This window comes from Schistocerca nitens, unplaced genomic scaffold (assembly GCF_023898315.1).
Source record: "Schistocerca nitens isolate TAMUIC-IGC-003100 unplaced genomic scaffold, iqSchNite1.1 HiC_scaffold_468, whole genome shotgun sequence".
Lineage (NCBI taxonomy): Eukaryota > Metazoa > Arthropoda > Insecta > Orthoptera > Acrididae > Schistocerca > Schistocerca nitens.
The window spans coordinates 7107366-7171143 of NW_026046001.1; the positions used below are offsets into that span (position 1 = coordinate 7107366).

At 62.2% G+C, this 63778-nt stretch overlaps 3 protein-coding genes across 3 annotated transcripts; all 3 read right to left on the reverse strand.

Moving 5' to 3' along the window:
• Nucleotides 1–29020: 29020 nt before the first annotated feature.
• LOC126232306 (trichohyalin-like) lies at nucleotides 29021–32632 on the reverse strand. Its single transcript, XM_049942589.1, has 3 exons — nucleotides 32433–32632; nucleotides 31137–32256; nucleotides 29021–31021 (listed from the first exon to the last, which is right to left on the reverse strand). The coding sequence occupies exons 1-3, from the start codon at nucleotides 32630–32632 to the stop codon at nucleotides 29021–29023; spliced, it is 3321 nt and encodes a 1106-aa protein (XP_049798546.1).
• A 285-nt stretch (nucleotides 32633–32917) lies between these two features.
• On the reverse strand, nucleotides 32918–43302 carry LOC126232307 (trichohyalin-like). Its single transcript, XM_049942590.1, has 10 exons — nucleotides 42139–43302; nucleotides 41762–41956; nucleotides 39799–41676; nucleotides 38793–39442; nucleotides 38189–38684; nucleotides 37850–38044; nucleotides 35654–37792; nucleotides 34672–35321; nucleotides 34214–34591; nucleotides 32918–34037 (listed from the first exon to the last, which is right to left on the reverse strand). The coding sequence occupies exons 1-10, from the start codon at nucleotides 43300–43302 to the stop codon at nucleotides 32918–32920; spliced, it is 8865 nt and encodes a 2954-aa protein (XP_049798547.1).
• Nucleotides 43303–43388: 86 nt separating this feature from the next.
• LOC126232308 (trichohyalin-like) lies at nucleotides 43389–53783 on the reverse strand. Its single transcript, XM_049942591.1, has 9 exons — nucleotides 53298–53783; nucleotides 52187–53189; nucleotides 51625–52068; nucleotides 50471–51506; nucleotides 47893–50316; nucleotides 46410–47738; nucleotides 44960–46280; nucleotides 43987–44669; nucleotides 43389–43857 (listed from the first exon to the last, which is right to left on the reverse strand). Exons 1-9 carry the CDS (start codon nucleotides 53781–53783, stop codon nucleotides 43389–43391), a joined length of 9195 nt encoding a protein of 3064 aa, XP_049798548.1.
• Nucleotides 53784–63778: the final 9995 nt, after the last annotated feature.

Sequence of the window (63778 nt, forward strand, 5' to 3'; positions counted from 1 at the left end):
CAGCCGCTTCTGCGCAGCCGCTTCTGCGCAGCCGCTTCTGCGCAGCCGCTTCTGCGCAGCCGCTTCTGCGCAGCCGCTTCTGCGCAGCCGCTTCTGCGCAGCCGCTTATGCGCAGCCGCTTATGCGCAGCTGTTCCTGCGCAGCCGTTTCTGCGCAGCCGTTTCTGCGCAGCCGCTTCTGCGCAGCTGTTTCTGATTTTCTGATGAGACTTCACTGCAACAGCATGGGTGACGAACTCCGTACCCGCGCGTGGTCTAGAGATCCTACCACGCGCGTACGGGATTCAACTTTACATGTTCAACTGCCCAAAAAACATTGAACATGGAGGTACGCTCCTGTAACCGGAGGCTATAGAGTGTTTCTGCGCCGCTGTTTCTGCGCCGCTGTTTCTGCGCCGCTGTTTCTGCGCAGCTGTTTCTGCGCAGCTGTTTCTGCGCAGCTGTTTCTGCGCAGCTGTTTCTGCGCAGCTGTTTCTGCGCAGCTGTTTCTGCGCAGCTGTTCCTGCGCAGCTGTTCCTGCGCAGCTGTTTCTGCGCAGCTGTTCCTGCGCAGCTGTTCCTGCGCAGCTGTTCCTGCGCAGCTGTTCCTGTGCAGCTGTTTCTGTGCAGCTGTTTCTGCGCAGCTGTTCCTGCGCAGCTGTTCCTGCGCAGCTGTTTCTGCGCAGCTGTTCCTGCGCAGCTGTTCCTGCGCAGCTGTTTCTGCGCAGCTGTTTCTGCGCAGCTGTTTCTGCGCAGCTGTTTCTGCGCAGCTGTTTCTGCGCAGCTGTTTCTGCGCAGCTGTTTCTGCACAGCTGTTTCTGCGCAGCTGTATCTGCGCAGCTGTATCTGCGCAGCTGTTTCTGCGCAGCTGTTTCTGCGCAGCTGTTTCTGCGCACTGTTTCTGCGCAGCTGTTTCTGCGCAGCTGTTTCTGCGCAGCTGTTTCTGCGCAGCTGTTTCTGCGCAGCTGCTTCTGCGCAGCTGCTTCTGCGCAGCTGTTTCTGCGCAGCTGTTTCTGCGCAGCCGTTTCTGCGCAGCCGTTTCTGCGCAGCCGTTTCTGCGCAGCCGTTTCTGCGCAGCCGTTTCTGCGCAGCCGTTTCTGCGCAGCCGTTTCTGCGCAGCCGTTTCTGCGCAGCCGTTTCTGCGCAGCCGTTTCTGCGCAGCCGTTTCTGCGCAGCCGTTTCTGCGCAGCCGTTTCTGCGCAGCCGTTTCTGCGCAGCCGTTTCCGCGCAGCCGTTTCCGCGCAGCCGCTTCCGCGCAGCCGCTTCCGCGCAGCCGCTTCCGCGCAGCCGCTTCCGCGCAGCCGCTTCCGCGCAGCCGCTTCCGCGCAGCCGCTTCCGCGCAGCCGCTTCCGCGCAGCCGCTTCCGCGCAGCCGCTTCCGCGCAGCCGCTTCCGCGCAGCCGCTTCTGCGCAGCTGTTTCTGATTTTCTGATGAGACTTCACTGCAACAGCATGGGTGACGAACTCCGTACGCGCGCGTGGTCTAGACATCCTACCACGCGCGTACGGGATTCAACTTTACATGTTCAACTGCCCAAAAAACATTGAACATGGAGGTACGCTCCTGTAACCGGAGGCTATAGAGTGTTTCTGCGCCGCTGTTTCTGCGCCGCTGTTTCTGCGCCGCTGTTTCTGCGCAGCTGTTTCTGCGCAGCTGTTTCTGCGCACCTGTTCCTGCGCACCTGTTCCTGCGCAGCTGTTCCTGCGCAGCTGTTCCTGCGCACCTGTTCCTGCGCAGCTGTTCCTGCGCAGCTGTTCCTGCGCACCTGTTCCTGCGCAGCTGTTCCTGCGCAGCTGTTCCTGCGCACCTGTTCCTGCGCAGCTGTTTCTGCGCAGCTGTTTCTGCGCATCTGTTTCTGCGCAGCTGTTTCTGCACAGCTGTTTCTGCGCAGCTGTTTCTGCGCAGCTGTTTCTGCGCAGCTGTTTCTGCGCAGCTGTTTCTGCGCAGCTGTTTCTGCGCAGCTGTTTCTGCGCAGCTGTTTCTGCGCAGCTGTCTCTGCGCAGCTGTCTCTGCGCAGCTGTCTCTGCGCAGCTGTCTCTGCGCAGCTGTCTCTGCGCAGCTGTTTCTGCGCAGCTGTTTCTGCGCAGCTGTTTCTGCGCAGCTGTTTCTGCGCAGCTGTTTCTGCGCATCTGTTTCTGCGCAGCTGTCTCTGCGCAGCTGTTTCTGCGCAGCTGCTTATGCCTAGCTGTTTCTGCGCAGCTGTTTCGGCGCAGCTGTTTCGGCGCAGCTGTTTCGGCGCAGCTGTTTCTGCGCAGCTGTTTCGGCGCAGCTGTTTCGGCGCAGCTGTTTCGGCGCAGCTGTTTCGGCGCAGCTGTTTCGGCGCAGCTGTTTCGGCGCAGCAGTTTCGGCGCAGCAGTTTCGGCGCAGCAGTTTCGGCGCAGCAGTTTCGGCGCAGCAGTTTCGGCGCAGCTGTTTCGGCGCAGCTGTTTCGGCGCAGCTGTTTCGGCGCAGCTGTTTCGGCGCAGCTGTTTCGGCGCAGCTGTTTCGGCGCAGCTGTTTCGGCGCAGCTGTTTCGGCGCAGCTGTTTATGCGCAGCTGTTTATGCGCAGCTGTTTATGCGCAGCTGTTCATGCGCAGCTGTTTCTGCGCAGCTGTTTCTGCGCAGCTGTTACTGCGCAGCCGTTCCTGCGCATCCGTTCCTGCGCAGCCGCTTCTGCGCAGCTGTTTCTGATTTTCTGATGAGACTTCACTGCAACAGCATGGGTGACGAACTCCGTACGCGCGCGTGGTCTAGAGATCCTACCACGTGCGTACGGGATTCAAGTTTACATGTTCAACTGCCCAAAAAACATTGAACATGGAGGTACGCTCCTGTAACCGGAGGCTATAGAGTGTTTCTGCGCCGCTGTTTCTGCGCCGCTGTTTCTGCGCCGCTGTTTCTGCGCCGCTGTTTCTGCGCAGCTGTTTCTGCGCAGCTGTTTCTGCGCAGCTGTTTCTGCGCAGCTGTTTCTGCGCATCTGCTTCTGCGCAGCTGTTTCTGCACAGCTGTTTCCGCGCATCTGCTTCTGCGCAGCTGTTTCTGCACAGCTGTTTCAGCGCAGCTGTTTCCGCGCAGCTGTTTCCGCGCAGCTGTTTCCGCGCAGCTGTTTCCGCGCAGCTGTTTCCGCGCAGCTGTTTCTGCGCAGCTGTTTCTGCGCAGCTGTTTCTGCGCAGCTGTTTCTGCGCAGCTGTTTCTGCGCAGCTGTTTCTGCGCAGCTGTTCCTGCGCAGCTGTTCCTGCGCAGCTGTTCCTGCGCAGCTGTTCCTGCGCAGCTGTTCCTGCGCAGCTGTTTCTGCGCAGTTGTTTCTGCGCAGCTGTTTCTGCGCAGCTGTTTCTGGGCAGCTGTTCCTGCGCAGCTGTTCCTGCGCAGCTGTTTCTGCGCAGCTGTTTCTGCGCAGCTGATCCTGCGCAGCTGATTCTGCGCAGCTGTTCCTGCGCAGCTGTTCCTGCGCAGCTGTTTCTACGCAGCTGTTTCTGCGCAGCTGTTTCTGCGCACTGTTTCTGCGTAGCTGTTTCTGCGCAGCTGTTTCTGCGCAGCTGTTTCTGCGCAGCTGTTTCTGCGCAGCTGTTTCTGCGCAGCTGTTTCTGCGCAGCTGTTTCTGCGCAGCTGTTTCTGCGCAGCTGTTTCTGCGCAGCCGTTTCTGCGCAGCCGTTTCTGCGCAGCCGTTTCTGCGCAGCCGTTTCTGCGCAGCCGTTTCTGCGCAGCCGTTTCTGCGCAGCCGTTTCTGCGCAGCCGTTTCTGCGCAGCCGTTTCTGCGCAGCCGTTTCTGCGCAGCCGTTTCTGCGCAGCCGTTTCTGCGCAGCCGTTTCTGCGCAGCCGTTTCTGCGCAGCCGTTTCTGCGCAGCCGTTTCTGCGCAGCCGTTTCTGCGCAGCCGTTTCTGCGCAGCCGTTTCTGCGCAGCCGTTTCTGCGCAGCCGTTTCTGCGCAGCCGTTTCTGCGCAGCCGCTTCTGCGCATCTGTTCCTGCGCAGCTGTTCCTGCGCAGCTGTTCCTGCGCAGCCGTTCCTGCGCAGCCGTTTCTGCGCAGCCGCTTCTGCGCAGCCGCTTCTGCGCAGCCGCTTCTGCGCAGCCGCTTCTGCGCAGCTGTTTCTGATTTTCTGATGAGACTTCACTGCAACAGCATGGGTGACGAACTCCGTACGCGCGCGTGGTCTAGAGATCCTACCACGCGCGTACGGGATTCAACTTTACATGTTCAACTGCCCAAAAAACATTGAAAATGGAGGTACGCTCCTGTAACCGGAGGCTATAGAGTGTTTCTGCGCCGATGTTTCTGCGCCGCTGTTTCTGCGCCGCTGTTTCTGCGCAGCTGTTTCTGCGCAGCTGTTTCTGCGCAGCTGTTTCTGCGCAGCTGTTTCTGCGCAGCTGTTTCTGCGCAGCTGTTCCTGCACAGCTGTTCCTGCGCAGCTGTTCCTGCGCAGCTGTTCCTGCGCAGCTGTTCCTGCGCAGCTGTTTCTGCGCAGCTGTTTCTGCGCAGCTGTTCCTGCGCAGCTGTTTCTGCGCAGCTGTTTCTGCGCAGCTGTTCCTGCGCAGCTGTTTCTGCGCAGCTGTTTCTGCGCAGCTGTTTCTGCGCAGCTGTTTCTGCGCAGCTGTTTCTGCGCAGCTGTATCTGCGCAGCTGTATCTGCGCAGCTGTTTCTGCGCAGCTGTTTCTGCGCAGCTGTATCTGCGCAGCTGTATCTGCGCAGCTGTTTCTGCGCAGCTGTTTCTGCGCAGCTGTTTCTGCGCACAGTTTCTGCGCAGCTGTTTCTGCGCAGCTGTTTCTGCGCAGCTGCTTCTGCGCAGCTGTTTCTGCGCAGCCGCTTCTGCGCAGCCGTTTCTGCGCAGACGTTTCTGCGCAGCCGCTTCTGCGCAGCCGCTTCTGCGCAGCCGCTTCTGCGCAGCCGCTTCTGCGCAGCCGCTTCTGCGCAGCCGCTTCTGCGCAGCCGTTTCTGCGCAGCCGTTTCTGCGCAGCCGTTTCTGCGCAGCCGTATCAGCGCAGCCGTATCAGCGCAGCCGTTTCTGCGCAGCCGTTTCTGCGCAGCTGTATCTGCGCAGCTGTATCTGCGCAGCTGTTTCTGCGCAGCTGTTTCTGCGCAGCTGCTTCTGCGCAGCTGCTTCTGCGCAGCTGCTTCTGCGCAGCTGCTTCTGCGCAGCCGTTTCTGCGCAGCCGTTTCTGCGCAGCCGTTTCTGCGCAGCCGTTTCTGCGCAGCCGTTTCTGCGCAGCCGTTTCTGCGCAGCCGTTTCTGCGCAGCCGTTTCTGCGCAGCCGTTTATGCGCAGCCGTTTATGCGCAGCCGTTTCTGCGCAGCCGTTTCTGCGCAGCCGTTTCTGCGCAGCCGTTTCTGCGCAGCCGTTCCTGCGCAGCCGTTCCTGCGCAGCCGTTTCTGCGCAGCCGTTTCTGCGCAGCCGTTTCTGCGCAGCCGTTTCTGCGCAGCCGTTTCTGCGCAGCCGCTTCTGCGCAGCCGCTTCTGCGCAGCCGCTTCTGCGCAGCCGCTTCTGCGCAGCCGCTTCTGCGCAGCCGCTTCTGCGCAGCCGCTTCTGCGCAGCCGCTTCTGCGCAGCCGCTTCTGCGCAGCCGCTTCTGCGCAGCCGCATCTGCGCAGCCGCTTCTGCGCAGCCGCTTCTGCGAAGCCGCTTCTGCGCAGCCGTTCCTGCGCAGCCGTTCCTGCGCAGCCGTTCCTGCGCAGCCGTTCCTGCGCAGCCGTTCCTGCGCAGCCGTTCCTGCGCAGCCGTTCCTGCGCAGCCGTTCCTGCGCAGCCGTTCCTGCGCAGCCGTTCCTGCGCAGCCGTTTCTGCGCAGCCGTTTCTGCGCAGCCGTTTCTGCGCAGCCGTATCTGCGCAGCCGTTTCTGCGCAGCCGTTTCTGCGCAGCCGTATCTGCGCAGCCGTTTCTGCGCAGCCGTTTCTGCGCAGCCGTTTCTGCGCAGCCGTTTCTGCGCAGCCGCTTCTGCGCAGCCGCTTCTGCGCAGCCGCTTCTGCGCAGCCGCTTCTGCGCAGCCGCTTCTGCGCAGCCGCTTCTGCGCAGCCGCTTCTGCGCAGCCGCTTCTGCGCAGCCGCTACTGCGCAGCCGCTTCTGCGCAGCCGCTTCTGCGCAGCCGCTTCTGCGCAGCCGCTTCTGCGCAGCCGCTTCTGCGCAGCCGCTTCTGCGCAGCCGCTTCTGCGCAGCCGCTTCAGCGCAGCCGCTTCTGCGCAGCCGCTTCTGCGCAGCCGCTTATGCGCAGCCGCTTATGCGCAGCTGTTCCTGCGCAGCCGTTTCTGCGCAGCCGTTTCTGCGCAGCCGCTTCTGCGCAGCTGTTTCTGATTTTCTGATGAGACTTCACTGCAACAGCATGGGTGACGAACTCCGTACGCGCGCGTGGTCTAGAGATCCTACCACGCGCGTACGGGATTCAACTTTACATGTTCAACTGCCCAAAAAACATTGAACATGGAGGTACGCTCCTGTAACCGGAGGCTATAGAGTGTTTCTGCGCCGCTGTTTCTGCGCCGCTGTTTCTGCGCCGCTGTTTCTGCGCAGCTGTTTCTGCGCAGCTGTTTCTGCGCAGCTGTTTCTGCGCAGCTGTTTCTGCGCAGCTGTTTCTGCGCAGCTGTTCCTGCGCAGCTGTTCCTGCGCAGCTGTTCCTGCGCAGCTGTTTCTGCGCAGCTGTTCCTGCGCAGCTGTTCCTGCGCAGCTGTTCCTGCGCAGCTGTTCCTGTGCAGCTGTTTCTGCGCAGCTGTTTCTGCGCAGCTGTTCCTGCGCAGCTGTTCCTGCGCAGCTGTTTCTGCGCAGCTGTTCCTGCGCAGCTCTTCCTGCGCAGCTGTTTCTGCGCAGCTGTTTCTGCGCAGCTGTTTCTGCGCAGCTGTTTCTGCGCAGCTGTTTCTGCGCAGCTGTTTCTGCGCAGCTGTTTCTGCGCAGCTGTCTCTGCGCAGCTGTTTCTGCGCAGCTGTATCTGCGCAGCTGTATCTGCGCAGCTGTTTCGGCGCAGCTGTTTCGGCGCAGCTGTTTCTGCGCAGCTGTTTCGGCGCAGCTGTTTCGGCGCAGCTGTTTCGGCGCAGCTGTTTCGGCGCAGCTGTTTCGGCGCAGCAGTTTCGGCGCAGCAGTTTCGGCGCAGCAGTTTCGGCGCAGCAGTTTCGGCGCAGCAGTTACGGCGCAGCAGTTTCGGCGCAGCAGTTTCGGCGCAGCAGTTTCGGCGCAGCAGTTTCGGCGCAGCAGTTTCGGCGCAGCAGTTTCGGCGCAGCAGTTTCGGCGCAGCTGTTTCGGCGCAGCTGTTTCGGCGCAGCTGTTTCGGCGCAGCTGTTTCGGCGCAGCTGTTTCGGCGCAGCTGTTTCGGCGCAGCTGTTTCGGCGCAGCTGTTTCGGCGCAGCTGTTTCGGCGCAGCTGTTTATGCGCAGCTGTTTATGCGCAGCTGTTCATGCGCAGCTGTTCATGCGCAGCTGTTTCTGCGCAGCTGTTTCTGCGCAGCTGTTACTGCGCAGCCGTTCCTGCGCATCCGTTCCTGCGCATCCGTTCCTGCGCAGCCGCTTCTGCGCAGCCGCTTCTGCGCAGCTGTTTCTGATTTTCTGATGAGACTTCACTGCAACAGCATGGGTGACGAACTCCGTACGCGCGCGTGGTCTAGAGATCCTACCACGTGCGTACGGGATTCAAGTTTACATGTTCAACTGCCCAAAAAACATTGAACATGGAGGTACGCTCCTGTAACCGGAGGCTATAGAGTGTTTCTGCGCCGCTGTTTCTGCGCCGCTGTTTCTGCGCCGCTGTTTCTGCGCCGCTGTTTCTGCGCAGCTGTTTCTGCGCAGCTGTTTCTGCGCAGCTGTTTCTGCGCAGCTGTTTCTGCGCATCTGCTTCTGCGCAGCTGTTTCTGCACAGCTGTTTCCGCGCATCTGCTTCTGCGCAGCTGTTTCCGCACAGCTGTTTCCGCGCAGCTGTTTCCGCGCAGCTGTTTCCGCGCAGCTGTTTCCGCGCAGCTGTTTCCGCGCAGCTGTTTCCGCGCAGCTGTTTCCGCGCAGCTGTTTCTGCGCAGCTGTTTCTGCGCAGCTGTTTCTGCGCAGCTGTTTCTGCGCAGCTGTTTCTGCGCAGCTGTTTCTGCGCAGCTGTTCCTGCGCAGCTGTTCCTGCGCAGCTGTTCCTGCGCAGCTGTTCCTGCGCAGCTGTTTCTGCGCAGTTGTTTCTGCGCAGTTGTTTCTGCGCAGCTGTTTCTGCGCAGCTGTTTCTGGGCAGCTGTTCCTGCGCAGCTGTTCCTGCGCAGCTGTTTCTGCGCAGCTGTTTCTGCGCAGCTGATCCTGCGCAGCTGATTCTGCGCAGCTGTTCCTGCGCAGCTGTTCCTGCGCAGCTGTTTCTACGCAGCTGTTTCTGCGCAGCTGTTTCTGCGCACTGTTTCTGCGCAGCTGTTTCTGCGCAGCTGTTTCTGCGCAGCTGTTTCTGCGCAGCTGTTTCTGCGCAGCTGTTTCTGCGCAGCTGTTTCTGCGCAGCTGTTTCTGCGCAGCCGTTTCTGCGCAGCCGTTTCTGCGCAGCCGTTTCTGCGCAGCCGTTTCTGCGCAGCCGTTTCTGCGCAGCCGTTTCTGCGCAGCCGTTTCTGCGCAGCCGTTTCTGCGCAGCCGTTTCTGCGCAGCCGTTTCTGCGCAGCCGTTTCTGCGCAGCCGTTTCTGCGCAGCCGTTTCTGCGCAGCCGTTTCTGCGCAGCCGTTTCTGCGCAGCCGTTTCTGCGCAGCCGTTTCTGCGCAGCCGTTTCTGCGCAGCCGTTTCTGCGCAGCCGTTTCTGCGCAGCCGTTTCTGCGCAGCCGCTTCTGCGCATCTGTTCCTGCGCAGCTGTTCCTGCGCAGCTGTTCCTGCGCAGCCGTTCCTGCGCAGCCGTTTCTGCGCAGCCGCTTCTGCGCAGCCGCTTCTGCGCAGCCGCTTCTGCGCAGCCGCTTCTGCGCAGCCGCTTCTGCGCAGCTGTTTCTGATTTTCTGATGAGACTTCACTGCAACAGCATGGGTGACGAACTCCGTACGCGCGCGTGGTCTAGAGATCCTACCACGCGCGTACGGGATTCAACTTTACATGTTCAACTGCCCAAAAAACATTGAAAATGGAGGTACGCTCCTGTAACCGGAGGCTATAGAGTGTTTCTGCGCCGCTGTTTCTGCGCCGCTGTTTCTGCGCCGCTGTTTCTGCGCAGCTGTTTCTGCGCAGCTGTTTCTGCGCAGCTGTTTCTGCGCAGCTGTTTCTGCGCAGCTGTTTCTGCGCAGCTGTTCCTGCACAGCTGTTCCTGCGCAGCTGTTCCTGCGCAGCTGTTCCTGCGCAGCTGTTCCTGCGCAGCTGTTTCTGCGCAGCTGTTTCTGCGCAGCTGTTCCTGCGCAGCTGTTTCTGCGCAGCTGTTTCTGCGCAGCTGTTCCTGCGCAGCTGTTTCTGCGCAGCTGTTTCTGCGCAGCTGTTTCTGCGCAGCTGTTTCTGCGCAGCTGTTTCTGCGCAGCTGTTTCTGCGCAGCTGTATCTGCGCAGCTGTATCTGCGCAGCTGTTTCTGCGCAGCTGTTTCTGCGCAGCTGTATCTGCGCAGCTGTATCTGCGCAGCTGTTTCTGCGCAGCTGTTTCTGCGCAGCTGTTTCTGCGCACAGTTTCTGCGCAGCTGTTTCTGCGCAGCTGTTTCTGCGCAGCTGCTTCTGCGCAGCTGTTTCTGCGCAGCCGCTTCTGCGCAGCCGTTTCTGCGCAGACGTTTCTGCGCAGCCGCTTCTGCGCAGCCGCTTCTGCGCAGCCGCTTCTGCGCAGCCGCTTCTGCGCAGCCGCTTCTGCGCAGCCGTTTCTGCGCAGCCGTTTCTGCGCAGCCGTTTCTGCGCAGCCGTATCAGCGCAGCCGTATCAGCGCAGCCGTTTCTGCGCAGCCGTTTCTGCGCAGCCGTATCTGCGCAGCTGTATCTGCGCAGCTGTTTCTGCGCAGCTGTTTCTGCGCAGCTGCTTCTGCGCAGCTGCTTCTGCGCAGCTGCTTCTGCGCAGCTGCTTCTGCGCAGCCGTTTCTGCGCAGCCGTTTCTGCGCAGCCGTTTCTGCGCAGCCGTTTCTGCGCAGCCGTTTCTGCGCAGCCGTTTCTGCGCAGCCGTTTCTGCGCAGCCGTTTCTGCGCAGCCGTTTATGCGCAGCCGTTTCTGCGCAGCCGTTTCTGCGCAGCCGTTTCTGCGCAGCCGTTTCTGCGCAGCCGTTCCTGCGCAGCCGTTCCTGCGCAGCCGTTTCTGCGCAGCCGTTTCTGCGCAGCCGTTTCTGCGCAGCCGTTTCTGCGCAGCCGTTTCTGCGCAGCCGCTTCTGCGCAGCCGCTTCTGCGCAGCCGCTTCTGCGCAGCCGCTTCTGCGCAGCCGCTTCTGCGCAGCCGCTTCTGCGCAGCCGCTTCTGCGCAGCCGCTTCTGCGCAGCCGCTTCTGCGCAGCCGCTTCTGCGCAGCCGCTTCTGCGCAGCCGCTTCTGCGCAGCCGCTTCTGCGCAGCCGCATCTGCGCAGCCGCTTCTGCGCAGCCGCTTCTGCGAAGCCGCTTCTGCGCAGCCGTTCCTGCGCAGCCGTTCCTGCGCAGCCGTTCCTGCGCAGCCGTTCCTGCGCAGCCGTTCCTGCGCAGCCGTTCCTGCGCAGCCGTTCCTGCGCAGCCGTTCCTGCGCAGCCGTTCCTGCGCAGCCGTTCCTGCGCAGCCGTTTCTGCGCAGCCGTTTCTGCGCAGCCGTTTCTGCGCAGCCGTATCTGCGCAGCCGTTTCTGCGCAGCCGTATCTGCGCAGCCGTTTCTGCGCAGCCGTTTCTGCGCAGCCGTTTCTGCGCAGCCGCTTCTGCGCAGCCGCTTCTGCGCAGCCGCTTCTGCGCAGCCGCTTCTGCGCAGCCGCTTCTGCGCAGCCGCTTCTGCGCAGCCGCTTCTGCGCAGCCGCTACTGCGCAGCCGCTTCTGCGCAGCCGCTTCTGCGCAGCCGCTTCTGCGCAGCCGCTTCTGCGCAGCCGCTTCTGCGCAGCCGCTTCTGCGCAGCCGCTTCTGCGCAGCCGCTTCAGCGCAGCCGCTTCTGCGCAGCCGCTTCTGCGCAGCCGCTTATGCGCAGCCGCTTATGCGCAGCTGTTCCTGCGCAGCCGTTTCTGCGCAGCCGTTTCTGCGCAGCCGTTTCTGCGCAGCCGCTTCTGCGCAGCTGTTTCTGATTTTCTGATGAGACTTCACTGCAACAGCATGGGTGACGAACTCCGTACGCGCGCGTGGTCTAGAGATCCTACCACGCGCGTACGGGATTCAACTTTACATGTTCAACTGCCCAAAAAACATTGAACATGGAGGTACGCTCCTGTAACCGGAGGCTATAGAGTGTTTCTGCGCCGCTGTTTCTGCGCCGCTGTTTCTGCGCCGCTGTTTCTGCGCAGCTGTTTCTGCGCAGCTGTTTCTGCGCAGCTGTTTCTGCGCAGCTGTTTCTGCGCAGCTGTTTCTGCGCAGCTGTTTCTGCGCAGCTGTTCCTGCGCAGCTGTTCCTGCGCAGCTGTTCCTGCGCAGCTGTTTCTGCGCAGCTGTTCCTGCGCAGCTGTTCCTGCGCAGCTGTTCCTGCGCAGCTGTTCCTGTGCAGCTGTTTCTGCGCAGCTGTTTCTGCGCAGCTGTTCCTGCGCAGCTGTTCCTGCGCAGCTGTTTCTGCGCAGCTGTTCCTGCGCAGCTGTTTCTGCGCAGCTGTTTCTGCGCAGCTGTTTCTGCGCAGCTGTTTCTGCGCAGCTGTTTCTGCGCAGCTGTTTCTGCGCAGCTGTTTCTGCGCAGCTGTCTCTGCGCAGCTGTTTCTGCGCAGCTGTATCTGCGCAGCTGTATCTGCGCAGCTGTTTCTGCGCAGCTGTTTCTGCGCAGCTGTTTCTGCGCACTGTTTCTGCGCAGCTGTTTCTGCGCAGCTGTTTCTGCGCACTGTTTCTGCGCAGCTGTTTCTGCGCAGCTGTTTCTGCGCAGCTGTTTCTGCGCAGCTGCTTCTGCGCAGCTGCTTCTGCGCAGCTGTTTCTGCGCAGCTGTTTCTGCGCAGCTGTTTCTGCGCAGCCGTTTCTGCGCAGCCGTTTCCGTTTCTGCGCAGCCGTTTCCGTTTCTGCGCAGCCGTTTCCGTTTCTGCGCAGCCGTTTCTGCGCAGCCGTTTCTGCGCAGCCGTTTCTGCGCAGCCGTTTCGGCGCAGCCGTTTCTGCGCAGCCGTTTCTGCGCAGCCGTTTCTGCGCAGCCGTTTCTGCGCAGCCGTTTCTGCGCAGCCGTTTCTGCGCAGCCGTTTCTGCGCAGCCGTTTCTGCGCAGCCGTTTCTGCGCAGCCGTTTCCGCGCAGCCGCTTCCGCGCAGCCGCTTCCGCGCAGCCGCTTCCGCGCAGCCGCTTCCGCGCAGCCGCTTCCGCGCAGCCGCTTCCGCGCAGCCGCTTCCGCGCAGCCGCTTCCGCGCAGCCGCTTCCGCGCAGCCGCTTCCGCGCAGCCGCTTCCGCGCAGCCGCTTCCGCGCAGCCGCTTCCGCGCAGCCGCTTCTGCGCAGCTGTTTCTGATTTTCTGATGAGACTTCACTGCAACAGCATGGGTGACGAACTCCGTTCGCGCGCGTGGTCTAGAGATCCTACCACGCGCGTACGGGATTCAGCTTTACATGTTCAACTGCCCAAAAAACATTGAACATGGAGGTACGCTCCTGTAACCGGAGGCTATAGAGTGTTTCTGCGCCGCTGTTTCTGCGCCGCTGTTTCTGCGCCGCTGTTTCTGCGCAGCTGTTTCTGCGCAGCTGTTTCTGCGCACCTGTTCCTGCGCACCTGTTCCTGCGCAGCTGTTCCTGCGCAGCTGTTCCTGCGCACCTGTTCCTGCGCAGCTGTTCCTGCGCAACTGTTCCCGCGCAGCTGTTCCCGCGCACCTGTTCCCGCGCACCTGTTCCCGCGCACCTGTTCCCGCGCAGCCGTTCCCGCGCAGCCGTTTCCGTGCAGCCGTTTCCGCGCAGCCGTTTCCGCGCAGCCGCTTCCGCGCAGCCGCTTCCGCGCAGCCGCTTCCGCGCAGCCGCTTCCGCGCAGCCGCTTCCGCGCAGCCGCTTCCGCGCAGCCGCTTCCGCGCAGCCGCTTCTGCGCAGCCGTCTCCGCGCAGCTGTTTCTGATTTTCTGATGAGACTTCACTGCAACAGCATGGGTGACGAACTCCGTACGCGCGCGTGGTCTAGAGATCCTACCACGCGCGTACGGGATTCAACTTTACATGTTCAACTGCCCAAAAAACATTGAACATGGAGGTACGCTCCTGTAACCGGAGGCTATAGAGTGTTTCTGCGCCGCTGTTTCTGCGCCGCTGTTTCTGCGCAGCTGTTTCTGCGCAGCTGTTTCTGCGCAGCTGTTTCTGCGCATCTGTTTCTGCGCAGCTGTTTCTGCGCAGCTGTTTCTGCGCAGCTGTTTCTGCGCAGCTGTTTCTGCGCAGCTGTTTCTGCGCAGCTGTTTCTGCGCAGCTGTTTCTGCGCAGCTGTTTCTGCGCAGCTGTTTCTGCGCAGCTGTCTCTGCGCAGCTGTCTCTGTGCAGCTGTCTCTGCGCAGCTGTTTCTGCGCAGCTGTTTCTGCGCAGCTGTTTCTGCGCAGCTGTTTCTGCGCAGCTGTTTCTGCGCATCTGTTTCTGCGCAGCTGTTTCTGCGCAGCTGTTTCTGCGCAGCTGCTTATGCCTAGCTGTTTCTGCGCAGCTGTTTCGGCGCAGCTGTTTCGGCGCAGCTGTTTCGGCGCAGCAGTTTCGGCGCAGCAGTTTCGGCGCAGCAGTTTCGGCGCAGCAGTTTCGGCGCGGCAGTTTTGGCGCGGCAGTTTCGGCGCGGCAGTTTCGGCGCGGCAGTTTCGGCGCGGCAGTTTCGGCGCGGCTGTTTCGGCGCGGCTGTTTCGGCGCGGCTGTTTCGGCGCGGCTGTTTCGGCGCGGCTGTTTCGGCGCGGCTGTTTCGGCGCGGGTGTTTCGGCGCGGCTGTTTCGGCGCGGCTGTTTCGGCGCGGCTGTTTCGGCGCGGCTGTTTCGGCGCGGCTGTTTCGGCGCGGCTGTTTCGGCGCGGCTGTTTCGGCGCGGCAGTTTCGGCGCGGCAGTTTCGGCGCGGCAGTTTCGGCGCAGCAGTTTCGGCGCAGCAGTTTCGGCGCGGCTGTTTCGGCGCGGCTGTTTCGGCGCGGCTGTTTCGGCGCGGCTGTTTCGGCGCGGCTGTTTCGGCGCGGCTGTTTCGGCGCGGCTGTTTCGGCGCGGCTGTTTCGGCGCGGCTGTTTCGGCGCGGCTGTTTCGGCGCGGCTGTTTCGGCGCGGCTGTTTCGGCGCGGCTGTTTCGGCGCGGCTGTTTCGGCGCGGCTGTTTCGGCGCGGCTGTTTCGGCGCGGCTGTTTCGGCGCGGCTGTTTCGGCGCGGCTGTTTCGGCGCGGCTGTTTCGGCGCGGCTGTTTCGGCGCGGCTGTTTCGGCGCGGCTGTTTCGGCGCGGCTGTTTCGGCGCGGCTGTTTCGGCGCGGCTGTTTCGGCGCGGCTGTTTCGGCGCGGCTGTTTCGGCGCGGCTGTTTCGGCGCGGCTGTTTCGGCGCGGCTGTTTCGGCGCGGCTGTTTCGGCGCGGCTGTTTCGGCGCGGCTGTTTCGGCGCGGCTGTTTCGGCGCGGCTGTTTCGGCGCGGCTGTTTCGGCGCGGCTGTTTCTGCGCGGCTGTTTCTGCGCGGCTGTTTCTGGGCGGCTGTTTCTGCGCGGCTGTTTCTGCGCGGCTGTTTCTGCGCGGCTGTTTCTGCGCGGCTGTTTCTGCGCGGCTGTTTCTGCGCGGCTGTTTCTGCGCGGCTGTTTCTGCGCGGCTGTTTCTGCGCGGCTGTTTCTGCGCGGCTGTTTCTGCGCGGCTGTTTCTGCGCGGCTGTTTCTGCGCGGCTGTTTCTGCGCGGCTGTTTCTGCGCGGCTGTTTCTGCGCGGCTGCTTCTGCGCAGCTGCTTCTGCGCAGCTGTTTCTGCGCAGCTGTTTCTGCGCAGCTGTTTCTGCGCAGCTGTTTCTGCGCAGCTGTTCATGCGCAGCTGTTCATGCGCAGCTGTTCATGCGCAGCTGTTCATGCGCAGCTGTTTATGCGCAGCTGTTTATCCTCAGCTGTTTATGCTCAGCTGTTTATGCGCAGCTGTTTATGCGCAGCTGTTTATGCGCAGCTGTTTATGCGCAGCTGTTTATGCGCAGCTGTTTATGCGCAGCTGTTTATGCGCAGCTGTTTATGCGCAGCTGTTTCTGCGCAGCTGTTCCTGCGCAGCTGTTCCTGCGCAGCCGCTTCTGCGCAGCTGTTTCTGATTTTCTGATGAGACTTCACTGCAACAGCATGGGTGACGAACTCCGTACGCGCGCGTGGTCTAGAGATCCTACCACGCGCGTACGGGATTCAACTTTACATGTTCAACTGCCCAAAAAACATTGAACATGGAGGTACGCTCCTGTAACCGGAGGCTATAGAGTGTTTCTGCGCCGCTGTTTCTGCGCCGCTGTTTCTGCGCAGCTGTTTCTGCGCAGCTGTTTCTGCGCAGCTGTTTCTGCGCAGCTGTTTCTGCGCAGCTGCTTCTGCGCAGCTGTTTCTGCGCAGCTGTTTCCGCGCAGCTGTTTCCGCGCAGCTGTTTCCGCGCAGCTGTTTCCGCGCAGCTGTTTCCGCGCAGCTGTTTCCGCGCAGCTGTTTCCGCGCAGCTGTTTCCGCGCAGCTGTTTCCGCGCAGCTGTTTCTGCGCAGCTGTTTCTGCGCAGCTGTTCCTGCGCAGCTGTTCCTGCGCAGCTGTTCCTGCGCAGCTGTTTCTGCGCAGCTGTTCCTGCGCAGCTGTTCCTGCGGAGCTGTTCCTGCGCAGCTGTTCCTGCGCAGCTGTTCCTGCGCAGCTGTTCCTGCGCAGCTGTTCCTGCGCAGCTGTTCCTGCGCAGCTGTTTCTGCGCAGCTGTTTCTGCGCAGCTGTTTCTGCGCAGCTGTTCCTGCGCAGCTGTTCCTGCGCAGCTGTTTCTGCGCAGCTGTTTCTGCGCAGCTGATTCTGCGCAGCTGATTCTGCGCAGCTGTTTCTGCGCAGCTGTTTCTGCGCAGCTGTTTCTGCGCAGCTGTTTCTGCGCAGCTGTTTCTGCGCACTGTTTCTGCGCAGCTGTTTCTGCGCAGCTGTTTCTGCGCAGCTGCTTCTGCGCAGCTGCTTCTGCGCAGCTGTTTCTGCGCAGCTGTTTCTGCGCAGCTGTTTCTGCGCAGCTGTTTCTGCGCAGCTGTTTCTGCGCAGCTGTTTCTGCGCAGCTGTTTCTGCGCAGCTGTTTCTGCGCAGCTGTTTCTGCGCAGCTGTTTCTGCGCAGCTGTTTCTGCGCAGCTGTTTCTGCGCAGCCGTTTCTGCGCAGCCGTTTCTGCGCAGCTGTTCCTGCGCAGCTGTTTCTGCGCAGCTGTTTCTGCGCACTGTTTCTGCGCAGCTGTTTCTGCGCAGCTGTTTCTGCGCAGCTGCTTCTGCGCAGCTGCTTCTGCGCAGCTGTTTCTGCGCAGCTGTTTCTGCGCAGCTGTTTCTGCGCAGCTGTTTCTGCGCAGCTGTTTCTGCGCAGCTGTTTCTGCGCAGCTGTTTCTGCGCAGCTGTTTCTGCGCAGCTGTTTCTGCGCAGCCGTTTCTGCGCAGCCGTTTCTGCGCAGCCGTTTCTGCGCAGCCGTTTCTGCGCAGCCGTTTCTGCGCAGCCGTTTCTGCGCAGCCGTTTCTGCGCAGCCGTTTATGCGCAGCCGTTTATGCGCAGCCGTTTATGCGCAGCCGTTTCTGCGCAGCCGTTTCTGCGCAGCCGTTTATGCGCAGCCGTTTATGCGCAGCCGTTTATGCGCAGCCGTTTATGCGCAGCCGTTTATGCGCAGCTGTTTATGCGCAGCTGTTTCTGCGCAGCTGTTTCTGCGCAGCTGTTTCTGCGCAGCTGTTTCTGCGCAGCTGTTTCTGCGCAGCTGTTCCTGCGCAGCTGTTCCTGCGCAGCCGCTTCTGCGCAGCTGTTTCTGATTTTCTGATGAGACTTCACTGCAACAGCATGGGTGACGAACTCCGTACGCGCGCGTGGTCTAGAGATCCTACCACGCGCGTACGGGATTCAACTTTACATGTTCAACTGCCCAAAAAACATTGAACATGGAGGTACGCTCCTGTAACCGGAGGCTATAGAGTGTTTCTGCGCCGCTGTTTCTGCGCCGCTGTTTCTGCGCAGCTGTTTCTGCGCAGCTGTTTCTGCGCAGCTGTTTCTGCGCAGCTGTTTCTGCGCAGCTGTTTCTGCGCAGCTGTTTCCGCGCAGCTGTTTCCGCGCAGCTGTTTCCGCGCAGCTGTTTCCGCGCAGCTGTTTCCGCGCAGCTGTTTCCGCGCAGCTGTTTCCGCGCAGCTGTTTCCGCGCAGCTGTTTCCGCGCAGCTGTTTCTGCGCAGCTGTTCCTGCGCAGCTGTTCCTGCGCAGCTGTTCCTGCGCAGCTGTTTCTGCGCAGCTGTTCCTGCGCAGCTGTTCCTGCGTAGCTGTTCCTGCGCAGCTGTTCCTGCGCAGCTGTTCCTGCGCAGCTGTTCCTGCGCAGCTGTTCCTGCGCAGCTGTTCCTGCGCAGCTGTTTCTGCGCAGCTGTTTCTGCGCAGCTGTTTCTGCGCAGCTGTTCCTGCGCAGCTGTTTCTGCGCAGCTGTTTCTGCGCAGCTGATTCTGCGCAGCTGATTCTGCGCAGCTGTTTCTGCGCAGCTGTTTCTGCGCAGCTGTTTCTGCGCAGCTGTTCCTGCGCAGCTGTTTCTGCGCAGCTGTTTCTGCGCAGCTGTTTCTGCGCAGCTGTTTCTGCGCAGCTGTTTCTGCGCAGCTGTTTCTGCGCAGCTGTTTCTGCGCAGCCGTTTCTGCGCAGCCGTTTCTGCGCAGCCGTTTCTGCGCAGCCGTTTCTGCGCAGCCGTTTCTGCGCAGCCGTTTCTGCGCAGCCGTTTCTCCGCAGCCGTTTCTGCGCAGCCGTTTCTGCGCAGCCGTTTCTGCGCAGCCGTTTCTGCGCAGCCGTTTCTGCGCAGCCGTTTCTGCGCAGCCGTTACTGCGCAGCCGTTTCTGCGCAGCCGTTTCTGCGCAGCCGTTTCTGCGCAGCCGTTTCTGCGCAGCCGTTTCTGCGCAGCCGTTTCCGCGCAGCCGTTTCTGCGCAGCCGCTTCTGCGCAGCCGCTTCTGCGCAGCCGTTTCTGCGCAGCCGTTTCTGCGCAGCCGTTTCTGCGCAGCCGTTTCTGCGCAGCCGTTTCTGCGCAGCCGTTTCTGCGCAGCCGTTCCTGCGCAGCCGTTCCTGCGCAGCCGTTTATGCGCAGCCGTTTATGCGCAGCCGTTTATGCGCAGCCGTTTATGCGCAGCCGTTTATGCGCAGCCGTTTATGCGCAGCCGTTTCTGCGCAGCCGTTTCTGCGCAGCCGTTTCTGCGCAGCCGTTTCTGCGCAGCCGTTCCTGCGCAGCCGTTCCTGCGCAGCCGTTCCTGCGCACCCGTTCCTGCGCAGCCGCTTCTGCGCAGCCGCTTCTGCGCAGCTGTTTCTGATTTTCTGATGAGACTTCACTGCAACAGCATGGGTGACGAACTCCGTACGCGCGCGTGGTCTAGAGATCCTACCACACGCGTACGGGATTCAACTTTACATGTTCAACTGCCCAAAAAACATTGAACATGGAGGTACGCTCCTGTAACCGGAGGCTATAGAGTGTTTCTGCGCCGCTGTTTCTGCGCCGCTGTTTCTGCGCAGCTGTTTCTGCGCAGCTGTTTCTGCGCAGCTGTTTCCGCGCAGCTGTTTCCGTGCAGCTGTTTCCGCGCAGCTGTTTCCGCGCAGCTGTTTCCGCGCAGCTGTTTCCGTGCAGCTGTTTCCGCGCAGCTGTTCCCGCGCAGCTGTTCCCGCGCAGCTGTTCCTGCGCAGCTGTTCCTGCGCAGCTGTTCCTGCGCAGCTGTTTCTGCGCAGCTGTTCCTGCGCAGCTGTTCCTGCGCAGCTGTTTCTGCGCAGCTGTTTCTGCGCAGCTGATTCTGCGCAGCTGATTCTGCGCAGCTGTTTCTGCGCAGCTGTTTCTGCGCAGCTGTTCCTGCTCAGCTGTTTCTGCGCAGCTGTTTCTGCGCAGCTGTTTCTGCGCACTGTTTCTGCGCAGCTGTTTCTGCGCAGCTGTTTCTGCGCAGCTGTTCCTGCGCAGCTGTTTCTGCGCAGCTGTTTCTGCGCAGCTGTTTCTGCGCAGCTGTTTCTGCGCAGCTGTTTCTGCGCAGCCGTTTCTGCGCAGCCGTTTCTGCGCAGCCGTTTCTGCGCAGCCGTTTCTGCGCAGCCGTTTCTGCGCAGCCGTTTCTGCGCAGCCGTTTCTGCGCAGCCGTTTCTGCGCAGCCGTTTCTGCGCAGCCGTTTCTGCGCAGCCGTTTCTGCGCAGCCGTTTCTGCGCAGCCGTTACTGCGCAGCCGTATCTGCGCAGCCGTTACTGCGCAGCCGTTTCTGCGCAGCCGTTTCTGCGCAGCCGTTTCTGCGCAGCCGTTTCTGCGCAGCCGTTTCTGCGCAGCCGTTTCTGCGCAGCCGTTTCAGCGCAGCCGTTTCTGCGCAGCCGTTTCTGCGCAGCCGTTTCTGCGCAGCCGTATCTGCGCAGCCGTTTCTGCGCAGCCGCTTCTGCGCAGCCGCTTCTGCGCAGCCGCTTCTGCGCAGCCGCTTCTGCGCAGCCGCTTCTGCGCAGTCGCTTCTGCGCAGCCGCTTCTGCGCAGCCGCTTCTGCGCAGCCGCTTCTGCGCAGCCGCTTCTGCGCAGCCGCTTCTGCGCAGCCGCTTCTGCGCAGCCGCTTCTGCGCAGCCGTTTCTGCGCAGCTGTATCTGCGCAGCTGTATCTGCGCAGCTGTTTCTGCGCAGCTGTTTCTGCGCAGCTGTTTCTGCGCAGCTGTATCTGCGCAGCTGTTTCTGCGCAGCTGCTTCTGCGCAGCTGCTTCTGCGCAGCTGCTTCTGCGCAGCTGCTTCTGCGCAGCCGCTTCTGCGCAGCCGTTTCTGCGCAGCCGTTTCTGCGCAGCCGTTTCTGCGCAGCCGTTTCTGCGCAGCCGTTTCTGCGCAGCCGTTTCTGCGCAGCCGTTTCTGCGCAGCCGTTTCTGCGCAGCCGTTTCTGCGCAGCCGTATCTGCGCAGCCGTTTCTGCGCAGCCGCTTCTGCGCAGCCGCTTTTGCGCAGCCGCTTCTGCGCAGCCGCTACTGCGCAGCCGCTACTGCGCAGCCGCTTCTGCGCAGCCGCTTCTGCGCAGCCGCTTCTGCGCAGCCGCTTCTGCGCAGCCGCTTCTGCGCAGCCGCTTCTGCGCAGCCGCTTCTGCGCAGCCGCTTCTGCGCAGCCGCTTCTGCGCAGCCTTTCCTGCGCAGCCGTTCCTGCGCAGCCGTTCCTGCGCAGCCGTTCCTGCGCAGCCGTTCCTGCGCAGCCGTTTCTGCGCAGCCGCTTCTGCGCAGCCGCTTCTGCGCAGCCGCTTCTGCGCAGCCGCTTCTGCGCAGCCGCTTCTGCGCAGCCGTTTCTGATTTTCTGATGAGACTTCACTGCAACAGCATGGGTGACGAACTCCGTACGCGCGCGTGGTCTAGAGATCCTACCACGCGCGTACGGGATTCAACTTTACATGTTCAACTGCCCAAAAAACATTGAACATGGAGGTACGCTCCTGTAACCGGAGGCTATAGAGTGTTTCTGCGCCGCTGTTTCTGCGCCGCTGTTTCTGCGCAGCTGTTTCTGCGCAGCTGTTTCTGCGCAGCTGTTTCTGCGCAGCTGTTTCCGCGCAGCTGTTTCCGCGCAGCTGTTTCCGCGCAGCTGTTTCCGCGCAGCTGTTTCCGCGCAGCTGTTTCCGCGCAGCTGTTTCCGCGCAGCTGTTTCGGCGCAGCTGTTTCCGCACAGCTGTTCCTGCGCAGCTGTTCCTGCGCAGCTGTTTCTGCGCAGCTGTTTCTGCGCAGCTGTTCCTGCGCAGCTGTTCCTGCGCAGCTGTTCCTGCGCAGCTGTTCCTGCGCAGCTGTTCCTGCGCAGCTGTTCCTGCGCAGCTGTTCCTGCGCAGCTGTTCCTGCGCAGCTGTTCCTGCGCAGCTGTTCCTGCGCAGGTGTTTCTGCGCAGCTGTTCCTGCGCAGCTGTTTCTGCGCAGCTGATCCTGCGCAGCTGATTCTGCGCAGCTGTTTCTGCGCAGCTGATTCTGCGCAGCTGTTTCTGCGCAGCTGTTTCTGCGCAGCTGCTTCTGCGCAGCTGTTTCTGCGCAGCTGTTTCTGCGCAGCTGTTTCTGCGCAGCCGTTTCTGCGCAGCCGTTTCTGCGCAGCCGTTTCTGCGCAGCCGTTTCTGCGCAGCCGTTTCTGCGCAGCCGTTTCTGATTTTCTGATGAGACTTCACTGCAACAGCATGGGTGACGAACTCCGTACGCGCGCGTGGTCTAGAGATCCTACCACGCGCGTACGGGATTCAACTTTACATGTTCAACTGCCCAAAAAACATTGAACATGGAGCTACGCTCCTGTAACTGGAGGCTATAGAGTGTTTCTGCGCCGCTGTTTCTGCGCCGCTGTTTCTGCGCAGCTGTTTCTGCGCAGCTGTTTCTGCGCAGCTGTTTCTGCGCAGCTGTTTCCGCGCAGCTGTTTCCGCGCAGCTGTTTCCGCGCAGCTGTTTCCGCGCAGCTGTTTCCGCGCAGCTGTTTCCGCGCAGCTGTTTCGGCGCAGCTGTTTCCGCACAGCTGTTCCTGCGCAGCTGTTCCTGCGCAGCTGTTTCTGCGCAGCTGTTTCTGCGCAGCTGTTCCTGCGCAGCTGTTCCTGCGCAGCTGTTCCTGCGCAGCTGTTCCTGCGCAGCTGTTCCTGCGCAGCTGTTCCTGCGCAGCTGTTCCTGCGCAGCTGTTCCTGCGCAGCTGTTCCTGCGCAGCTGTTCCTGCGCAGCTGTTTCTGCGCAGCTGTTCCTGCGCAGCTGTTTCTGCGCAGCTGATCCTGCGCAGCTGATTCTGCGCAGCTGTTTCTGCGCAGCTGATTCTGCGCAGCTGTTTCTGCGCAGCTGTTTCTGCGCAGCTGTTTCTGCGCAGCTGTTTCTGCGCAGCTGCTTCTGCGCAGCTGTTTCTGCGCAGCTGTTTCTGCGCAGCTGTTTCTGCGCAGCTGTTTCTGCGCAGCTGTTTCTGCGCAGCTGTTTCTGCGCAGCCGTTTCTGCGCAGCCGTTTCTGCGCAGCCGTTTCTGCGCAGCCGTTTCTGCGCAGCCGTTTCTGCGCAGCCGTTTCTGCGCAGCCGTTTCTGCGCAGCCGTATCTGCGCAGCCGTTTCTGCGCAGCCGCTTCTGCGCAGCCGTTTCTGCGCAGCCGTTTCTGCGCAGCCGTTTCCGCGCAGCCGTTTCCGCGCAGCCGTTTCTGCACAGCCGTTTCTGCGCAGCCGTTTCTGCGCAGCCGTATCTGCGCAGCCGTATCTGCGCAGCTGTATCTGCGCAGCTGTTTCTGCGCAGCTGTTTCTGCGCAGCTGTTTCTGCGCAGCTGCTTCTGCGCAGCTGCTTCTGCGCAGCCGCTTCTGCGCAGCCGCTTCTGCGCAGCCGCTTCTGCGCAGCCGCTTCTGCGCAGCCGCTTCTGCGCAGCCGCTTCTGCGCAGCCGCTTCTGCGCAGCCGCTTCTGCGCAGCCGCTTCTGCGCAGCCGCTTCTGCGCAGCCGCTTCTGCGCAGCCGCTTCTGCGCAGCCGTTCCTGCGCAGCCGTTCCTGCGCAGCCGTTCCTGCGCAGCCGTTCCTGCGCAGCCGTTCCTGCGCAGCCGTTCCTGCGCAGCCGTTTCTGCGCAGCCGTTTCTGCGCAGCCGTTTCTGCGCAGCCGTTTCTGCGCAGCCGTTTCTGCGCAGCCGTTTCTGCGCAGCCGTATCTGCGCAGCCGTTTCTGCGCTGCCGTTTCTGCGCTGCCGTTTCTGCGCAGCCGTATCTGCGCAGCCGTTTCTGCGCAGCCGTTTCTGCGCAGCCGTTTCTGCGCAGCCGCTTCTGCGCAGCCGCTTCTGCGCAGCCGCTTCTGCGCAGCCGCTTCTGCGCAGCCGCTTCTGCGCAGCCGTTTCTGCGCAGACGCTTCTGCGCAGCCGCTTCTGCGCAGCCGCTTCTGCGCAGCCGCTTCTGCGCAGCCGCTTCTGCGCAGCCGTTTCTGCGCAGCCGCTTCTGCGCAGCCGTTTCTGCGCAGCCGTTTCTGCGCAGCCGCTACTGCGCAGCCGCTTCTGCGCAGCCGCATCTGCGCAGCCGCTTCTGCGCAGCCGCTTCTGCGCAGCCGCTTCTGCGCAGCCGCTTCTGCGCAGCCGCTTCTGCGCAGCCGCTTCTGCGCAGCCGCTTCTGCGCAGCCGCTTCTGCGCAGCCGCTTCTGCGCAGCCGCTTCTGCGCAGCCGCTTCTGCGCAGCCGCTTCAGCGCAGCCGCTTCTGGGCAGCCGTTTCTGCGCAGCCGCTTCTGCGCAGCCGCTTCTGCGCAGCCGCTTCCGCGCAGCCGCTTCCGCGCAGCCGTCTCCGCGCAGCTGTTTCTGATTTTCTGATGAGACTTCACTGCAACAGCATGGGTGACGAACTCCGTACGCGCGCGTGGTCTAGAGATCCTACCACGCGCGTACGGGATTCAACTTTACATGTTCAACTGCCCAAAAAACATTGAACATGGAGGTACGCTCCTGTAACCGGAGGCTATAGAGTGTTTCTGCGCCGCTGTTTCTGCGCCGCTGTTTCTGCGCAGCTGTTTCTGCGCAGCTGTTTCTGCGCAGCTGTTTCTGCGCAGCTGTCTCTGCGCAGCTGTTTCTGCGCAGCTGTTTCTGCGCAGCTGTTTCTGAGCAGCTGTTTCTGCGCAGCTGTTTCTGCGCAGCTGTTTCTGCGCAGCTGTTTCTGCGCAGCTGTTTCTGCGCAGCTGTCTCTGCGCAGCTGTCTCTGCGCAGCTGTCTCTGCGCAGCTGTCTCTGCGCAGCTGTCTCTGCGCAGCGGTCTCTGCGCAGCTGTCTCTGCGCAGCGGTCTCTGCGCAGCTGTTTCTGCGCAGCTGTTTCTGCGCAGCTGTTTCTGCGCAGCTGTTTCTGCGCAGCTGTTTCTGCGCATCTGTTTCTGCGCAGCTGTTTCTGCGCAGCTGCTTATGCCTAGCTGTTTCTGCGCAGCTGTTTCGGCGCAGCTGTTTCGGCGCAGCTGTTTCGGCGCAGCTGTTTCGGCGCAGCTGTTTCGGCGCAGCTGTTTCGGCAGCAGCTGTTTCGGCGCAGCTGTTTCGGCGCAGCTGTTTCGGCGCAGCTGTTTCGGCGCAGCTGTTTCGGCGCAGCAGTTTCGGCGCAGCTGTTTCGGCGCAGCTGTTTCGGCGCAGCTGTTTCGGCGCAGCAGTTTCGGCGCAGCAGTTTCGGCGCAGCAGTTTCGGCGCAGCAGTTTCGGCGCAGCAGTTTCGGCGCAGCAGTTTCGGCGCAGCAGTTTCGGCGCAGCAGTTTCGGCGCAGCAGTTTCGGCGCAGCAGTTTCGGCGCAGCAGTTTCGGCGCAGCAGTTTCGGCGCAGCAGTTTCGGCGCAGCTGTTTCGGCGCAGCTGTTTCGGCGCAGCTGTTTCGGCGCAGCTGTTTCGGCGCAGCTGTTTCGGCGCAGCTGTTTCTGCGCAGCTGTTTCTGCGCAGCTGTTTCTGCGCAGCTGTTTCTGCGCAGCTGTATCTGCGCAGCTGTATCTGCGCAGCTGTATCTGCGCAGCTGTTTCTGCGCAGCTGTTTCTGCGCAGCTGTTTCTGCGCACTGTTTCTGCGCAGCTGTTTCTGCGCAGCTGTTTCTGCGCAGCTGTTTCTGCGCAGCTGCTTCTGCGCAGCTGTTTCTGCGCAGCTGCTTCTGCGCAGCTGCTTCTGCGCAGCTGTTTCTGCGCAGCTGTTTCTGCGCAGCTGTTTCTGCGCAGCTGTTTCTGCGCAGCTGTTTCTGCGCAGCTGTTTCTGCGCAGCCGTTTCTGCGCAGCCGTTTCTGCGCAGCCGTTTCTGCGCAGCCGTTTCTGCGCAGCCGTTTCTGCGCAGCCGTTTCTGCGCAGCCGTTTCTGCGCAGCCGTTTCTGCGCAGCCGTTTCTGCGCAGCCGTTTCTGCGCAGCCGTTTCTGCGCAGCCGTTTCTGCGCAGCCGTTTCTGCGCAGCCGTTTCTGCGCATACGTTTCTGCGCAGCCGTTTCTGCGCAGCCGTTTCTGCGCAGCCGTTACTGCGCAGCCGTTTCTGCGCAGCCGTTTCTGCGCAGCCGTTTCTGCGCAGCCGTTTCTGCGCAGCCGTTTCTGCGCAGCCGTATCTGCGCAGCCGTTTCTGCGGAGCCGCTTCTGCGCAGCCGCTTCTGCGCAGCCGCTTCTGCGCAGCCGTATCAGCGCAGCCGTTTCTGCGCAGCCGTTTCTGCGCAGCCGTTTCTGCGCAGCCGTATCTGCGCAGCCGTATCTGCGCAGCCGTTTCTGCGCAGCCGTTTCTGCGCAGCTGCTTCTGCGCAGCTGCTTCTGCGCAGCTGCTTCTGCGCAGCTGCTTCTGCGCAGCTGATTCTGCGCAGCCGCTTCTGCGCAGCCGCTTCTGCGCAGCTGTTTCTGCGCAGTCGTTTCTGCGCAGCCGTTTCTGCGCAGCCGTTTCTGCGCAGCCGTTTCTGCGCAGCCGTTTCTGCGCAGCCGTTTCTGCGCAGCCGTTTCTGCGCAGCCGTTTCTGCGCAGCCGTTTCTGCGCAGCCGTTTCTGCGCAGCCGTTTCTGCGCAGCCGTTTCTGCGCAGACGTTCCTGCGCAGCCGTTTCTGCGCAGCCGCTTCTGCGCAGCCGCTTCTGCGCAGCCGCTTCTGCGCAGCCGCTTCTGCGCAGCCGCTTCTGCGCAGCCGCTTCTGCGCAGCCGCTTCTGCGCAGCCGCTTCTGCGCAGCCGCTTCTGCGCAGCCGCTTCTGCGCAGCCGCTTCTGCGCAGCCGCTTCTGCGCAGCCGCTTCTGCGCAGCCGCTTCTGCGCAGCCGCTTCTGCGCAGCCGTTCCTGCGAAGCCGTTCCTGCGAAGCCGTTCCTGCGCAGCCGTTCCTGCGCAGCCGTTCCTGCGCAGCCGTTCCTGCGCAGCCGTTCCTGCGCAGCCGTTCCTGCGCAGCCGTTCCTGCGCAGCTGTTCCTGCGCAGCTGTTCCTGCGCAGCTGTTTCTGCGCAGCTGTTTCGCGCAGCTGTTTCTGCGCAGCTGTTCCTGCGCAGCTGTTCCTGCGCAGCTGTTTCTGCGCAGCTGTTTCTGCGCAGCTGTTCCTGCGCAGCTGTTTCTGCGCAGCTGTTTCTGCGCAGCTGTTTCTGCGCAGCTGTTTCTGCGCAGCTGTTTCTGCGCAGCTGTTTCTGCGCAGCTGTATCTGCGCAGCTGTTTCTGCGCAGCTGTATCTGCGCAGCTGTATCTGCGCAGCTGTATCTGCGCAGCTGTTTCTGCGCAGCTGTTTCTGCGCAGCTGTTTCTGCGCAGCTGTTTCTGCGCACTGTTTCTGCGCAGCTGTTTCTGCGCAGCTGCTTCTGCGCAGCTGCTTCTGCGCAGCTGTTTCTGCGCAGCTGTTTCTGCGCAGCTGTTTCTGCGCAGCTGTTTCTGCGCAGCTGTTTCTGCGCAGCCGTTTCTGCGCAGCCGTTTCTGCGCAGCCGTTTCTGCGCAGCCGTTTCTGCGCAGCCGTTTCTGCGCAGCCGTTTCTGCGCAGCCGTTTCTGCGCAGCCGTTTCTGCGCAGCCGTTTCTGCGCAGCCGTTTCTGCGCAGCCGTTTCCGCGCAGCCGCTTCCGCGCAGCCGCTTCCGCGCAGCCGCTTCCGCGCAGCCGCTTCCGCGCAGCCGCTTCCGCGCAGCCGCTTCCGCGCAGCCGCTTCCGCGCAGCCGCTTCCGCGCAGCCGCTTCCGCGCAGCCGCTTCCGCGCAGCCGCTTCCGCGCAGCCGCTTCTGCGCAGCTGTTTCTGATTTTCTGATGAGACTTCACTGCAACAGCATGGGTGACGAACTCCGTACGCGCGCGTGGTCTAGAGATCCTACCACGCGCGTACGGGATTCAACTTTACATGTTCAACTGCCCAAAAAACATTGAACATGGAGGTACGCTCCTGTAACCGGAGGCTATAGAGTGTTTCTGCGCCGCTGTTTCTGCGCCGCTGTTTCTGCGCCGCTGTTTCTGCGCAGCTGTTTCTGCGCAGCTGTTTCTGCGCACCTGTTCCTGCGCACCTGTTCCTGCGCAGCTGTTCCTGCGCAGCTGTTCCTGCGCACCTGTTCCTGCGCAGCTGTTCCTGCGCAGCTGTTCCCGCGCACCTGTTCCCGCGCACCTGTTCCCGCGCACCTGTTCCCGCGCAGCCGTTCCCGCGCAGCCGTTCCCGCGCAGCCGTTCCCGCGCAGCCGTTTCCGCGCAGCCGTTTCCGCGCAGCCGCTTCCGCGCAGCCGCTTCCGCGCAGCCGCTTCCGCGCAGCCGCTTCCGCGCAGCCGCTTCTGCGCAGCCGTCTCCGCGCAGCTGTTTCTGATTTTCTGATGAGACTTCACTGCAACAGCATGGGTGACGAACTCCGTACGCGCCCGTGGTCTAGAGATCCTACCACGCGCGTACGGGATTCAACTTTACATGTTCAACTGCCCAAAAAACATTGAACATGGAGGTACGCTCCTGTAACCGGAGGCTATAGAGTGTTTCTGCGCCGCTGTTTGTCCGCCGCTGTTTCTGCGCAGCTGTTTCTGCGCAGCTGTTTCTGCGCATCTGTTTCTGCGCAGCTGTTTCTGCACAGCTGTTTCTGCGCAGCTGTTTCTGCGCAGCTGTTTCTGCGCAGCTGTTCCTGCGCAGCTGTTCCTGCGCAGCTGTTCCTGCGCAGCTGTTCCTGCACAGCTGTTCCTGCGCAGCTGTTCCTGCGCAGCTGTTTCTGCGCAGCTGTTTCTGCGCAGCTGTTTCTGCGCAGCTGTTCCTGCGCAGCTGTTCCTGCGCAGCTGTTTCTGCGCAGCTGTTTCTGCGCAGCTGTTCCTGCGCAGCTGTTTCTGCGCAGCTGTTTCTGCGCAGCTGTTTCTGCGCAGCTGTTTCTGCGCAGCTGTTTCTGCGCAGCTGTTTCTGCGCAGCTGTTTCTGCGCAGCTGTTTCTGCGCAGCTGTTTCTGCGCAGCTGTATCTGCGCAGCTGTATCTGCGCAGCTGTTTCTGCGCAGCTGTTTCTGCGCAGCTGTTTCTGCGCACTGTTTCTGCGCAGCTGTTTCTGCGCAGCTGTTTCTGCGCAGCTGCTTCTGCGCAGCTGCTTCTGCGCAGCTGTTTCTGCGCAGCTGTTTCTGCGCAGCTGTTTCTGCGCAGCTGTTTCTGCGCAGCCGTTTCTGCGCAGCCGTTTCTGCGCAGCCGTTTCTGCGCAGCCGTTTCTGCGCAGCCGTTTCTGCGCAGCCGTTTCTGCGCAGCCGTTTCTGCGCAGCCGTTTCTGCGCAGCCGTTTCTGCACAGCCGTTTCTGCGCAGCCGTTTCTGCGCAGCCGTTTCTGCGCAGCCGTTTCTGCGCAGCCGTTTCGGCGCAGCCGTTTCCGCGCAGCCGCTTCCGCGCAGCCGCTTCCGCGCAGCCGCTTCCGCGCAGCCGCTTCCGCGCAGCCGCTTCCGCGCAGCCGCTCCCGCGCAGCCGCTCCCGCGCAGCCGCTTCCGCGCAGCCGCTTCCGCGCAGCCGCTTCCGCGCAGCCGCTTCTGCGCAGCTGTTTCTGATTTTCTGATGAGACTTCACTGCAACAGCATGGGTGACGAACTCCGTACGCGCGCGTGGTCTAGAGATCCTACCACGCGCGTACGGGATTCAACTTTACATGTTCAACTGCCCAAAAAACATTGAACATGGAGGTACGCTCCTGTAACCGGAGGCTATAGAGTGTTTCTGCGCCGCTGTTTCTGCGCCGCTGTTTCTGCGCCGCTGTTTCTGCGCAGCTGTTTCTGCGCAGCTGTTTCTGCGCACCTGTTCCTGCGCACCTGTTCCTGCGCAGCTGTTCCTGCGCAGCTGTTCCTGCGCACCTGTTCCTGCGCAGCTGTTCCTGCGCAGCTGTTCCTGCGCAGCTGTTCCCGCGCAGCTGTTCCCGCGCACCTGTTCCCGCGCACCTGTTCCCGCGCACCTGTTCCCGCGCAGCCGTTCCCGCGCAGCCGTTCCCGCGCAGCCGTTCCCGCGCAGCCGTTCCCGCGCAGCCGTTTCCGCGCAGCCGTTTCCGCGCAGCCGTTTCCGCGCAGCCGCATCCGCGCAGCCGCTTCCGCGCAGCCGCTTCCGCGCAGCCGCTTCCGCGCAGCCGCTTCCGCGCAGCCGCTTCCGCGCAGCCGCTTCTGCGCAGCCATCTCCGCGCAGCTGTTTCTGATTTTCTGATGAGACTTCACTGCAACAGCATGGGTGACGAACTCCGTACGCGCCCGTGGTCTAGAGATCCTACCACGCGCGTACGGGATTCAACTTTACATGTTCAACTGCCCAAAAAACATTGAACATGGAGGTACGCTCCTGTAACCGGAGGCTATAGAGTGTTTCTGCGCCGCTGTTTCTGCGCCGCTGTTTCTGCGCCGCTGTTTCTGCGCAGCTGTTTCTGCGCAGCTGTTTCTGCGCACCTGTTCCTGCGCACCTGTTCCTGCGCAGCTGTTCCTGCGCAGCTGTTCCTGCGCACCTGTTCCTGCGCACCTGTTTCTGCGCAGCTGTTCCTGCGCAGCTGTTCCTGCGCAGCTGTTTCTGCGCAGCTGTTTCTGCGCAGCTGTTTCTGTGCAGCTGTTCCTGCGCAGCTGTTTCTGCGCAGCTGTTTCTGCGCAGCTGTTTCTGCGCAGCTGTTTCTGCGCAGCTGTATCTGCGCAGCTGTATCTGCGCAGCTGTTTCTGCGCAGCTGTTTCTGCGCAAATGTTTCTGCGCAGCTGTATCTGCGCAGCTGTATCTGTGCAGCTGTATCTGCGCAGCTGTTTCTGCGCAGCTGTTTCTGCGCAGCTGTTTCTGCGCACTGTTTCTGCGCAGCTGTTTCTGCGGAGCTGTTTCTGCGCAGCTGTTTCTGCGCAGCTGCTTCTGCGCAGCTGTTTCTGCGCAGCTGCTTCTGCGCAGCTGCTTCTGCGCAGCTGTTTCTGCGCAGCTGTTTCTGCGCAGCTGTTTCTGCGCAGCTGTTTCTGCGCAGCCGTTTCTGCGCAGCCGTTTCTGCGCAGCCGTTTCTGCGCAGCCGTTTCTGCGCAGCCGTTTCTGCGCAGCCGTTTCTGCGCAGCCGTTTCTGCGCAGCCGTTTCTGCGCAGCCGTTTCTGCGCAGCCGTTTCTGCGCAGCCGTTTCTGCGCAGCCGTTTCTGCGCAGCCGTTTCTGCGCAGCCGTTTCTGCGCATACGTTTCTGCGCAGCCGTTTCTGCGCAGCCGTTTCTGCGCAGCCGTTACTGCGCAGCCGTTTCTGCGCAGCCGTTTCTGCGCAGCCGTTTCTGCGCAGCCGTTTCTGCGCAGCCGTTTCTGCGCAGCCGTTTCTGCGCAGCCGTATCTGCGCAGCCGTTTCTGCGGAGCCGCTTCTGCGCAGCCGCTTCTGCGCAGCCGCTTCTGCGCAGCCGTATCAGCGCAGCCGTTTCTGCGCAGCCGTTTCTGCGCAGCCGTTTCTGCGCAGCCGTATCTGCGCAGCTGTATCTGCGCAGCTGTTTCTGCGCAGCTGTTTCTGCGCAGCTGCTTCTGCGCAGCTGCTTCTGCGCAGCTGCTTCTGCGCAGCTGCTTCTGCGCAGCCGATTCTGCGCAGCCGCTTCTGCGCAGCCGCTTCTGCGCAGCTGTTTCTGCGCAGTCGTTTCTGCGCAGCCGTTTCTGCGCAGCCGTTTCTGCGCAGCCGTTTCTGCGCAGCCGTTTCTGCGCAGCCGTTTCTGCGCAGCCGTTTCTGCGCAGCCGTTTCTGCGCAGCCGTTTCTGCGCAGACGTTTCTGCGCAGCCGTTCCTGCGCAGCCGTTTCTGCGCAGCCGCTTCTGCGCAGCCGCTTCTGCGCAGCCGCTTCTGCGCAGCCGCTTCTGCGCAGCCGCTTCTGCGCAGCCGCTTCTGCGCAGCCGCTTCTGCGCAGCCGCTTCTGCGCAGCCGCTTCTGCGCAATCGCTTCTGCGCAGCCGCTTCTGCGCAGCCGCTTCTGCGCAGCCGCTTCTGCGCAGCCGCTTCTGCGCAGCCGCTTCTGCGCAGCCGCTTCTGCGCAGCCGCTTCTGCGCAGCCGTTCCTGCGAAGCCGTTCCTGCGAAGCCGTTCCTGCGCAGCCGTTCCTGCGCAGCCGTTCCTGCGCAGCCGTTCCTGCGCAGCCGTTCCTGCGCAGCCGTTCCTGCGCAGCCGCTTCTGCGCAGCCGCTTCTGCGCAGCCGCTTCTGCGCAGCCGCTTCTGCGCAGCCGCTTCTGCGCAGCCGCTTATGCGCAGCCGTTCCTGCGCAGCCGTTTCTGCGAAGCCGTTTCTGCGCAGCCGCTTCTGCGCAGCCGCTTCTGCGCAGCTGTTTCTGATTTTCTGATGAGACTTCACTGCAACAGCATGGGTGACGAACTCCGTACGCGCGCGTGGTCTAGAGATCCTACCACGTGCGTACGGGATTCAACTTTACATGTTCAACTGCCCAAAAAACATTGAACATGGAGGTACGCTCCTGTAACCGGAGGCTATAGAGTGTTTCTGCGCCGCTGTTTCTGCGCCGCTGTTTCTGCGCCGCTGTTTCTGCGCAGCTGTTTCTGCGCAGCTGTTTCTGCGCAGCTGTTTCTGCGCAGCTGTTGCTGCGCAGCTGTTCCTGCGCAGCTGTTCCTGCGCAGCTGTTTCTGCGCAGCTGTTCCTGCGCAGCTGTTCCTGCGCAGCTGTTCCTGCGCAGCTGTTCCTGCGCAGCTGTTTCTGCGCAGCTGTTTCTGCGCAGCTGTTTCTGCGCAGCTGTTCCTGCGCAGCTGTTCCTGCGCAGCTGTTTCTGCGCAGCTGTTTCTGCGCAGCTGTTCCTGCGCAGCTGTTTCTGCGCAGCTGTTTCTGCGCAGCTGTTTCTGCGCAGCTGTTTCTGCGCAGCTGTTTCTGCGCAGCTGTTTCTGCGCAGCTGTATCTGCGCAGCTGTTTCTGCGCAGCTGTATCTGCGCAGCTGTATCTGCGCAGCTGTATCTGCGCAGCTGTTTCTGCGCAGCTGTTTCTGCGCAGCTGTTTCTGCGCACTGTTTCTGCGCAGCTGTTTCTGCGCAGCTGTTTCTGCGCAGCTGCTTCTGCGCAGCTGCTTCTGCGCAGCTGTTTCTGCGCAGCTGTTTCTGCGCAGCTGTTTCTGCGCAGCTGTTTCTGCGCAGCTGTTTCTGCGCAGCTGTTTCTGCGCAGCCGTTTCTGCGCAGCCGTTTCTGCGCAGCCGTTTCTGCGCAGCCGTTTCTGCGCAGCCGTTTCTGCGCAGCCGTTTCTGCGCAGCCGTTTCTGCGCAGCCGTTTCTGCGCAGCCGTTTCCGCGCAGCCGCTTCCGCGCAGCCGCTTCCGCGCAGCCGCTTCCGCGCAGCCGCTTCCGCGCAGCCGCTTCCGCGCAGCCGCTTCCGCGCAGCCGCTTCCGCGCAGCCGCTTCCGCGCAGCCGCTTCCGCGCAGCCGCTTCCGCGCAGCCGCTTCCGCGCAGCCGCTTCTGCGCAGCTGTTTCTGATTTTCTGATGAGACTTCACTGCAACAGCATGGGTGACGAACTCCGTACGCGCGCGTGGTCTAGAGATCCTACCACGCGCGTACGGGATTCAACTTTACATGTTCAACTGCCCAAAAAACATTGAACATGGAGGTACGCTCCTGTAACCGGAGGCTATAGAGTGTTTCTGCGCCGCTGTTTCTGCGCCGCTGTTTCTGCGCCGCTGTTTCTGCGCAGCTGTTTCTGCGCAGCTGTTTCTGCGCACCTGTTCCTGCGCACCTGTTCCTGCGCAGCTGTTCCTGCGCAGCTGTTCCTGCGCACCTGTTCCTGCGCAGCTGTTCCTGCGCAGCTGTTCCTGCGCAGCTGTTCCCGCGCAGCTGTTCCCGCGCACCTGTTCCCGCGCACCTGTTCCCGCGCACCTGTTCCCGCGCAGCCGTTCCCGCGCAGCCGTTCCCGCGCAGCCATTCCCGCGCAGCCGTTTCCGCGCAGCCGTTTCCGCGCAGCCGCTTCCGCGCAGCCGCTTCCGCGCAGCCGCTTCCGCGCAGCCGCTTCCGCGCAGCCGCTTCTGCGCAGCCGTCTCCGCGCAGCTGTTTCTGATTTTCTGATGAGACTTCACTGCAACAGCATGGGTGACGAACTCCGTACGCGCCCGTGGTCTAGAGATCCTACCACGCGCGTACGGGATTCAACTTTACATGTTCAACTGCCCAAAAAACATTGAACATGGAGGTACGCTCCTGTAACCGGAGGCTATAGAGTGTTTCTGCGCCGCTGTTTGTCCGCCGCTGTTTCTGCGCATCTGTTTCTGCGCAGCTGTTTCTGCACAGCTGTTTCTGCGCAGCTGTTTCTGCGCAGCTGTTTCTGCGCAGCTGTTCCTGCACAGCTGTTCCTGCGCAGCTGTTCCTGCGCAGCTGTTCCTGCGCAGCTGTTCCTGCGCAGCTGTTCCTGCGCAGCTGTTTCTGCGCAGCTGTTTCTGCGCAGCTGTTTCTGCGCAGCTGTTCCTGCGCAGCTGTTCCTGCGCAGCTGTTTCTGCGCAGCTGTTTCTGCGCAGCTGTTCCTGCGCAGCTGTTTCTGCGCAGCTGTTTCTGCGCAGCTGTTTCTGCGCAGCTGTTTCTGCGCAGCTGTTTCTGCGCAGCTGTTTCTGCGCAGCTGTTTCTGCGCAGCTGTTTCTGCGCAGCTGTATCTCTGCAGCTGTTTCTGCGCAGCTGTTTCTGCGCAGCTGTTTCTGCGCACTGTTTCTGCGCAGCTGTTTCTGCGCAGCTGTTTCTGCGCAGCTGCTTCTGCGCAGCTGCTTCTGCGCAGCTGTTTCTGCGCAGCTGTTTCTGCGCAGCTGTTTCTGCGCAGCTGTTTCTGCGCAGCTGTTTCTGCGCAGCCGTTTCTGCGCAGCCGTTTCTGCGCAGCCGTTTCTGCGCAGCCGTTTCTGCGCAGCCGTTTCTGCGCAGCCGTTTCTGCGCAGCCGTTTCTGCGCAGCCGTTTCTGCGCAGCCGTTTCTGCGCAGCCGTTTCTGCGCAGCCGTTTCTGCGCAGCCGTTTCTGCGCAGCCGTTTCTGCGCAGCCGTTTCTGCGCAGCCGTTTCTGCGCAGCCGTTTCCGCGCAGCCGCTTCCGCGCAGCCGCTTCCGCGCAGCCGCTTCCGCGCAGCCGCTTCCGCGCAGCCGCTTCCGCGCAGCCGCTTCCGCGCAGCCGCTTCCGCGCAGCCGCTCCCGCGCAGCCGCTCCCGCGCAGCCGCTTCCGCGCAGCCGCTTCCGCGCAGCCGCTTCCGCGCAGCCGCTTCCGCGCAGCCGCTTCTGCGCAGCTGTTTCTGATTTTCTGATGAGACTTCACTGCAACAGCATGGGTGACGAACTCCGTACGCGCGCGTGGTCTAGAGATCCTACCACGCGCGTACGGGATTCAACTTTACATGTTCAACTGCCCAAAAAACATTGAACATGGAGGTACGCTCCTGTAACCGGAGGCTATAGAGTGTTTCTGCGCCGCTGTTTCTGCGCCGCTGTTTCTGCGCCGCTGTTTCTGCGCAGCTGTTTCTGCGCAGCTGTTTCTGCGCACCTGTTCCTGCGCACCTGTTCCTGCGCAGCTGTTCCTGTGCAGCTGTTCCTGCGCACCTGTTCCTGCGCAGCTGTTCCTGCGCAGCTGTTCCTGCGCAGCTGTTCCCGCGCAGCTGTTCCCGCGCACCTGTTCCCGCGCACCTGTTCCCGCGCACCTGTTCCCGCGCAGCCGTTCCCGCGCAGCCGTTCCCGCGCAGCCGTTCCCGCGCAGCCGTTTCCGCGCAGCCGTTTCCGCGCAGCCGTTTCCGCGCAGCCGCATCCGCGCAGCCGCTTCCGCGCAGCCGCTTCCGCGCAGCCGCTTCCGCGCAGCCGCTTCCGCGCAGCCGCTTCTGCGCAGCCGTCTCCGCGCAGCTGTTTCTGATTTTCTGATGAGACTTCACTGCAACAGCATGGGTGACGAACTCCGTACGCGCCCGTGGTCTAGAGATCCTACCACGCGCGTACGGGATTCAACTTTACATGTTCAACTGCCCAAAAAACATTGAACATGGAGGTACGCTCCTGTAACCGGAGGCTATAGAGTGTTTCTGCGCCGCTGTTTGTGCGCCGCTGTTTCTGCGCAGCTGTTTCTGCGCAGCTGTTTCTGCGCATCTGTTTCTGCGCAGCTGTTTCTGCACAGCTGTTTCTGCGCAGCTGTTTCTGCGCAGCTGTTTCTGTGCAGCTGTTTCTGCGCAGCTGTTTATGCGCAGCTGTTTCTGCGCAGCTGTTTCTGCGCAGCTGTTTCTGCGCAGCTGTCTCTGCGCAGCTGTCTCTGCGCAGCTGTCTCTGCGCAGCTGTCTCTGCGCAGCTGTCTCTGCGCAGCTGTTTCTGCGCAGCTGTTTCTGCGCAGCTGTTTCTGCGCAGCTGTTTCTGCGCATCTGTTTCTGCGCAGCTGTCTCTGCGCAGCTGTTTCTGCGCAGCTGCTTATGCCTAGCTGTTTCTGCGCAGCTGTTTCGGCGCAGCTGTTTCGGCGCAGCAGTTTCGGCGCAGCTGTTTCGGCGCAGCTGTTTCGGCGCAGCTGTTTCGGCGCAGCTGTTTCGGCGCAGCTGTTTCGGCGCAGCTGTTTCGGCGCAGCTGTTTCGGCGCAGCTGTTTCGGCGCAGCTGTTTCGGCGCAGCTGTTTCGGCGCAGCTGTTTCGGCGCAGCTGTTTATGCGCAGCTGTTTATGCGCAGCTGTTTATGCGCAGATGTTTATGCGCAGCTGTTCATGCGCAGCTGTTCATGCGCAGCTGTTCATGCGCATCTGTTTCTGCGCAGCTGTTTCTGCGCAGCTGTTACTGCGCAGCCGTTCCTGCGCATCCGTTCCTGCGCAGCCGTTCCTGCGCAGCCGCTTCTGCGCAGCCGCTTCTGCGCAGCTGTTTCTGATTTTCTGATGAGACTTCACTGCAACAGCATGGGTGACGAACTCCGTACGCGCGCGTGGTCTAGAGATCCTACCACGTGCGTACGGGATTCAACTTTACATGTTCAACTGCCCAAAAAACATTGAACATGGAGGTACGCTCCTGTAACCGGAGGCTATAGAGTGTTTCTGCGCCGCTGTTTCTGCGCCGCTGTTTCTGCGCCGCTGTTTCTGCGCCGCTGTTTCTGCGCAGCTGTTTCTGCGCAGCTGTTTCTGCGCAGCTGTTTCTGCGCAGCTGTTTCTGCGCATCTGCTTCTGCGCAGCTGTTTCTGCACAGCTGTTTCCGCGCAGCTGTTTCCGCGCAGCTGTTTCCGCGCAGCTGTTTCCGCGCAGCTGTTTCCGCGCAGCTGTTTCCGCGCAGCTGTTTCTGCGCAGCTGTTTCTGCGCAGCTGTTTCTGCGCAGCTGTTTCTGCGCAGCTGTTTCTGCGCAGCTGTTTCTGCGCAGCTGTTCCTGCGCAGCTGTTCCTGCGCAGCTGTTCCTGCGCAGCTGTTCCTGCGCAGCTGTTCCTGCGCAGCTGTTTCTGCGCAGTTGTTTCTGCGCAGCTGTTTCTGCGCAGCTGTTTCTGGGCAGCTGTTCCTGCGCAGCTGTTCCTGCGCAGCTGTTTCTGCGCAGCTGATTCTGCGCAGCTGTTCCTGCGCAGCTGTTCCTGCGCAGCTGTTTCTGCGCAGCTGTTTCTGCGCAGCTGTTTCTGCGCACTGTTTCTGCGCAGCTGTTTCTGCGCAGCTGTTTCTGCGCAGCTGTTTCTGCGCAGCTGTTTCTGCGCAGCTGTTTCTGCGCAGCTGTTTCTGCGCAGCTGTTTCTGCGCAGCTGTTTCTGCGCAGCTGTTTCTGCGCAGCTGTTTCTGCGCAGCCGTTTCTGCGCAGCTGTTTCTGCGCAGCCGTTTCTGCGCAGCCGTTTCTGCGCAGCCGTTTCTGCGCAGCCGTTTCTGCGCAGCCGTTTCTGCGCAGCCGTTTCTGCGCAGCCGTTTCTGCGCAGCCGTTTCTGCGCAGCCGTTTCTGCGCAGCCGCTTCTGCGCAGCCGCTTCTGCGCAGCCGTTTCTGCGCAGCCGTTTCTGCGCAGCCGTTTCTGCGCAGCCGTATCAGCGCAGCCGTTTCTGCGCAGCCGTTTCTGCGCAGCCGTTTCTGCGCAGCCGTATCTGCGCAGCCGTATCTGCGCAGCCGTTTCTGCGCAGCCGTTTCTGCGCAGCTGTTTCTGCGCAGCTGCTTCTGCGCAGCTGCTTCTGCGCAGCTGCTTCTGCGCAGCCGTTTCTGCGCAGCCGTTTCTGCGCAGCCGTTTCTGCGCAGCCGTTTCTGCGCAGCCGTTTCTGCGCAGCCGTTTCTGCGCAGCCGTTTCTGCGCAGCCGTTTATGCGCAGCCGTTTCTGCGCAGCCGTTTCTGCGCAGCCGTTTCTGCGCAGCCGTTTCTGCGCAGCCGTTTCTGCGCAGCCGTTCCTGCGCAGCCGTTCCTGCGCAGCCGTTTCTGCGCAGCCGTTTCTGCGCAGCCGTTTCTGCGCAGCCGCTTCTGCGCAGCCGCTTCTGCGCAGCCGCTTCTGCGCAGCCGCTTCTGCGCAGCCGCTTCTGCGCAGCCGCTTCTGCGCAGCCGCTTCTGCGCAGCCGCTTCTGCGCAGCCGCTTCTGCGCAGCCGCTTCTGCGCAGCCGCATCTGCGCAGCCGCTTCTGCGCAGCCGCTTCTGCGAAGCCGCTTCTGCGCAGCCGTTCCTGCGCAGCCGTTCCTGCGCAGCCGTTCCTGCGCAGCCGTTCCTGCGCAGCCGTTCCTGCGCAGCCGTTCCTGCGCAGCCGTTCCTGCGCAGCCGTTCCTGCGCAGCCGTTCCTGCGCAGCCGTTCCTGCGCAACCGTTCCTGCGCAGCCGTTCCTGCGCAGCCGTTCCTGCGCAGCCGTTCCTGCGCAGCCGTTCCTGCGCAGCCGTTTCTGCGCAGCCGTTTCTGCGCAGCCGTATCTGCGCAGCCGTTTCTGCGCAGCCGTTTCTGCGCAGCCGTTTCTGCGCAGCCGTTTCTGCGCAGCCGCTTCTGCGCAGCCGCTTCTGCGCAGCCGCTTCTGCGCAGCCGCTTCTGCGCAGCCGCTTCTGCGCAGCCGCTTCTGCGGAGCCGCTTCTGCGCAGCCGCTTCTGCGCAGCCGCTTCTGCGCAGCCGCTTCTGCGCAGCCGCTTCTGCGCAGCCGCTTCTGCGCAGCCGCTTCTGCGCAGCCGCTTCTGCGCAGCCGCTTCTGCGCAGCCGCTTCTGCGCAGCCGCTTCTGCGCAGCCGCTACTGCGCAGCCGCTACTCCGCAGCCGCTTCTGCGCAGCCGCTTCTGCGCAGCCGCTTCTGCGCAGCCGCTTCTGCGCAGCCGCTTCTGCGCAGCCGCTTCTGCGCAGCCGCTTCTGCGCAGCCGCTTCTGCGCAGCCGCTTCTGCGCAGCCGCTTCTGCGCAGCCGCTTCTGCGCAGCCGCTTCTGCGCAGCCGCTTATGCGCAGCTGTTCCTGCGCAGCCGTTTCTGCGCAGCCGCTTCTGCGCAGCTGTTTCTGATTTTCTGATGAGACTTCACTGCAACAGCATGGGTGACGAACTCCGTACGCGCGCGTGGTCTAGAGATCCTACCACGCGCGTACGGGATTCAACTTTACATGTTCAACTGCCCAAAAAACATTGAACATGGAGGTACGCTCCTGTAACCGGAGGCTATAGAGTGTTTCTGCGCCGCTGTTTCTGCGCCGCTGTTTCTGCGCCGCTGTTTCTGCGCAGCTGTTTCTGCGCAGCTGTTTCTGCGCACCTGTTCCTGCGCACCTGTTCCTGCGCAGCTGTTCCTGCGCAGCTGTTCCTGCGCACCTGTTCCTGCGCAGCTGTTCCTGCGCAGCTGTTCCTGCGCAGCTGTTCCCGCGCAGCTGTTCCCGCGCACCTGTTCCCGCGCACCTGTTCCCGCGCACCTGTTCCCGCGCAGCCGTTCCCGCGCAGCCGTTCCCGCGCAGCCGTTCCCGCGCAGCCGTTTCCGCGCAGCCGTTTCCGCGCAGCCGTTTCCGCGCAGCCGCATCCGCGCAGCCGCTTCCGCGCAGCCGCTTCCGCGCAGCCGCTTCCGCGCAGCCGCTTCCGCGCAGCCGCTTCTGCGCAGCCGTCTCCGCGCAGCTGTTTCTGATTTTCTGATGAGACTTCACTGCAACAGCATGGGTGACGAACTCCGTACGCGCCCGTGGTCTAGAGATCCTACCACGCGCGTACGGGATTCAACTTTACATGTTCAACTGCCCAAAAAACATTGAACATGGAGGTACGCTCCTGTAACCGGAGGCTATAGAGTGTTTCTGCGCCGCTGTTTGTGCGCCGCTGTTTCTGCGCAGCTGTTTCTGCGCAGCTGTTTCTGCGCATCTGTTTCTGCGCAGCTGTTTCTGCACAGCTGTTTCTGCGCAGCTGTTTCTGCGCAGCTGTTTCTGTGCAGCTGTTTCTGCGCAGCTGTTTATGCGCAGCTGTTTCTGCGCAGCTGTTTCTGCGCAGCTGTTTCTGCGCAGCTGTCTCTGCGCAGCTGTCTCTGCGCAGCTGTCTCTGCGCAGCTGTCTCTGCGCAGCTGTCTCTGCGCAGCTGTTTCTGCGCAGCTGTTTCTGCGCAGCTGTTTCTGCGCAGCTGTTTCTGCGCATCTGTTTCTGCGCAGCTGTCTCTGCGCAGCTGTTTCTGCGCAGCTGCTTATGCCTAGCTGTTTCTGCGCAGCTGTTTCGGCGCAGCTGTTTCGGCGCAGCAGTTTCGGCGCAGCTGTTTCGGCGCAGCTGTTTCGGCGCAGCTGTTTCGGCGCAGCTGTTTCGGCGCAGCTGTTTCGGCGCAGCTGTTTCGGCGCAGCTGTTTCGGCGCAGCTGTTTCGGCGCAGCTGTTTCGGCGCAGCTGTTTCGGCGCAGCTGTTTCGGCGCAGCTGTTTATGCGCAGCTGTTTATGCGCAGCTGTTTATGCGCAGCTGTTCATGCGCAGCTGTTCATGCGCAGCTGTTCATGCGCAGCTGTTTCTGCGCAGCTGTTTCTGCGCAGCTGTTACTGCGCAGCCGTTCCTGCGCATCCGTTCCTGCGCAGCCGTTCCTGCGCAGCCGCTTCTGCGCAGCCGCTTCTGCGCAGCTGTTTCTGATTTTCTGATGAGACTTCACTGCAACAGCATGGGTGACGAACTCCGTACGCGCGCGTGGTCTAGAGATCCTACCACGTGCGTACGGGATTCAACTTTACATGTTCAACTGCCCAAAAAACATTGAACATGGAGGTACGCTCCTGTAACCGGAGGCTATAGAGTGTTTCTGCGCCGCTGTTTCTGCGCCGCTGTTTCTGCGCCGCTGTTTCTGCGCCGCTGTTTCTGCGCAGCTGTTTCTGCGCAGCTGTTTCTGCGCAGCTGTTTCTGCGCAGCTGTTTCTGCGCATCTGCTTCTGCGCAGCTGTTTCTGCACAGCTGTTTCCGCGCAGCTGTTTCCGCGCAGCTGTTTCCGCGCAGCTGTTTCCGCGCAGCTGTTTCCGCGCAGCTGTTTCCGCGCAGCTGTTTCTGCGCAGCTGTTTCTGCGCAGCTGTTTCTGCGCAGCTGTTTCTGCGCAGCTGTTTCTGCGCAGCTGTTTCTGCGCAGCTGTTCCTGCGCAGCTGTTCCTGCGCAGCTGTTCCTGCGCAGCTGTTCCTGCGCAGCTGTTCCTGCGCAGCTGTTTCTGCGCAGTTGTTTCTGCGCAGCTGTTTCTGCGCAGCTGTTTCTGGGCAGCTGTTCCTGCGCAGCTGTTCCTGCGCAGCTGTTTCTGCGCAGCTGATTCTGCGCAGCTGTTCCTGCGCAGCTGTTCCTGCGCAGCTGTTTCTGCGCAGCTGTTTCTGCGCAGCTGTTTCTGCGCAGCTGTTTCTGCGCAGCTGTTTCTGCGCAGCTGTTTCTGCGCAGCTGTTTCTGCGCAGCTGTTTCTGCGCAGCTGTTTCTGCGCAGCTGTTTCTGCGCAGCTGTTTCTGCGCAGCTGTTTCTGCGCAGCCGTTTCTGCGCAGCCGTTTCTGCGCAGCCGTTTCTGCGCAGCCGTTTCTGCGCAGCCGTTTCTGCGCAGCCGTTTCTGCGCAGCCGTATCTGCGCAGCCGTATCTGCGCAGCCGTTTCTGCGCAGCCGTTTCTGCGCAGCTGTTTCTGCGCAGCTGCTTCTGCGCAGCTGCTTCTGCGCAGCTGCTTCTGCGCAGCCGTTTCTGCGCAGCCGTTTCTGCGCAGCCGTTTCTGCGCAGCCGTTTCTGCGCAGCCGTTTCTGCGCAGCCGTTTCTGCGCAGCCGTTTCTGCGCAGCCGTTTATGCGCAGCCGTTTCTGCGCAGCCGTTTCTGCGCAGCCGTTTCTGCGCAGCCGTTTCTGCGCAGCCGTTTCTGCGCAGCCGTTCCTGCGCAGCCGTTCCTGCGCAGCCGTTTCTGCGCAGCCGTTTCTGCGCAGCCGTTTCTGCGCAGCCGCTTCTGCGCAGCCGCTTCTGCGCAGCCGCTTCTGCGCAGCCGCTTCTGCGCAGCCGCTTCTGCGCAGCCGCTTCTGCGCAGCCGCTTCTGCGCAGCCGCTTCTGCGCAGCCGCTTCTGCGCAGCCGCTTCTGCGCAGCCGCATCTGCGCAGCCGCTTCTGCGCAGCCGCTTCTGCGAAGCCGCTTCTGCGCAGCCGTTCCTGCGCAGCCGTTCCTGCGCAGCCGTTCCTGCGCAGCCGTTCCTGCGCAGCCGTTCCTGCGCAGCCGTTCCTGCGCAGCCGTTCCTGCGCAGCCGTTCCTGCGCAGCCGTTCCTGCGCAGCCGTTCCTGCGCAGCCGTTCCTGCGCAGCCGTTCCTGCGCAGCCGTTCCTGCGCAGCCGTTCCTGCGCAGCCGTTCCTGCGCAGCCGTTTCTGCGCAGCCGTTTCTGCGCAGCCGTATCTGCGCAGCCGTTTCTGCGCAGCCGTTTCTGCGCAGCCGTTTCTGCGCAGCCGTTTCTGCGCAGCCGTTTCTGCGCAGCCGCTTCTGCGCAGCCGCTTCTGCGCAGCCGCTTCTGCGCAGCCGCTTCTGCGCAGCCGCTTCTGCGCAGCCGCTTCTGCGCAGCCGCTTCTGCGCAGCCGCTTCTGCGCAGCCGCTTCTGCGCAGCCGCTTCTGCGCAGCCGCTTCTGCGCAGCCGCTTCTGCGCAGCCGCTTCTGCGCAGCCGCTTCTGCGCAGCCGCTTCTGCGCAGCCGCTTCTGCGCAGCCGCTACTGCGCAGCCGCTACTGCGCAGCCGCTACTGCGCAGCCGCTACTCCGCAGCCGCTTCTGCGCAGCCGCTTCTGCGCAGCCGCTTCTGCGCAGCCGCTTCTGCGCAGCCGCTTCTGCGCAGCCGCTTCTGCGCAGCCGCTTCTGCGCAGCCGCTTCTGCGCAGCCGCTTCTGCGCAGCCGCTTCTGCGCAGCCGCTTCTGCGCAGCCGCTTCTGCGCAGCCGCTTATGCGCAGCTGTTCCTGCGCAGCCGTTTCTGCGCAGCCGCTTCTGCGCAGCTGTTTCTGATTTTCTGATGAGACTTCACTGCAACAGCATGGGTGACGAACTCCGTACGCGCGCGTGGTCTAGAGATCCTACCACGCGCGTACGGGATTCAACTTTACATGTTCAACTGCCCAAAAAACATTGAACATGGAGGTACGCTCCTGTAACCGGAGGCTATAGAGTGTTTCTGCGCCGCTGTTTCTGCGCCGCTGTTTCTGCGCCGCTGTTTCTGCGCAGCTGTTTCTGCGCAGCTGTTTCTGCGCAGCTGTTTCTGCGCAGCTGTTTCTGCGCAGCTGTTTCTGCGCAGCTGTTTCTGCGCAGCTGTTCCTGCGCAGCTGTTCCTGCGCAGCTGTTCCTGCGCAGCTGTTTCTGCGCAGCTGTTCCTGCGCAGCTGTTCCTGCGCAGCTGTTCCTGCGCAGCTGTTCCTGTGCAGCTGTTTCTGCGCAGCTGTTTCTGCGCAGCTGTTCCTGCGCAGCTGTTCCTGCGCAGCTGTTTCTGCGCAGCTGTTCCTGCGCAGCTGTTCCTGCGCAGCTGTTTCTGCGCAGCTGTTTCTGCGCAGCTGTTTCTGCGCAGCTGTTTCTGCGCAGCTGTTTCTGCGCAGCTGTTTCTGCACAGCTGTTTCTGCGCAGCTGTATCTGCGCAGCTGTATCTGCGCAGCTGTTTCTGCGCAGCTGTTTCTGCGCAGCTGTTTCTGCGCAGCTGTTTCTGCGCACTGTTTCTGCGCAGCTGTTTCTGCGCAGCTGTTTCTGCGCAGCTGTTTCTGCGCAGCTGTTTCTGCGCAGCTGCTTCTGCGCAGCTGCTTCTGCGCAGCTGTTTCTGCGCAGCTGTTTCTGCGCAGCTGTTTCTGCGCAGCCGTTTCTGCGCAGCCGTTTCTGCGCAGCCGTTTCTGCGCAGCCGTTTCTGCGCAGCCGTTTCTGCGCAGCCGTTTCTGCGCAGCCGTTTCTGCGCAGCCGTTTCTGCGCAGCCGTTTCTGCGCAGCCGTTTCTGCGCAGCCGTTTCTGCGCAGCCGTTTCTGCGCAGCCGTTTCTGCGCAGCCGTTTCCGCGCAGCCGCTTCCGCGCAGCCGCTTCCGCGCAGCCGCTTCCGCGCAGCCGCTTCCGCGCAGCCGCTTCCGCGCAGCCGCTTCCGCGCAGCCGCTTCCGCGCAGCCGCTTCCGCGCAGCCGCTTCCGCGCAGCCGCTTCCGCGCAGCCGCTTCCGCGCAGCCGCTTCCGCGCAGCCGCTTCCGCGCAGCCGCTTCTGCGCAGCTGTTTCTGATTTTCTGATGAGACTTCACTGCAACAGCATGGGTGACGAACTCCGTACGCGCGCGTGGTCTAGACATCCTACCACGCGCGTACGGGATTCAACTTTACATGTTCAACTGCCCAAAAAACATTGAACATGGAGGTACGCTCCTGTAACCGGAGGCTATAGAGTGTTTCTGCGCCGCTGTTTCTGCGCCGCTGTTTCTGCGCCGCTGTTTCTGCGCAGCTGTTTCTGCGCAGCTGTTTCTGCGCACCTGTTCCTGCGCACCTGTTCCTGCGCAGCTGTTCCTGCGCAGCTGTTCCTGCGCACCTGTTCCTGCGCAGCTGTTCCTGCGCAGCTGTTCCTGCGCAGCTGTTCCCGCGCAGCTGTTCCCGCGCAGCTGTTCCCGCGCACCTGTTCCCGCGCACCTGTTCCCGCGCAGCCGTTCCCGCGCAGCCGTTCCCGCGCAGCCGTTCCCGCGAAGCCGTTTCCGCGCAGCCGTTTCCGCGCAGCCGTTTCCGCGCAGCCGCTTCCGCGCAGCCGCTTCCGCGCAGCCGCTTCCGCGCAGCCGCTTCCGCGCAGCCGCTTCCGCGCAGCCGCTTCTGCGCAGCCGTCTCCGCGCAGCTGTTTCTGATTTTCTGATGAGACTTCACTGCAACAGCATGGGTGACGAACTCCGTACGCGCCCGTGGTCTAGAGATCCTACCACGCGCGTACGGGATTCAACTTTACATGTTCAACTGCCCAAAAAACATTGAACATGGAGGTACGCTCCTGTAACCGGAGGCTATAGAGTGTTTCTGCGCCGCTGTTTGTGCGCCGCTGTTTCTGCGCAGCTGTTTCTGCGCAGCTGTTTCTGCGCATCTGTTTCTGCGCAGCTGTTTCTGCACAGCTGTTTCTGCGCAGCTGTTTCTGCGCAGCTGTTTCTGCGCAGCTGTTTCTGCGCAGCTGTTTCTGCGCAGCTGTTTCTGCGCAGCTGTTTCTGCGCAGCTGTTTCTGCGCAGCTGTCTCTGCGCAGCTGTCTCTGCGCAGCTGTCTCTGCGCAGCTGTCTCTGCGCAGCTGTTTCTGCGCAGCTGTTTCTGCGCAGCTGTTTCTGCGCAGCTGTTTCTGCGCATCTGTTTCTGCGCAGCTGTCTGCGCAGCTGTTTCTGCGCAGCTGCTTATGCCTAGCTGTTTCTGCGCAGCTGTTTCGGCGCAGCTGTTTCGGCGCAGCTGTTTCGGCGCAGCTGTTTCTGCGCAGCTGTTTCGGCGCAGCTGTTTCGGCGCAGCAGTTTCGGCGCAGCAGTTTCGGCGCAGCAGTTTCGGCGCAGCAGTTTCGGCGCAGCAGTTTCGGCGCAGCAGTTTCGGCGCAGCTGTTTCGGCGCAGCTGTTTCGGCGCAGCTGTTTCGGCGCAGCTGTTTCGGCGCAGCTGTTTCGGCGCAGCTGTTTCGGCGCAGCTGTTTCGGCGCAGCTGTTTCGGCGCAGCTGTTTCGGCGCAGCTGTTTATGCGCAGCTGTTTATGCGCAGCTGTTCATGCGCAGCTGTTCATGCGCAGCTGTTCATGCGCAGCTGTTTCTGCGCAGCTGTTTCTGCGCAGCCGTTACTGCGCAGCCGTTACTGCGCAGCCGTTCCTGCGCAGCCGCTTCTGCGCAGCCGCTTCTGCGCAGCTGTTTCTGATTTTCTGATGAGACTTCACTGCAACAGCATGGGTGACGAACTCCGTACGCGCGCGTGGTCTAGAGATCCTACCACGTGCATACGGGATTCAAGTTTACATGTTCAACTGCCCAAAAAACATTGAACATGGAGGTACGCTCCTGTAACCGGAGGCTATAGAGTGTTTCTGCGCCGCTGTTTCTGCGCCGCTGTTTCTGCGCCGCTGTTTCTGCGCCGCTGTTTCTGCGCAGCTGTTTCTGCGCAGCTGTTTCTGCGCAGCTGTTTCTGCGCAGCTGTTTCTGCGCATCTGCTTCTGCGCAGCTGTTTCTGCACAGCTGTTTCCGCGCATCTGCTTCTGCGCAGCTGTTTCTGCACAGCTGTTTCCGCGCAGCTGTTTCCGCGCAGCTGTTTCCGCGCAGCTGTTTCCGCGCAGCTGTTTCCGCGCAGCTGTTTCCGCGCAGCTGTTTCCGCGCAGCTGTTTCCGCGCAGCTGTTTCCGCGCAGCTGTTTCCGCGCAGCTGTTTCCGCGCAGCTGTTTCTGCGCAGCTGTTTCTGCGCAGCTGTTTCTGCGCAGCTGTTTCTGCGCAGCTGTTCCTGCGCAGCTGTTCCTGCGCAGCTGTTCCTGCGCAGCTGTTCCTGCGCAGCTGTTCCTGCGCAGCTGTTCCTGCGCAGCTGTTTCTGCGCAGCTGTTTCTGCGCAGCTGTTTCTGCGCAGCTGTTTCTGCGCAGCTGTTTCTGGGCAGATGTTCCTGCGCAGCTGTTCCTGCGCAGCTGTTTCTGCGCAGCTGTTTCTGCGCAGCTGATCCTGCGCAGCTGATTCTGCGCAGCTGTTCCTGCGCAGCTGTTCCTGCGCAGCTGTTTCTACGCAGCTGTTTCTGCGCAGCTGTTTCTGCGCACTGTTTCTGCGCAGCTGTTTCTGCGCAGCTGTTTCTGCGCAGCTGTTTCTGCGCAGCTGTTTCTGCGCAGCTGTTTCTGCGCAGCTGTTTCTGCGCAGCTGTTTCTGCGCAGCTGTTTCTGCGCAGCCGTTTCTGCGCAGCCGTTTCTGCGCAGCCGTTTCTGCGCAGCCGTTTCTGCGCAGCCGTTTCTGCGCAGCCGTTTCTGCGCAGCCGTTTCTGCGCAGCCGTTTCTGCGCAGCCGTTTCTGCGCAGCCGTTTCTGCGCAGCCGTTTCTGCGCAGCCGTTTCTGCGCAGCCGTTTCTGCGCAGCCGTTTCTGCGCAGCCGTTTCTGCGCAGCCGTTTCTGCGCAGCCGTTTCTGCGCAGCCGTTTCTGCGCAGCCGTTTCTGCGCAGCCGCTTCTGCGCATCTGTTCCTGCGCAGCTGTTCCTGCGCAGCTGTTCCTGCGCAGCCGTTCCTGCGCAGCCGTTTCTGCGCAGCCGCTTCTGCGCAGCCGCTTCTGCGCAGCCGCTTCTGCGCAGCTGTTTCTGATTTTCTGATGAGACTTCACTGCAACAGCATGGGTGACGAACTCCGTACGCCCGCGTGGTCTAGAGATCCTACCACGCGCGTACGGGATTCAACTTTACATGTTCAACTGCCCAAAAAACATTGAAAATGGAGGTACGCTCCTGTAACCGGAGGCTATAGAGTGTTTCTGCGCCGCTGTTTCTGCGCCGCTGTTTCTGCGCAGCTGTTTCTGCGCAGCTGTTTCTGCGCAGCTGTTTCTGCGCAGCTGTTTCTGCGCAGCTGTTTCCGCGCAGCTGTTTCCGCGCAGCTGTTTCCGCGCAGCTGTTTCCGCGCAGCTGTTTCCGCGCAGCTGTTTCCGCGCAGCTGTTTCCGCGCAGCTGTTTCCGCGCAGCTGTTTCCGCGCAGCTGTTTCTGCGCAGCTGCTTCTGCGCAGCTGCTTCTGCGCAGCCGCTTCTGCGCAGCCGCTTCTGCGCAGCCGCTTCTGCGCAGCCGCTTCTGCGCAGCCGCTTCTGCGCAGCCGCTTCTGCGCAGCCGCTTCTGCGCAGCCGCTTCTGCGCAGCCGCTTCTGCGCAGCCGCTTCTGCGCAGCCGCTTCTGCGCAGCCGCTTCTGCGCAGCCGCTTCTGCGCAGCCGCTTCTGCGAAGCCGTTCCTGCGCAGCCGTTCCTGCGCAGCCGTTCCTGCGCAGCCGTTCCTGCGCAGCCGTTCCTGCGCAGCCGTTCCTGCGCAGCCGTTCCTGCGCAGCCGTTTCTGCGCAGCCGTTTCTGCGCAGCCGTTTCTGCGCAGCCGTTTCTGCGCAGCCGTTTCTGCGCAGCCGTTTCTGCGCAGCCGTTTCTGCGCAGCCGTATCTGCGCAGCCGTTTCTGCGCTGCCGTTTCTGCGCTGCCGTTTCTGCGCAGCCGTATCTGCGCAGCCGTTTCTGCGCAGCCGTTTCTGCGCAGCCGTTTCTGCGCAGCCGCTTCTGCGCAGCCGCTTCTGCGCAGCCGCTTCTGCGCAGCCGCTTCTGCGCAGCCGCTTCTGCGCAGCCGTTTCTGCGCAGCCGCTTCTGCGCAGCCGCTTCTGCGCAGCCGCTTCTGCGCAGCCGCTTCTGCGCAGCCGCTTCTGCGCAGCCGTTTCTGCGCAGCCGTTTCTGCGCAGCCGTTTCTGCGCAGCCGTTTCTGCGCAGCCGCTTCTGCGCAGCCGCTTCTGCGCAGCCGCTTCTGCGCAGCCGCTTCTGCGCAGCCGCTTCTGCGCAGCCGCTTCTGCGCAGCCGCTTCTGCGCAGCCGCTTCTGCGCAGCCGCTTCTGCGCAGCCGCTTCTGCGCAGCCGCTTCTGCGCAGCCGCTTCTGCGCAGCCGCTTCTGCGCAGCCGCTTCAGCGCAGCCGCTTCTGGGCAGCCGTTTCTGCGCAGCCGTTTCTGCGCAGCCGTTTCTGCGCAGCCGCTTCTGCGCAGCCGCTTCCGCGCAGCCGCTTCCGCGCAGCCGTCTCCGCGCAGCTGTTTCTGATTTTCTGATGAGACTTCACTGCAACAGCATGGGTGACGAACTCCGTACGCGCGCGTGGTCTAGAGATCCTACCACGCGCGTACGGGATTCAACTTTACATGTTCAACTGCCCAAAAAACATTGAACATGGAGGTACGCTCCTGTAACCGGAGGCTATAGAGTGTTTCTGCGCCGCTGTTTCTGCGCCGCTGTTTCTGCGCAGCTGTTTCTGCGCAGCTGTTTCTGCGCAGCTGTTTCTGCGCAGCTGTTTCTGCGCAGCTGTTTCTGCGCAGCTGTTTCTGCGCAGCTGTTTCTGCGCAGCTGTCTCTGCGCAGCTGTCTCTGCGCAGCTGTCTCTGCGCAGCTGTCTCTGCGCAGCTGTCTCTGCGCAGCGGTCTCTGCGCAGCTGTCTCTGCGCAGCGGTCTCTGCGCAGCTGTTTCTGCGCAGCTGTTTCTGCGCAGCTGTTTCTGCGCAGCTGTTTCTGCGCAGCTGTTTCTGCGCATCTGTTTCTGCGCAGCTGTTTCTGCGCAGCTGCTTATGCCTAGCTGTTTCTGCGCAGCTGTTTCGGCGCAGCTGTTTCGGCGCAGCTGTTTCGGCGCAGCTGTTTCGGCGCAGCTGTTTCGGCGCAGCTGTTTCGGCGCAGCTGTTTCGGCAGCAGCTGTTTCGGCGCAGCTGTTTCGGCGCAGCTGTTTCGGCGCAGCTGTTTCGGCGCAGCTGTTTCGGCGCAGCTGTTTCGGCGCAGCTGTTTCGGCGCAGCAGTTTCGGCGCAGCAGTTTCGGCGCAGCAGTTTCGGCGCAGCAGTTTCGGCGCAGCAGTTTCGGCGCAGCAGTTTCGGCGCAGCAGTTTCGGCGCAGCAGTTTCGGCGCAGCAGATTCGGCGCAGCAGTTTCGGCGCAGCAGTTTCGGCGCAGCAGTTTCGGCGCAGCAGTTTCGGCGCAGCAGTTTCGGCGCAGCTGTTTCGGCGCAGCTGTTTCGGCGCAGCTGTTTCGGCGCAGCTGTTTCGGCGCAGCTGTTTCGGCGCAGCTGTTTCGGCGCAGCTGTTTCTGCGCAGCTGTTTCTGCGCAGCTGTTTCTGCGCAGCTGTTTCTGCGCAGCTGTATCTGCGCAGCTGTATCTGCGCAGCTGTATCTGCGCAGCTGTTTCTGCGCAGCTGTTTCTGCGCAGCTGTTTCTGCGCACTGTTTCTGCGCAGCTGTTTCTGCGCAGCTGTTTCTGCGCAGCTGTTTCTGCGCAGCTGCTTCTGCGCAGCTGTTTCTGCGCAGCTGCTTCTGCGCAGCTGCTTCTGCGCAGCTGTTTCTGCGCAGCTGTTTCTGCGCAGCTGTTTCTGCGCAGCTGTTTCTGCGCAGCTGTTTCTGCGCAGCCGTTTCTGCGCAGCCGTTTCTGCGCAGCCGTTTCTGCGCAGCCGTTTCTGCGCAGCCGTTTCTGCGCAGCCGTTTCTGCGCAGCCGTTTCTGCGCAGCCGTTTCTGCGCAGCCGTTTCTGCGCAGCCGTTTCTGCGCAGCCGTTTCTGCGCAGCCGTTTCTGCGCATACGTTTCTGCGCAGCCGTTTCTGCGCAGCCGTTACTGCGCAGCCGTTTCTGCGCAGCCGTTTCTGCGCAGCCGTTTCTGCGCAGCCGTTTCTGCGCAGCCGTTTCTGCGCAGCCGTTTCTGCGCAGCCGTATCTGCGCAGCCGTTTCTGCGGAGCCGCTTCTGCGCAGCCGCTTCTGCGCAGCCGCTTCTGCGCAGCCGTATCAGCGCAGCCGTTTCTGCGCAGCCGTTTCTGCGCAGCCGTTTCTGCGCAGCCGTATCTGCGCAGCCGTATCTGCGCAGCCGTTTCTGCGCAGCCGTTTCTGCGCAGCTGCTTCTGCGCAGCTGCTTCTGCGCAGCTGCTTCTGCGCAGCTGCTTCTGCGCAGCCGATTCTGCGCAGCCGCTTCTGCGCAGCCGCTTCTGCGCAGCTGTTTCTGCGCAGTCGTTTCTGCGCAGCCGTTTCTGCGCAGCCGTTTCTGCGCAGCCGTTTCTGCGCAGCCGTTTCTGCGCAGCCGTTTCTGCGCAGCCGTTTCTGCGCAGCCGTTTCTGCGCAGCCGTTTCTGCGCAGCCGTTTCTGCGCAGCCGTTTCTGCGCAGCCGTTTCTGCGCAGACGTTCCTGCGCAGCCGTTTCTGCGCAGCCGTTTCTGCGCAGCCGCTTCTGCGCAGCCGCTTCTGCGCAGCCGCTTCTGCGCAGCCGCTTCTGCGCAGCCGCTTCTGCGCAGCCGCTTCTGCGCAGCCGCTTCTGCGCAGCCGCTTCTGCGCAGCCGCTTCTGCGCAGCCGCTTCTGCGCAGCCGCTTCTGCGCAGCCGCTTCTGCGCAGCCGCTTCTGCGCAGCCGCTTCTGCGCAGCCGTTCCTGCGAAGCCGTTCCTGCGAAGCCGTTCCTGCGCAGCCGTTCCTGCGCAGCCGTTCCTGCGCAGCCGTTCCTGCGCAGCCGTTCCTGCGCAGCCGTTCCTGCGCAGCCGCTTCTGCGCAGCCGCTTCTGCGCAGCCGCTTCTGCGCAGCCGCTTCTGCGCAGCCGCTTCTGCGCAGCCGCTTATGCGCAGCCGTTCCTGCGCAGCCGTTTCTGCGCAGCCGCTTCTGCGCAGCTGTTTCTGATTTTCTGATGAGACTTCACTGCAACAGCATGGGTGACGAACTCCGTACGCGCGCGTGGTCTAGAGATCCTACCACGTGCGTACGGGATTCAACTTTACATGTTCAACTGCCCAAAAAACATTGAACATGGAGGTACGCTCCTGTAACCGGAGGCTATAGAGTGTTTCTGCGCCGCTGTTTCTGCGCCGCTGTTTCTGCGCCGCTGTTTCTGCGCAGCTGTTTCTGCGCAGCTGTTTCTGCGCAGCTGTTTCTGCGCAGCTGTTGCTGCGCAGCTGTTCCTGCGCAGCTGTTCCTGCGCAGCTGTTCCTGTGCAGCTGTTTCTGCGCAGCTGTTCCTGCGCAGCTGTTCCTGCGCAGCTGTTCCTGCGCAGCTGTTCCTGCGCAGCTGTTTCTGCGCAGCTGTTTCGCGCAGCTGTTTCTGCGCAGCTGTTCCTGCGCAGCTGTTCCTGCGCAGCTGTTTCTGCGCAGCTGTTTCTGCGCAGCTGTTCCTGCGCAGCTGTTTCTGCGCAGCTGTTTCTGCGCAGCTGTTTCTGCGCAGCTGTTTCTGCGCAGCTGTTTCTGCGCAGCTGTTTCTGCGCAGCTGTATCTGCGCAGCTGTTTCTGCGCAGCTGTATCTGCGCAGCTGTATCTGCGCAGCTGTATCTGCGCAGCTGTTTCTGCGCAGCTGTTTCTGCGCAGCTGTTTCTGCGCAGCTGTTTCTGCGCACTGTTTCTGCGCAGCTGTTTCTGCGCAGCTGTTTCTGCGCAGCTGCTTCTGCGCAGCTGCTTCTGCGCAGCTGTTTCTGCGCAGCTGTTTCTGCGCAGCTGTTTCTGCGCAGCTGTTTCTGCGCAGCTGTTTCTGCGCAGCTGTTTCTGCGCAGCCGTTTCTGCGCAGCCGTTTCTGCGCAGCCGTTTCTGCGCAGCCGTTTCTGCGCAGCCGTTTCTGCGCAGCCGTTTCTGCGCAGCCGTTTCTGCGCAGCCGTTTCTGCGCAGCCGTTTCCGCGCAGCCGCTTCCGCGCAGCCGCTTCCGCGCAGCCGCTTCCGCGCAGCCGCTTCCGCGCAGCCGCTTCCGCGCAGCCGCTTCCGCGCAGCCGCTTCCGCGCAGCCGCTTCCGCGCAGCCGCTTCCGCGCAGCCGCTTCCGCGCAGCCGCTTCCGCGCAGCCGCTTCCGCGCAGCCGCTTCCGCGCAGCCGCTTCTGCGCAGCTGTTTCTGATTTTCTGATGAGACTTCACTGCAACAGCATGGGTGACGAACTCCGTACGCGCGCGTGGTCTAGAGATCCTACCACGCGCGTACGGGATTCAACTTTACATGTTCAACTGCCCAAAAAACATTGAACATGGAGGTACGCTCCTGTAACCGGAGGCTATAGAGTGTTTCTGCGCCGCTGTTTCTGCGCCGCTGTTTCTGCGCCGCTGTTTCCGCGCAGCTGTTTCTGCGCAGCTGTTTCTGCGCACCTGTTCCTGCGCACCTGTTCCTGCGCAGCTGTTCCTGCGCAGCTGTTCCTGCGCACCTGTTCCTGCGCAGCTGTTCCTGCGCAGCTGTTCCTGCGCAGCTGTTCCCGCGCAGCTGTTCCCGCGCACCTGTTCCCGCGCACCTGTTCCCGCGCACCTGTTCCCGCGCAGCCGTTCCCGCGCAGCCGTTCCCGCGCAGCCGTTCCCGCGCAGCCGTTTCCGCGCAGCCGTTTCCGCGCAGCCGCTTCCGCGCAGCCGCTTCCGCGCAGCCGCTTCCGCGCAGCCGCTTCTGCGCAGCTGTCTCCGCGCAGCTGTTTCTGATTTTCTGATGAGACTTCACTGCAACAGCATGGGTGACGAACTCCGTACGCGCCCGTGGTCTAGAGATCCTACCACGCGCGTACGGGATTCAACTTTACATGTTCAACTGCCCAAAAAACATTGAACATGGAGGTACGCTCCTGTAACCGGAGGCTATAGAGTGTTTCTGCGCCGCTGTTTGTCCGCCGCTGTTTCTGCGCAGCTGTTTCTGCGCAGCTGTTTCTGCGCATCTGTTTCTGCGCAGCTGTTTCTGCACAGCTGTTTCTGCGCAGCTGTTTCTGCGCAGCTGTTTCTGCGCAGCTGTTCCTGCGCAGCTGTTCCTGCGCAGCTGTTCCTGCGCAGCTGTTCCTGCGCAGCTGTTCCTGCGCAGCTGTTTCTGCGCAGCTGTTTCTGCGCAGCTGTTTCTGCGCAGCTGTTCCTGCGCAGCTGTTCCTGCGCAGCTGTTTCTGCGCAGCTGTTTCTGCGCAGCTGTTCCTGCGCAGCTGTTTCTGCGCAGCTGTTTCTGCGCAGCTGTTTCTGCGCAGCTGTTTCTGCGCAGCTGTTTCTGCGCAGCTGTTTCTGCGCAGCTGTATCTGCACAGCTGTATCTGCGCAGCTGTTTCTGCGCAGCTGTTTCTGCGCACTGTTTCTGCGCAGCTGTTTCTGCGCAGCTGTTTCTGCGCAGCTGCTTCTGCGCAGCTGCTTCTGCGCAGCTGTTTCTGCGCAGCTGTTTCTGCGCAGCTGTTTCTGCGCAGCTGTTTCTGCGCAGCCGTTTCTGCGCAGCCGTTTCTGCGCAGCCGTTTCTGCGCAGCCGTTTCTGCGCAGCCGTTTCTGCGCAGCCGTTTCTGCGCAGCCGTTTCTGCGCAGCCGTTTCTGCGCAGCCGTTTCTGCGCAGCCGTTTCTGCGCAGCCGTTTCTGCGCAGCCGTTTCTGCGCAGCCGTTTCTGCGCAGCCGTTTCCGCGCAGCCGCTTCCGCGCAGCCGCTTCCGCGCAGCCGCTTCCGCGCAGCCGCTTCCGCGCAGCCGCTTCCGCGCAGCCGCTTCCGCGCAGCCGCTTCCGCGCAGCCGCTCCCGCGCAGCCGCTCCCGCGCAGCCGCTCCCGCGCAGCCGCTTCCGCGCAGCCGCTTCCGCGCAGCCGCTTCCGCGCAGCCGCTTCTGCGCAGCTGTTTCTGATTTTCTGATGAGACTTCACTGCAACAGCATGGGTGACGAACTCCGTACGCGCGCGTGGTCTAGAGATCCTACCACGCGCGTACGGGATTCAACTTTACATGTTCAACTGCCCAAAAAACATTGAACATGGAGGTACGCTCCTGTAACCGGAGGCTATAGAGTGTTTCTGCGCCGCTGTTTCTGCGCCGCTGTTTCTGCGCCGCTGTTTCTGCGCAGCTGTTTCTGCGCAGCTGTTTCTGCGCACCTGTTCCTGCGCACCTGTTCCTGCGCAGCTGTTCCTGCGCAGCTGTTCCTGCGCACCTGTTCCTGCGCAGCTGTTCCTGCGCAGCTGTTCCTGCGCAGCTGTTCCTGCGCAGCTGTTCCCGCGCAGCTGTTCCCGCGCACATGTTCCCGCGCACCTGTTCCCGCGCACCTGTTCCCGCGCAGCCGTTCCCGCGCAGCCGTTCCCGCGCAGCCGTTCCCGCGCAGCCGTTTCCGCGCAGCCGTTTCCGCGCAGCCGTTTCCGCGCAGCCGCTTCCGCGCAGCCGCTTCCGCGCAGCCGCTTCCGCGCAGCCGCTTCCGCGCAGCCGCTTCTGCGCAGCCATCTCCGCGCAGCTGTTTCTGATTTTCTGATGAGACTTCACTGCAACAGCATGGGTGACGAACTCCGTACGCGCCCGTGGTCTAGAGATCCTACCACGCGCGTACGGGATTCAACTTTACATGTTCAACTGCCCAAAAAACATTGAACATGGAGGTACGCTCCTGTAACCGGAGGCTATAGAGTGTTTCTGCGCCGCTGTTTCTGCGCCGCTGTTTCTGCGCCGCTGTTTCTGCGCAGCTGTTTCTGCGCAGCTGTTTCTGCGCACCTGTTCCTGCGCACCTGTTCCTGCGCAGCTGTTCCTGCGCAGCTGTTCCTGCGCACCTGTTCCTGCGCAGCTGTTTCTGCGCAGCTGTTCCTGCGCAGCTGTTCCTGCGCAGCTGTTTCTGCGCAGCTGTTTCTGCGCAGCTGTTTCTGTGCAGCTGTTCCTGCGCAGCTGTTTCTGCGCAGCTGTTTCTGCGCAGCTGTTTCTGCGCAGCTGTTTCTGCGCAGCTGTATCTGCGCAGCTGTATCTGCGCAGCTGTTTCTGCGCAGCTGTTTCTGCGCAGCTGTTTCTGCGCAGCTGTATCTGTGCAGCTGTATCTGCGCAGCTGTTTCTGCGCAGCTGTTTCTGCGCAGCTGTTTCTGCGCACTGTTTCTGCGCAGCTGTTTCTGCGGAGCTGTTTCTGCGCAGCTGTTTCTGCGCAGCTGCTTCTGCGCAGCTGTTTCTGCGCAGCTGCTTCTGCGCAGCTGCTTCTGCGCAGCTGTTTCTGCGCAGCTGTTTCTGCGCAGCTGTTTCTGCGCAGCTGTTTCTGCGCAGCCGTTTCTGCGCAGCCGTTTCTGCGCAGCCGTTTCTGCGCAGCCGTTTCTGCGCAGCCGTTTCTGCGCAGCCGTTTCTGCGCAGCCGTTTCTGCGCAGCCGTTTCTGCGCAGCCGTTTCTGCGCAGCCGTTTCTGCGCAGCCGTTTCTGCGCAGCCGTTTCTGCGCAGCCGTTTCTGCGCATACGTTTCTGCGCAGCCGTTTCTGCGCAGCCGTTTCTGCGCAGCCGTTACTGCGCAGCCGTTTCTGCGCAGCCGTTTCTGCGCAGCCGTTTCTGCGCAGCCGTTTCTGCGCAGCCGTTTCTGCGCAGCCGTTTCTGCGCAGCCGTATCTGCGCAGCCGTTTCTGCGGAGCCGCTTCTGAGCAGCCGCTTCTGCGCAGCCGCTTCTGCGCAGCCGTATCAGCGCAGCCGTTTCTGCGCAGCCGTTTCTGCGCAGCCGTTTCTGCGCAGCCGTATCTGCGCAGCTGTATCTGCGCAGCTGTTTCTGCGCAGCTGTTTCTGCGCAGCTGCTTCTGCGCAGCTGCTTCTGCGCAGCTGCTTCTGCGCAGCTGCTTCTGCGCAGCCGATTCTGCGCAGCCGCTTCTGCGCAGCCGCTTCTGCGCAGCTGTTTCTGCGCAGTCGTTTCTGCGCAGCCGTTTCTGCGCAGCCGTTTCTGCGCAGCCGTTTCTGCGCAGCCGTTTCTGCGCAGCCGTTTCTGCGCAGCCGTTTCTGCGCAGCCGTTTCTGCGCAGCCGTTTCTGCGCAGCCGTTTCTGCGCAGCCGTTTCTGCGCAGACGTTCCTAGCGCAGCCGTTTCTGCGCAGCCGTTTCTGCGCAGCCGCTTCTGCGCAGCCGCTTCTGCGCAGCCGCTTCTGCGCAGCCGCTTCTGCGCAGCCGCTTCTGCGCAGCCGCTTCTGCGCAGCCGCTTCTGCGCAGCCGCTTCTGCGCAGCCGCTTCTGCGCAGCCGCTTCTGCGCAGCCGCTTCTGCGCAGCCGCTTCTGCGCAGCCGCTTCTGCGCAGCCGCTTCTGCGCAGCCGTTCCTGCGAAGCCGTTCCTGCGAAGCCGTTCCTGCGCAGCCGTTCCTGCGCAGCCGTTCCTGCGCAGCCGTTCCTGCGCAGCCGTTCCTGCGCAGCCGTTCCTGCGCAGCCGCTTCTGCGCAGCCGCTTCTGCGCAGCCGCTTCTGCGCAGCCGCTTCTGCGCAGCCGCTTCTGCGCAGCCGCTTCTGCGCAGCCGCTTATGCGCAGCCGTTCCTGCGCAGCCGTTTCTGCGAAGCCGTTTCTGCGCAGCCGCTTCTGCGCAGCCGCTTCTGCGCAGCTGTTTCTGATTTTCTGATGAGACTTCACTGCAACAGCATGGGTGACGAACTCCGTACGCGCGCGTGGTCTAGAGATCCTACCACGTGCGTACGGGATTCAACTTTACATGTTCAACTGCCCAAAAAACATTGAACATGGAGGTACGCTCCTGTAACCGGAGGCTATAGAGTGTTTCTGCGCCGCTGTTTCTGCGCCGCTGTTTCTGCGCCGCTGTTTCTGCGCAGCTGTTTCTGCGCAGCTGTTTCTGCGCAGCTGTTTCTGCGCAGCTGTTGCTGCGCAGCTGTTCCTGCGCAGCTGTTCCTGCGCAGCTGTTCCTGCGCAGCTGTTCCTGCGCAGCTGTTCCTGCGCAGCTGTTCCTGCGCAGCTGTTCCTGCGCAGCTGTTCCTGCGCAGCTGTTTCTGCGCAGCTGTTTCTGCGCAGCTGTTTCTGCGCAGCTGTTCCTGCGCAGCTGTTCCTGCGCAGCTGTTTCTGCGCAGCTGTTTCTGCGCAGCTGTTCCTGCGCAGCTGTTTCTGCGCAGCTGTTTCTGCGCAGCTGTTTCTGCGCAGCTGTTTCTGCGCAGCTGTTTCTGCGCAGCTGTATCTGCGCAGCTGTTTCTGCGCAGCTGTATCTGCGCAGCTGTATCTGCGCAGCTGTATCTGCGCAGCTGTTTCTGCGCAGCTGTTTCTGCGCAGCTGTTTCTGCGCACTGTTTCTGCGCAGCTGTTTCTGCGCAGCTGTTTCTGCGCAGCTGCTTCTGCGCAGCTGCTTCTGCGCAGCTGTTTCTGCGCAGCTGTTTCTGCGCAGCTGTTTCTGCGCAGCTGTTTCTGCGCAGCTGTTTCTGCGCAGCTGTTTCTGCGCAGCCGTTTCTGCGCAGCCGTTTCTGCGCAGCCGTTTCTGCGCAGCCGTTTCTGCGCAGCCGTTTCTGCGCAGCCGTTTCTGCGCAGCCGTTTCTGCGCAGCCGTTTCCGCGCAGCCGCTTCCGCGCAGCCGCTTCCGCGCAGCCGCTTCCGCGCAGCCGCTTCCGCGCAGCCGCTTCCGCGCAGCCGCTTCCGCGCAGCCGCTTCCGCGCAGCCGCTTCCGCGCAGCCGCTTCCGCGCAGCCGCTTCCGCGCAGCCGCTCCCGCGCAGCCGCTCCCGCGCAGCCGCTTCCGCGCAGCCGCTTCCGCGCAGCCGCTTCCGCGCAGCCGCTTCTGCGCAGCTGTTTCTGATTTTCTGATGAGACTTCACTGCAACAGCATGGGTGACGAACTCCGTACGCGCGCGTGGTCTAGAGATCCTACCACGCGCGTACGGGATTCAACTTTACATGTTCAACTGCCCAAAAAACATTGAACATGGAGGTACGCTCCTGTAACCGGAGGCTATAGAGTGTTTCTGCGCCGCTGTTTCTGCGCCGCTGTTTCTGCGCCGCTGTTTCTGCGCAGCTGTTTCTGCGCAGCTGTTTCTGCGCACCTGTTCCTGCGCACCTGTTCCTGCGCAGCTGTTCCTGCGCAGCTGTTCCTGCGCACCTGTTCCTGCGCAGCTGTTCCTGCGCAGCTGTTCCTGCGCAGCTGTTCCCGCGCAGCTGTTCCCGCGCACCTGTTCCCGCGCACCTGTTCCCGCGCACCTGTTCCCGCGCAGCCGTTCCCGCGCAGCCGTTCCCGCGCAGCCGTTCCCGCGCAGCCGTTTCCGCGCAGCCGTTTCCGCGCAGCCGCATCCGCGCAGCCGCTTCCGCGCAGCCGCTTCCGCGCAGCCGCTTCCGCGCAGCCGCTTCCGCGCAGCCGCTTCTGCGCAGCCGTCTCCGCGCAGCTGTTTCTGATTTTCTGATGAGACTTCACTGCAACAGCATGGGTGACGAACTCCGTACGCGCCCGTGGTCTAGAGATCCTACCACGCGCGTACGGGATTCAACTTTACATGTTCAACTGCCCAAAAAACATTGAACATGGAGGTACGCTCCTGTAACCGGAGGCTATAGAGTGTTTCTGCGCCGCTGTTTGTGCGCCGCTGTTTCTGCGCAGCTGTTTCTGCGCAGCTGTTTCTGCGCATCTGTTTCTGCGCAGCTGTTTCTGCACAGCTGTTTCTGCGCAGCTGTTTCTGCGCAGCTGTTTCTGCGCAGCTGTTTCTGCGCAGCTGTTTATGCGCAGCTGTTTCTGCGCAGCTGTTTCTGCGCAGCTGTTTCTGCGCAGCTGTCTCTGCGCAGCTGTCTCTGCGCAGCTGTCTCTGCGCAGCTGTCTCTGCGCAGCTGTTCCTGCGCAGCTGTTTCTGCGCAGCTGTTTCTGCGCAGCTGTTTCTGCGCAGCTGTTTCTGCGCAGCTGTTTCTGCGCATCTGTTTCTGCGCAGCTGTCTCTGCGCAGCTGTTTCTGCGCAGCTGCTTATGCCTAGCTGTTTCTGCGCAGCTGTTTCGGCGCAGCTGTTTCGGCGCAGCAGTTTCGGCGCAGCTGTTTCGGCGCAGCTGTTTCGGCGCAGCTGTTTCGGCGCAGCTGTTTCGGCGCAGCTGTTTCGGCGCAGCTGTTTCGGCGCAGCTGTTTCGGCGCAGCTGTTTCGGCGCAGCTGTTTCGGCGCAGCTGTTTCGGCGCAGCTGTTTATGCGCAGCTGTTTATGCGCAGCTGTTTATGCGCAGCTGTTTATGCGCAGCTGTTCATGCGCAGCTGTTCATGCGCAGCTGTTCATGCGCAGCTGTTTCTGCGCAGCTGTTTCTGCGCAGCTGTTACTGCGCAGCCGTTCCTGCGCATCCGTTCCTGCGCAGCCGTTCCTGCGCAGCCGCTTCTGCGCAGCCGCTTCTGCGCAGCTGTTTCTGATTTTCTGATGAGACTTCACTGCAACAGCATGGGTGACGAACTCCGTACGCGCGCGTGGTCTAGAGATCCTACCACGTGCGTACGGGATTCAACTTTACATGTTCAACTGCCCAAAAAACATTGAACATGGAGGTACGCTCCTGTAACCGGAGGCTATAGAGTGTTTCTGCGCCGCTGTTTCTGCGCCGCTGTTTCTGCGCCGCTGTTTCTGCGCCGCTGTTTCTGCGCAGCTGTTTCTGCGCAGCTGTTTCTGCGCAGCTGTTTCTGCGCAGCTGTTTCTGCGCATCTGCTTCTGCGCAGCTGTTTCTGCACAGCTGTTTCCGCGCAGCTGTTTCCGCGCAGCTGTTTCCGCGCAGCTGTTTCCGCGCAGCTGTTTCCGCGCAGCTGTTTCCGCGCAGCTGTTTCCGCGCAGCTGTTTCTGCGCAGCTGTTTCTGCGCAGCTGTTTCTGCGCAGCTGCTTCTGCGCAGCTGTTCCTGCGCAGCTGTTCCTGCGCAGCTGTTCCTGCGCAGCTGTTCCTGCGCAGCTGTTCCTGCGCAGCTGTTTCTGCGCAGTTGTTTCTGCGCAGCTGTTTCTGCGCAGCTGTTTCTGGGCAGCTGTTCCTGCGCAGCTGTTCCTGCGCAGCTGTTTCTGCGCAGCTGTTTCTGCGCAGCTGATCCTGCGCAGCTGATTCTGCGCAGCTGTTCCTGCGCAGCTGTTCCTGCGCAGCTGTTTCTGCGCAGCTGTTTCTGCGCAGCTGTTTCTGCGCACTGTTTCTGCGCAGCTGTTTCTGCGCAGCTGTTTCTGCGCAGCTGTTTCTGCGCAGCTGTTTCTGCGCAGCTGTTTCTGCGCAGCTGTTTCTGCGCAGCTGTTTCTGCGCAGCTGTTTCTGCGCAGCTGTTTCTGCGCAGCCGTTTCTGCGCAGCTGTTTCTGCGCAGCCGTTTCTGCGCAGCCGTTTCTGCGCAGCCGTTTCTGCGCAGCCGTTTCTGCGCAGCCGTTTCTGCGCAGCCGTTTCTGCGCAGCCGTTTCTGCGCAGCCGTTTCTGCGCAGCCGTTTCTGCGCAGCCGTTTCTGCGCAGCCGTTTCTGCGCAGCCGTTTCTGCGCAGCCGTTTCTGCGCAGCCGTTTCTGCGCAGCCGTTTCTGCGCAGCCGTTTCTGCGCAGCCGTTTCTGCGCAGCCGTTTCTGCGCAGCCGTTTCTGCGCAGCCGTTTCTGCGCAGCCGCTTCTGCGCATCTGTTCCTGCGCAGCTGTTCCTGCGCAGCTGTTCCTGCGCAGCTGTTCCTGCGCAGCCGTTTCTGCGCAGCCGCTTCTGCGCAGCCGCTTCTGCGCAGCCGCTTCTGCGCAGCCGCTTCTGCGCAGCTGTTTCTGATTTTCTGATGAGACTTCACTGCAACAGCATGGGTGACGAACTCCGTACGCGCGCGTGGTCTAGAGATCCTACCACGCGCGTACGGGATTCAACTTTACATGTTCAACTGCCCAAAAAACATTGAAAATGGAGGTACGCTCCTGTAACCGGAGGCTATAGAGTGTTTCTGCGCCGCTGTTTCTGCGCCGCTGTTTCTGCGCCGCTGTTTCTGCGCAGCTGTTTCTGCGCAGCTGTTTCTGCGCAGCTGTTTCTGCGCAGCTGTTTCTGCGCAGCTGTTTCTGCGCAGCTGTTTCTGCGCAGCTGTTCCTGCGCAGCTGTTCCTGCGCAGCTGTTCCTGCGCAGCTGTTCCTGCACAGCTGTTCCTGCGCAGCTGTTCCTGCGCAGCTGTTTCTGCGCAGCTGTTCCTGCGCAGCTGTTCCTGCGCAGCTGTTTCTGCGCAGCTGTTTCTGCGCAGCTGTTTCTGCGCAGCTGTTTCTGCGCAGCTGTTTCTGCGCAGCTGTTTCTGCGCAGCTGTTTCTGCGCAGCTGTATCTGCGCAGCTGTATCTGCGCAGCTGTTTCTGCGCAGCTGTTTCTGCGCAGCTGTATCTGCGCAGCTGTTTCTGCGCAGCTGTTTCTGCGCAGCTGTTTCTGCGCACAGTTTCTGCGCAGCTGTTTCTGCGCAGCTGTTTCTGCGCAGCTGTTTCTGCGCAGCTGCTTCTGCGCAGCTGTTTCTGCGCAGCTGCTTCTGCGCAGCCGTTTCTGCGCAGACGTTTCTGCGCAGCCGCTTCTGCGCAGCCGCTTCTGCGCAGCCGCTTCTGCGCAGCCGCTTCTGCGCAGCCGCTTCTGCGCAGCCGCTTCTGCGCAGCCGTTTCTGCGCAGCCGTTTCTGCGCAGCCGTTTCTGCGCAGCCGTATCAGCGCAGCCGTTTCTGCGCAGCCGTTTCTGCGCAGCCGTTTCTGCGCAGCCGTATCTGCGCAGCCGTATCTGCGCAGCTGTTTCTGCGCAGCTGTTTCTGCGCAGCTGCTTCTGCGCAGCTGCTTCTGCGCAGCTGCTTCTGCGCAGCCGTTTCTGCGCAGCCGTTTCTGCGCAGCCGTTTCTGCGCAGCCGTTTCTGCGCAGCCGTTTCTGCGCAGCCGTTTCTGCGCAGCCGTTTCTGCGCAGCCGTTTATGCGCAGCCGTTTCTGCGCAGCCGTTTCTGCGCAGCCGTTTCTGCGCAGCCGTTTCTGCGCAGCCGTTTCTGCGCAGCCGTTCCTGCGCAGCCGTTCCTGCGCAGCCGTTTCTGCGCAGCCGTTTCTGCGCAGCCGTTTCTGCGCAGCCGCTTCTGCGCAGCCGCTTCTGCGCAGCCGCTTCTGCGCAGCCGCTTCTGCGCAGCCGCTTCTGCGCAGCCGCTTCTGCGCAGCCGCTTCTGCGCAGCCGCTTCTGCGCAGCCGCTTCTGCGCAGCCGCTTCTGCGCAGCCGCATCTGCGCAGCCGCTTCTGCGCAGCCGCTTCTGCGAAGCCGCTTCTGCGCAGCCGTTCCTGCGCAGCCGTTCCTGCGCAGCCGTTCCTGCGCAGCCGTTCCTGCGCAGCCGTTCCTGCGCAGCCGTTCCTGCGCAGCCGTTCCTGCGCAGCCGTTCCTGCGCAACCGTTCCTGCGCAGCCGTTCCTGCGCAGCCGTTCCTGCGCAGCCGTTCCTGCGCAGCCGTTCCTGCGCAGCCGTTTCTGCGCAGCCGTTTCTGCGCAGCCGTATCTGCGCAGCCGTTTCTGCGCAGCCGTTTCTGCGCAGCCGTTTCTGCGCAGCCGTTTCTGCGCAGCCGTTTCTGCGCAGCCGCTTCTGCGCAGCCGCTTCTGCGCAGCCGCTTCTGCGCAGCCGCTTCTGCGCAGCCGCTTCTGCGCAGCCGCTTCTGCGCAGCCGCTTCTGCGCAGCCGCTTCTGCGCAGCCGCTTCTGCGCAGCCGCTTCTGCGCAGCCGCTTCTGCGCAGCCGCTTCTGCGCAGCCGTTTCTGCGCAGCCGCTTCTGCGCAGCCGCTTCTGCGCAGCCGCTTCTGCGCAGCCGCTTCTGCGCAGCCGCTTCTGCGCAGCCGCTTCTGCGCAGCCGCTTCTGCGCAGCCGCTTCTGCGCAGCCGCTACTGCGCAGCCGCTACTCCGCAGCCGCTTCTGCGCAGCCGCTTCTGCGCAGCCGCTTCTGCGCAGCCGCTTCTGCGCAGCCGCTTCTGCGCAGCCGCTTCTGCGCAGCCGCTTCTGCGCAGCCGCTTCTGCGCAGCCGCTTCTGCGCAGCCGCTTCTGCGCAGCCGCTTCTGCGCAGCCGCTTCTGCGCAGCCGCTTCTGCGCAGCCGCTTCTGCGCAGCCGCTTCTGCGCAGCCGCTTCTGCGCAGCCGCTACTGCGCAGCCGCTTCTGCGCAGCCGCTTCTGCGCAGCCGCTTCTGCGCAGCCGCTTCTGCGCAGCCGCTTCTGCGCAGCCGCTTCTGCGCAGCCGCTTCTGCGCAGCCGCTTCTGCGCAGCCGCTTCTGCGCAGCCGCTTCAGCGCAGCCGCTTCTGCGCAGCCGCTTCTGCGCAGCCGCTTCTGCGCAGCCGCTTATGCGCAGCCGCTTATGCGCAGCTGTTCCTGCGCAGCCGTTTCTGCGCAGCCGTTTCTGCGCAGCCGTTTCTGCGCAGCCGCTTCTGCGCAGCTGTTTCTGATTTTCTGATGAGACTTCACTGCAACAGCATGGGTGACGAACTCCGTACGCGCGCGTGGTCTAGAGATCCTACCACGCGCGTACGGGATTCAACTTTACATGTTCAACTGCCCAAAAAACATTGAACATGGAGGTACGCTCCTGTAACCGGAGGCTATAGAGTGTTTCTGCGCCGCTGTTTCTGCGCCGCTGTTTCTGCGCCGCTGTTTCTGCGCAGCTGTTTCTGCGCAGCTGTTTCTGTGCAGCTGTTTCTGCGCAGCTGTTTCTGCGCAGCTGTTTCTGCGCAGCTGTTTCTGCGCAGCTGTTCCTGCGCAGCTGTTCCTGCGCAGCTGTTCCTGCGCAGCTGTTTCTGCGCAGCTGTTCCTGCGCAGCTGTTCCTGCGCAGCTGTTCCTGCGCAGCTGTTCCTGTGCAGCTGTTTCTGCGCAGCTGTTTCTGCGCAGCTGTTCCTGCGCAGCTGTTCCTGCGCAGCTGTTTCTGCGCAGCTGTTCCTGCGCAGCTCTTCCTGCGCAGCTGTTTCTGCGCAGCTGTTTCTGCGCAGCTGTTTCTGCGCAGCTGTTTCTGCGCAGCTGTTTCTGCGCAGCTGTTTCTGCGCAGCTGTTTCTGCGCAGCTGTCTCTGCACAGCTGTTTCTGCGCAGCTGTATCTGCGCAGCTGTATCTGCGCAGCTGTTTCTGCGCAGCTGTTTCTGCGCAGCTGTTTCTGCGCACTGTTTCTGCGCAGCTGTTTCTGCGCAGCTGTTTCTGCGCACTGTTTCTGCGCAGCTGTTTCTGCGCAGCTGTTTCTGCGCAGCTGTTTCTGCGCAGCTGTTTCTGCGCACTGTTTCTGCGCAGCTGTTTCTGCGCAGCTGTTTCTGCGCACTGTTTCTGCGCAGCTGTTTCTGCGCAGCTGTTTCTGCGCAGCTGTTTCTGCGCAGCTGCTTCTGCGCAGCTGCTTCTGCGCAGCTGTTTCTGCGCAGCTGTTTCTGCGCAGCTGTTTCTGCGCAGCTGTTTCTGCGCAGCCGTTTCTGCGCAGCCGTTTCCGTTTCTGCGCAGCCGTTTCCGTTTCTGCGCAGCCGTTTCTGCGCAGCCGTTTCTGCGCAGCCGTTTCTGCGCAGCCGTTTCGGCGCAGCCGTTTCTGCGCAGCCGTTTCTGCGCAGCCGTTTCTGCGCAGCCGTTTCTGCGCAGCCGTTTCTGCGC

Excerpts from the sequence above, each read along its gene's own strand:
- LOC126232306 (XM_049942589.1), bottom strand. The coding sequence starts at position 32,632 with ATGGCTGCGCGGGAACGGCTGCGCGGGAACGGCTGCGCGGGAACAGGT. Across the intron at positions 32,257-32,432 it reads GAACAGGTGCGCAGGAACAG|GATCTCTAGACCACGCGCGC; the intron begins GTGCGCAGAAAC and ends CGCGCGTGGTAG. Across the intron at positions 31,022-31,136 it reads AACATGTAAAGTTGAATCCC|AAGCGGCTGCGCAGAAACGG; the intron begins GTACGCACGTGG and ends GCGGCTGCGCAG.
- LOC126232308 (XM_049942591.1), bottom strand. The coding sequence starts at position 53,783 with ATGGCTGCGCAGAAGCGGCTGCGCGGAAGCGGCTGCGCGGAAGCGGCT. Across the intron at positions 47,739-47,892 it reads ACAGCGGCGCAGAAACAGCG|TGAAGTCTCATCAGAAAATC; the intron begins GCGCAGAAACAC and ends ATGCTGTTGCAG. Across the intron at positions 46,281-46,409 it reads GAAACACTCTATAGCCTCCG|TGAAGTCTCATCAGAAAATC; the intron begins GTTACAGGAGCG and ends ATGCTGTTGCAG.
- LOC126232307 (XM_049942590.1), bottom strand. The coding sequence starts at position 43,302 with ATGTCTAGACCACGCGCGCGTACGGAGTTCGTCACCCATGCTGTTGCA. Across the intron at positions 35,322-35,653 it reads TTTTTTGGGCAGTTGAACAT|CTGCGCCGAAACAGCTGCGC; the intron begins GTAAAGTTGAAT and ends GCGCCGAAACAG. Across the intron at positions 34,592-34,671 it reads TTTTTTGGGCAGTTGAACAT|TGAAGTCTCATCAGAAAATC; the intron begins GTAAAGTTGAAT and ends ATGCTGTTGCAG.